The sequence below is a fragment of the Xyrauchen texanus genome, chromosome 17 (genome assembly GCF_025860055.1).
Source record: "Xyrauchen texanus isolate HMW12.3.18 chromosome 17, RBS_HiC_50CHRs, whole genome shotgun sequence".
In the NCBI taxonomy this organism is placed as follows: Eukaryota; Metazoa; Chordata; class Actinopteri; order Cypriniformes; family Catostomidae; genus Xyrauchen; species Xyrauchen texanus.
The window spans coordinates 1815378-1887466 of record NC_068292.1 but is presented as its reverse complement, the minus strand read 5'-3'; the positions used below and the strand labels follow the sequence as shown (position 1 = coordinate 1887466).

General features: G+C 38.7%; 4 protein-coding genes across 8 annotated transcripts; 2 read left to right on the top strand and 2 right to left on the bottom strand.

The window, feature by feature from the left end:
- Nucleotides 1-20534: 20534 nt before the first annotated feature.
- On the top strand, nt 20535-24590 carry LOC127658419 (39S ribosomal protein L51, mitochondrial-like). The gene is made up of 4 exons (XM_052147705.1): nt 20535-20689; nt 20850-20946; nt 22120-22227; nt 24198-24590. The coding sequence occupies exons 2-4, from the start codon at nt 20862-20864 to the stop codon at nt 24392-24394; spliced, it is 390 nt and encodes a 129-aa protein (XP_052003665.1). The 5' UTR covers nt 20535-20689; nt 20850-20861; the 3' UTR covers nt 24395-24590.
- On the bottom strand, nt 24562-30333 carry LOC127658418 (TCF3 fusion partner homolog). 4 transcript variants are annotated; one of them, XM_052147704.1, is made up of 6 exons: nt 30121-30333; nt 28752-29038; nt 27514-27584; nt 26371-26440; nt 25947-26081; nt 24562-24695 (listed from the first exon to the last, which is right to left on the bottom strand). In XM_052147704.1, exons 2-6 carry the CDS (start codon nt 28974-28976, stop codon nt 24627-24629), a joined length of 570 nt encoding a protein of 189 aa, XP_052003664.1. In that variant the 5' UTR covers nt 28977-29038; nt 30121-30333; the 3' UTR covers nt 24562-24626. The 4 variants fall into 4 exon arrangements, with proteins under 4 accessions (XP_052003664.1, XP_052003662.1, XP_052003661.1 ...); XM_052147702.1 differs by lacking the exon at nt 24562-24695 and having other exon boundaries at nt 24789-26081; nt 28752-29043; XM_052147701.1 differs by lacking the exon at nt 24562-24695 and having other exon boundaries at nt 24789-26081.
- A 46-nt stretch (nt 30334-30379) lies between these two features.
- ndufa3 (NADH:ubiquinone oxidoreductase subunit A3) lies at nt 30380-33747 on the top strand. The gene is made up of 4 exons (XM_052147706.1): nt 30380-30413; nt 31121-31192; nt 31304-31381; nt 33564-33747. The coding sequence occupies exons 1-4, from the start codon at nt 30404-30406 to the stop codon at nt 33653-33655; spliced, it is 252 nt and encodes an 83-aa protein (XP_052003666.1). The 5' UTR covers nt 30380-30403; the 3' UTR covers nt 33656-33747.
- Nucleotides 33748-33919: 172 nt separating this feature from the next.
- On the bottom strand, nt 33920-70635 carry LOC127658414 (brain-specific angiogenesis inhibitor 1-associated protein 2-like). 2 transcript variants are annotated; one of them, XM_052147695.1, is made up of 15 exons: nt 70275-70635; nt 61180-61306; nt 60880-60955; nt 54918-55004; nt 53878-53939; nt 51942-52013; nt 51321-51458; nt 50223-50375; nt 47053-47232; nt 45550-46012; nt 39572-39782; nt 38262-38327; nt 37899-38115; nt 36973-37013; nt 33920-36505 (listed from the first exon to the last, which is right to left on the bottom strand). In XM_052147695.1, the coding sequence occupies exons 2-15, from the start codon at nt 61225-61227 to the stop codon at nt 36433-36435; spliced, it is 1887 nt and encodes a 628-aa protein (XP_052003655.1). In that variant the 5' UTR covers nt 61228-61306; nt 70275-70635; the 3' UTR covers nt 33920-36432. The 2 variants fall into 2 exon arrangements, with proteins under 2 accessions (XP_052003655.1, XP_052003656.1); XM_052147696.1 differs by having other exon boundaries at nt 70453-70635.
- Nucleotides 70636-72089: the final 1454 nt, after the last annotated feature.

Here is a 72089-nt window from a genome sequence, read left to right as displayed (position 1 = left end):
CGCGATCCGATCCAGAATGTGAAAAAACAAATTATACCCAGACCTTAAGTTGTACGTTTTTGTACATGCCAACTCTTTCCATTTTGTACGATTTAGCCATCACGTACTATTATTACAACTTGTCATGAGGCTTTTTTTTTAAGATTTAAAAGCTTATAAAATGCAATGGGTTTTTTTTTTTGTTTTGTTTTTTCACCTTTTAGAATAATAGTCATCAAAACTGTGGAATAAGATAAATGGAAATATGGGAATTATGTTTTGACTTGACGTAAAATCCAAATAAATAAAAACTGATATATTTTAGCATCTTCAAAGTAGTCATCCTTTGCCTAGAATTTGCAGACATGAACTCTTGACATTTTCTCAAACAACTTCTTGATGTATCACCCTGAGATGCTTTTCTATATTATTTGGTCCGTCATACATTTCGTAAAAAAAAATTTTTTTTCTTTTGCGCATAATTACATTTTCGTGATAACGTTTTTATCAGAAGTACTTAACACGTGAAACGCTGGGGGCTCTTATTTTCACAATATTGCTGAAACTTTGTTTTTGGTTGCATTATTTTGTCATTTTAGGTGAAATTTCTTTATTTCTATACGTATTTAAAATGTATTTTTACTGATGAACTGTGAAAATTCCTAACTGCAACCCGAATTCAATTGTGAAAACATAAAAACGTTTTGTGTTTGCTGTGTTGTAGTTGTCACTGCTTAATAAAAGCAGAATGTGACTGACTATTGTTGCTTTTTTTCCAGCATCTTGTACCGAGGAAAACACTGAAGAGGAAAAAGAAACAAGAATAGGGCGCCTTTGAGGGAAGCTGTCGAACTTTGACCCTGTATTATGTGTTCCAAAGGTGTGCCTGGATATTATCCTTTGAGGTTTCCACTATATCATGCGTTTTTCTCTCACAATAGTTTTAAAAGGAATGTCTATTTAAGAACAGTTGAGTCCGAAATAACATTTGTTCACCCTGTAATACAGAATTTGCAGGCAGGGGTGTGTAAAACGACCCATTTAAAACTACTACTCGACCAGTCTGTACAGAGTCAGTGTTCCCATGTATAATTAGGCTGCCCATGTTACACAATATGATGTTTCATAACGACACATGGATTCTATGCACAGCCATTTAACCGCATAACTAACATATATTCAACTGTTAAGTGTGCTAAATAACTACAACCTCACGACAAGACTGCGTATGCGCATCCCAGACGCTGAATGACGCGCTTCAATGCGCCTTTGCGCATCTGGACGCAGATGATCACGCTTTGAGTAACCGGAGCACTTAGTCACATGGCGATCTGCTCCGCATTAAGAAGTGCACAGCTGTTAGGTTAAAAATACTGCGTTGGCGCGACATGTTGTTCACGGCATTCAACAGTTTATATAAGCATTTATACAGCTAAACTATTTATTAAAGCAGCGTCAGACAGAATCTGTAGAATGGCTCCTGACAAATGCTCTCTACAGCGCACCTCAAATAAATCTTTGGATTATGCATAGTAACAGGAACATTAACAAAAGCAGCAGATCTTACGTCCAACAGTTAACAAGCAGCGTTTTGATGGTCGCAACAGCGGTGTATTAAATGACTGAACATAAAGAATTAAAGAGAAGAACTTTTCAGAGAGAAAACCTGTTCATGTTAAACTCTGTACAAACATATCTAACTATATATATCTATCAATCATTGTATTATCATTAAACAAAAGGTGTATTTTTTTTATTAATAAAACAAAAATAGATTTTTCATCAGGTAGACGATTTTAAAACCATATGTCTGAAGAATCGTGATTGGTAACAGAGTCGATTTTCCCCTACCCCTACTTTCCACTACTAATCTAGTAGGTAGGAGAGACATTCCTCTGCTCCGTCTCTCAGACTCTTCTGATAAACATGGACCTCCCTCTTCCTGTGTCCCGACTGGATATTGATGTGGATTTGGGGTTTGCGCTCTTCTCCTTGGTCCTCCTCTGTTTATTTCTGTTGGCCACAATGGTGCGCTGTGCACAGATGGTTTTGGACCCTTACAGTGCGGTCTCTGCGTCCACCTATCAGGAAGAGCAAGTGGAGCAAGGTTAAAGCAATCAACCTTTCATTAAACCAGTGACAGTAGAATGGCCTCACATCTTCTCTGGACACGTACATCTTGTGCTATTGATGGATGGAGACTGGACTGTAGTAAAATACTCAAGTTTGAAACATCTTTATGGGGATATTCAATTAACAGAACAGGAAGAATACAATGTGGAAATGTACAGTATATTCTCAGTTACAAGTTGCCATACTTTCACGGGAATGTTTATAGTAGTAATTCTACAGGATTACAATCACAACTGTATTGTGATTTAACAGTGAACAGAGCAAGAACTGTACTGTACTGTAATGTAGTGTTGTTTGCATTACAGTAATCTCTTGTATATGGACAGATTTACTGTCATGGCCTAGCATGCATTGATTGTGCCGTACAATTCTGAGTAGCCTACAGAATTGTCAGAAGTGACATTATACAGTCGGAAACGGTATTTTACTGTTTACAGTTTGTTTAGACAACTAAGCCCAATTGAACTTGTTCTAACCCTGCGTGTGGACACTCTTGGATTTCTCTTGGAACTCAGCCGGGGAAAAGGATACGAGCAGCCTACATCCTACATCTGCATTCCAGTGAGATCTGATGACCACCATGACGCATACAGGACAAATAAACAAATGCAATCAAACAAATGAAAGAAATCTGATGCGTTTGGGTGACCGATTGTGGGGACATCACAAATGTCCTAGCGAGAAAAGGCAATGAAAGAAATGTAGTGGCTCATTCAATATTCAGGCTTGTATTTTCAGTTGAGTGATTCTTTATTAACTCTAGTGCCCTGAAACTAAAAACCTTGTGGGTGGATCTTATTACACTTTTACAAGAGATCACCCCGGAATGTTAATGAGTGCTTTCCACATTGTATTTAATAATAGTCTACAGATCATTCTTAATTGAAATGCTTTGAGTATAGTTTGAATACAGTATTTTAATTTGCAGTCTTCATTAATTTATGTTTAACATAATACAGTATATTGTGTTATTTATGTTTAGACATGCTTAGAGCCACTTAATAAATAGCACCTTTATTCTGGATAAATATAAAGGATGTATTTCAGATTCTTAAGGGGAGATACAACAGGTGAAATAGCTTTGCCATATTAAAAAATAAAAATGAATTTAATATTGTTTGTGACTTTATCCATTTAAACTTTTAAAATATGCAAACTAAGCATCTTATACATTCAGTAGTTTGGAGCCAATGTAAAAAGTTTATACATTAACAAATGTGTTTTTGTGAAGAGTGATCTGAATGTTGTACACTCAGATGAAGACTGTACTCATAATAGTACTCTATAAAAAGTGTTTTATTCTATGGGGTGCAGGTCAACCTTTCAATGTGTTTCCCCATGTTGAAATCACATAACCTGTGGTGGTTCACTAAACGATGAAGCACTCGTTGGCTTCTGCCTCTGTAGGTAAACTTGGCTATGCTTAGAACATTGATGTTTGGTGACGTGAAGAGTGAAAAGAATCAGAATAAGCTTTATTGTCAAGTATTCTTACACTCACAAGGAATTTGTCATGGTGACAGAACATAATGGAACATAATAATTTATCGTGCTTTAGCAGCGGAGACAACGGGAGATCCAGTAGCTGTACTGCCGAAGAAGCAAAAAAAAATTATTCTGAAGCAACTTGCTTCAAGCAAGAAGAGAGAAAGACCGATGTTGTGTCAAACTCTGTTTCCTCCCAGGAGATCTGTATGAGTGGAACAGTATCTGACGGTAATATTCTCTGCTGTCAGAACGCTTTCCCACATGCACAAAGCTAAGCCTAACCCTAACCCTACCCTATCATAACATATACTACCCTACCTACCATAACCTACACTTTACTACCCTACCCTACACTACCATTTACATTTACGCATTTGGCAGACGCTTTTATCCAAAGCGACTTACAGTGCAGTTATTACAGGGACAACCCCCCCGGAGCAACCTGGAGTTAAGTGCCTTGCTCAAGGGCCCAACAGTGGCATCTTGGTGGTGCTGGGGCTTGAACCCCCGACCTTCTGGTCAGTAACCCTCAACCACTGAGCCACCACTGACCTACACTACCCTACCTACAATAACCTACACTACCCTACCTACCATAACCTACACTACACTACCTACCATAACCTACACTACCCTACCTACAATAACCTACACTACCCTACCTACAATAACCTACACTACACTACCTACCATAACCTACACTACACTACCTACCATAACCTACACTACCCTACCTACAATAACCTACACTACCCTACCTACAATAACCTACACTACACTACCTACCATAACCTACACTACACTACCTACCATAACCTACACTACCCTACCTACAATAACCTACACTACCCTACCTACAATAACCTACACTACCCTACCTACCATAACCTACACTACACTACCTACCATAACCTACACTACACTACCTACAATAACCTACACTACCCTACCTACAATAACATACACTACACTACCTACCATAACCTACACTACACTACCTACAATAACCTACACTACACTACCTACAATAACCTACACTACCCTACCTACAATAACCTACACTACACTACCTACAATAACCTACACTACACTACCTACAATAACCTACACTACCCTACCTACAATAACCTACACTACACTACCTACAATAACCTACACTACCCTACCTACCATAACCTACACTACACTACCTAGCATAACCTACACTACACTACCTACCATAACCTACACTACCCTACCTACCATAACCTATACTACCCTACCTACAATAACCTACACTACACTACCTACAATAACCTACACTACCCTACCTACAATAACCTACACTACCCTACCTACCATAACCTACACTACACTACCTACCATAACCTACACTACACTACTTACAATAACCTACACTACCCTACCTACCATAACCTACACTACCCTACCTACAATAACCTACACTACACTACCTACAATAACCTACACTACCCTACCTACAATAACCTACACTACCCTACCTACCATAACCTACACTACACTACCTACCATAACCTACACTACACTACCTACCATAACCTACACTACACTACTTACAATAACCTACACTACCCTACCTACAATAACCTACACTACACTACTTACAATAACCTACACTACCCTACCTACCATTACCTACACTACCCTACCTACAATAACCTACACTACCCTACCTACCATAACCTACACTACATTACCTACCATAACCTACACTACACTACCTACCATAACCTACACTACCCTACCTACCATAACCTACACTACCCTACCTACCATAACCTACACTATACTACCTACCATAACCTACACTACACTACCTACCATAACCTACACTACACTACCTACCATAACCTACACTACCCTACCTACCATAACCTACACTACCCTACCTACCATAACCTATACTATACTGCCTACCATAACCTACACTACACTGCCTACCATAACCTACACTACCCTACCTACCATAACCTACACTACCCTACCTACAATAACCTACACTACACTACCTACCATAACCTATATTATACTACCATACCTACCATAACCTACACTACCCTACCTACCATAACCTACACTACCCTACCTACAATAACCTACACTACACTACCTACCATAACCTACACTACCCTACCTACAATAACCTACACTACACTACCTACCATAACCTATATTATACTGCCATACCTACCATAACCTACACTACCCTACCTACCATAACCTACACTACCCTACCTACAATAACCTACACTACACTACCTACAATAACCTACACTACCCTACCTACAATAACCTACCCTACCCTACCTACAATAACCTACACTACCCTACCTACCATAACCTACACTACACTACCTACCATAACCTACACTACACTACCTACAATAACCTACACTACCCTACCTACAATAACATACACTACACTACCTACAATAACCTACACTACACTACCTACAATAACCTACACTACCCTACCTACAATAACCTACACTACACTACCTACAATAACCTACACTACACTACCTACAATAACCTACACTACCCTACCTACAATAACCTACACTACCCTACCTACCATAACCTACACTACACTACCTACCATAACCTACACTACACTACCTACCATAACCTACACTACCCTACCTACCATAACCTATACTACCCTACCTACAATAACCTACACTACACTACCTACAATAACCTACACTACCCTACCTACAATAACCTACACTACCCTACCTACCATAACCTACACTACACTACCTACCATAACCTACACTACACTACTTACAATAACCTACACTACCCTACCTACCATAACCTACACTACCCTACCTACAATAACCTACACTACACTACCTACAATAACCTACACTACCCTACCTACAATAACCTACACTACCCTACCTACCATAACCTACACTACACTACCTACCATAACCTACACTACACTACCTACCATAACCTACACTACACTACTTACAATAACCTACACTACCCTACCTACAATAACCTACACTACACTACTTACAATAACCTACACTACCCTACCTACCATTACCTACACTACCCTACCTACAATAACCTACACTACCCTACCTACCATAACCTACACTACATTACCTACCATAACCTACACTACACTACCTACCATAACCTACACTACCCTACCTACCATAACCTACACTACCCTACCTACCATAACCTACACTATACTACCTACCATAACCTACACTATACTACCTACCATAACCTACACTACACTACCTACCATAACCTACACTACCCTACCTACCATAACCTACACTACCCTACCTACCATAACCTATACTATACTGCCTACCATAACCTACACTACACTGCCTACCATAACCTACACTACCCTACCTACCATAACCTACACTACCCTACCTACAATAACCTACACTACACTACCTACCATAACCTATATTATACTACCATACCTACCATAACCTACACTACCCTACCTACCATAACCTACACTACCCTACCTACAATAACCTACACTACACTACCTACCATAACCTACACTACCCTACCTACAATAACCTACACTACACTACCTACCATAACCTATATTATACTGCCATACCTACCATAACCTACACTACCCTACCTACCATAACCTACACTACCCTACCTACAATAACCTACACTACACTACCTACAATAACCTACACTACCCTACCTACAATAACCTACCCTACCCTACGTACCATAACCTACACTACCCTACCTACCATAACCTACACTACCCTACCTACCATAACCTACACTACCCTACCTACAATAACCTACACTACACTACCTACAATAACCTACACTACCCTACCTACAATAACCTACCCTACCCTACGTACCATAACCTATACTACACTACCTACCATAACCTACACTACACTACCTACAATAACCTACACTACCCTACCTACAATAACCTACCCTACCTACAATAACCTACCCTACCCTACGTACCATAACCTATACTACACTACCTACAATAACCTATACTACACTACCTACCATAACCTACACTACTCTACCTACAATAACCTACACTACCTACAATAACATACACTACCCTACCTACCATAACCTACACTACCCTACCTACAATAACCTACACTACACTACCTACAATAACCTACACTACCCTACCTACAATAACCTACACTACACTACCTACCATAACCTATACTATACTACCCTACCTACCATAACCTACACTACACTACCTACAATAACCTACACTACACTACCTACAATAACCTACACTACACTACCTACCATAACCTACACTACCCTACCTACAATAACCTACACTACCCTACCTACAATAACCTACACTACACTACCTACCATAACCTACACTACACTACCTACCATAACCTACACTACACTACCTACCATAACCTACATTACCCTACCTACCATAACCTATACTATACTACCCTACCTACCATAACCTACACTACCCTACCTACAATAACCTACACTACACTACCTACCATAACCTACACTACCCTACCTACAATAACCTACACTACACTACCTACCATAACCTACACTACACTACCTACCATAACCTACACTACCCTACCTACCATAACCTACACTACCCTACCTACAATAACCTACACTACACTACCTACAATAACCTACACTACCCTACCTACAATAACCTACACTACCCTACCTACCATAACCTACACTACACTACCTACCATAACCTACACTACACTACCTACCATAACCTACACTACACTACCTACAATAACCTACACTACCCTACCTACCATAACCTACACTACCCTACCTACAATAACCTACACTACACTACCTACCATAACCTACACTACCCTACCTACCATAACCTACACTACCCTACCTACAATAACCTACACTACACTACCTACAATAACCTACACTACCCTACCTACAATAACCTACACTACCCTACCTACCATAACCTACACTACACTACCTACCATAACCTACACTACACTACCTACCATAACCTACACTACACTACCTACAATAACCTACACTACCCTACCTACCATAACCTACACTACCCTACCTACAATAACCTACACTACACTACCTACCATAACCTATATTATACTACCATACCTACCATAACCTACACTACCCTACCTACCATAACCTACACTACCCTACCTACAATAACCTACACTACACTACCTACCATAACCTACACTACCCTACCTACAATAACCTACACTACACTACCTACCATAACCTATATTATACTGCCATACCTACCATAACCTACACTACCCTACCTACCATAACCTACACTACCCTACCTACAATAACCTACACTACACTACCTACAATAACCTACACTACTCTACCTACAATAACCTACACTACCTACAATAACATACACTACCCTACCTACCATAACCTACACTACCCTACCTACAATAACCTACACTATACTACCTACCATAACCTACACTACCCTACCTACAATAACCTACACTACACTACCTACCATAACCTACACTACACTACCTACCATAACCTACACTACCCTACCTACCATAACCTACACTACCCTACCTACCATAACCTACACTACACTACCTACCATAACCTACACTACCCTACCTACAATAACCTATACTATACTACCCTACCTACCATAACCTACACTACCCTACCTACCATAACATACACTACCCTACCTACCATAACCTACACTACCCTACCTACAATAACATACACTACCCTACCTACCATAACCTACACTACCCTACCTACCATAACCTACACTACCCTACCTACCATAACCTATACTACACTACCTACAATAACCTACACTACCCTACCTACAATAACCTACACTACCCTACCTACCATAACCTATACTACACTACCTACAATAACCTACACTACCCTACCTACCATAACCTACACTACCCTACCTACCATAACCTATACTACACTACCTACAATAACCTACACTACCCTACCTACAATAACCTACACTACCCTACCTACCATAACCTATACTACACTACCTACAATAACCTACACTACCCTACCTACCATAACTTACACTACCCTACCTACCATAACCTATACTACACTACCTACCATAACCTATACTATACTACCCTACCTACCATAACCTACACTACCCTACCTACCATAACATACACTACCCTACCTACCATAACCTACACTACCCTACCTACAATAACCTACACTACACTACCTACAATAACCTACACTACACTACCTACAATAACCTACACTACCCTACCTACAATAACCTACACTACCCTACGTACCATAACCTACACTACCCTACCTACCATAACCTACACTACACTACCTACAATAACCTACACTACCCTACGTACCATAACCTACACTACCCTACCTACAATAACCTACACTACCCTACCTACAATAACCTACACTACCCTACGTACCATAACCTACACTACCCTACCTACCATAACCTACACTACACTACCTACAATAACCTACACTACACTACCTACAATAACCTACACTACCCTACCTACAATAACCTACACTACCTACAATAACCTACACTACACTACCTACAATAACCTACACTACACTACCTACAATAACCTACACTACCCTACCTACAATAACCTACACTACCCTACGTACCATAACCTACACTACACTACCTACAATAACCTACACTACACTACCTACAATAACCTACACTACACTACCTACAATAACCTACACTACCCTACCTACAATAACCTACACTACCCTACGTACCATAACCTATACTAAACTACCTACAATAACCTACACTACCCTACCTACAATAACCTACACTACACTACCTACAATAACCTACACTACACTACCTACAATAACCTACACTACCCTACCTACAATAACCTATACTACACTACCTACAATAACCTACACTACCCTACCTACAATAACCTACACTACACTACCTACAATAACCTACACTACCCTACCTACAATAACCTACACTACACTACCTACCATAACCTATACTATACTACCCTACCTACCATAACCTACACTACACTACCTACAATAACCTACACTACACTACCTACAATAACCTACACTACACTACCTACCATAACCTACACTACCCTACCTACAATAACCTACACTACCCTACCTACAATAACCTACACTACACTACCTACCATAACCTACACTACACTACCTACCATAACCTACACTACCCTACCTACAATAACCTACACTACACTACCTACCATAACCTACACTACGCTACCTACCATAACCTACACTACCCTACCTACAATAACCTACACTACCCTACGTACCATAACCTATACTACACTACCTACAATAACCTACACTACACTACCTACAATAACCTACACTACACTACCTACAATAACCTACAATAACCTACACTACCCTACCTACAATAACCTACACTACCCTACGTACCATAACCTACACTACACTACCTACAATAACCTACACTACCCTACCTACAGTAACCTACACTACACTACCTACAATAATCTACACTACACTACCTACAATAACCTACACTACACTACCTACAATAACCTATACTACACTACCTACAATAACCTACACTACCCTACCTACAATAACCTATACTACACTACCTACAATAACCTACACTACACTAACTACCATAACCTACACTACCCTACCTACAATAACATACACTACACTACCTACCATAACCTACACTACACTACCTACCATAACCTACACTACCCTACCTACCATAACCTACACTACCCTACCTACCATAACCTACACTACCCTACCTACCATAACCTACACTACACTACCTACCATAACCTACACTACCCTACCTACAATAACCTATACTATACTACCCTACCTACCATAACCTACACTACTCTACCTACAATAACCTACACTACCTACAATAACATACACTACCCTACCTACCATAACCTACACTACCCTACCTACAATAACCTACACTACACTACCTACAATAACCTACACTACCCTACCTACAATAACCTACACTACACTACCTACCATAACCTATACTATACTACCCTACCTACCATAACCTACACTACACTACCTACAATAACCTACACTACACTACCTACAATAACCTACACTACACTACCTACCATAACCTACACTACCCTACCTACAATAACCTACACTACCCTACCTACAATAACCTACACTACACTACCTACCATAACCTACACTACACTACCTACCATAACCTACACTACACTACCTACCATAACCTACATTACCCTACCTACCATAACCTATACTATACTACCCTACCTACCATAACCTACACTACCCTACCTACAATAACCTACACTACACTACCTACCATAACCTACACTACACTACCTACCATAACCTACACTACCCTACCTACCATAACCTACACTACCCTACCTACCATAACCTACACTACACTACCTACCATAACCTACACTACCCTACCTACAATAACCTATACTATACTACCCTACCTACCATAACCTACACTACCCTACCTACCATAACATACACTACCCTACCTACCATAACCTACACTACCCTACCTACAATAACATACACTACCCTACCTACCATAACCTACACTACCCTACCTACCATAACCTACACTACCCTACCTACCATAACCTATACTACACTACCTACAATAACCTACACTACCCTACCTACAATAACCTACACTACCCTACCTACCATAACCTATACTACACTACCTACAATAACCTACACTACCCTACCTACCATAACCTACACTACCCTACCTACCATAACCTATACTACACTACCTACAATAACCTACACTACCCTACCTACAATAACCTACACTACCCTACCTACCATAACCTATACTACACTACCTACAATAACCTACACTACCCTACCTACCATAACTTACACTACCCTACCTACCATAACCTATACTACACTACCTACCATAACCTATACTATACTACCCTACCTACCATAACCTACACTACCCTACCTACCATAACATACACTACCCTACCTACCATAACCTACACTACCCTACCTACAATAACCTACACTACACTACCTACAATAACCTACACTACACTACCTACAATAACCTACACTACCCTACCTACAATAACCTACACTACCCTACGTACCATAACCTACACTACCCTACCTACCATAACCTACACTACACTACCTACAATAACCTACACTACCCTACGTACCATAACCTACACTACCCTACCTACAATAACCTACACTACCCTACGTACCATAACCTACACTACCCTACCTACAATAACCTACACTACCCTACCTACAATAACCTACACTACCCTACGTACCATAACCTACACTACCCTACCTACCATAACCTACACTACACTACCTACAATAACCTACACTACACTACCTACAATAACCTACACTACCCTACCTACAATAACCTACACTACCTACAATAACCTACACTACCTACAATAACCTACACTACACTACCTACAATAACCTACACTACCCTACCTACAATAACCTACACTACCCTACGTACCATAACCTACACTACACTACCTACAATAACCTACACTACACTACCTACAATAACCTACACTACACTACCTACAATAACCTACACTACCCTACCTACAATAACCTACACTACCCTACGTACCATAACCTATACTAAACTACCTACAATAACCTACACTACCCTACCTACAATAACCTACACTACACTACCTACAATAACCTACACTACACTACCTACAATAACCTACACTACCCTACCTACAATAACCTATACTACACTACCTACAATAACCTACACTACCCTACCTACAATAACCTACACTACACTACCTACAATAACCTACACTACCCTACCTACAATAACCTACACTACACTACCTACCATAACCTATACTATACTACCCTACCTACCATAACCTACACTACACTACCTACAATAACCTACACTACACTACCTACAATAACCTACACTACACTACCTACCATAACCTACACTACCCTACCTACAATAACCTACACTACCCTACCTACAATAACCTACACTACACTACTTACCATAACCTACACTACACTACCTACCATAACCTACACTACCCTACCTACAATAACCTACACTACACTACCTACCATAACCTACACTACGCTACCTACCATAACCTACACTACCCTACCTACAATAACCTACACTACCCTACGTACCATAACCTATACTACACTACCTACAATAACCTACACTACACTACCTACAATAACCTACACTACACTACCTACAATAACCTACAATAACCTACACTACCCTACCTACAATAACCTACACTACCCTACCTACAATAACCTACACTACACTACCTACAGTAACCTACACTACACTACCTACAATAATCTACACTACACTACCTACAATAACCTACACTACACTACCTACAATAACCTATACTACACTACCTACAATAACCTACACTACCCTACCTACAATAACCTATACTACACTACCTACCATAACCTACACTACCCTACCTACAAGAACCTACACTACACTACCTACCATAACCTACACTACACTACCTACAATAACCTACACTACACTACCTACAATAACCTATACTACACTACCTACAATAACCTACACTACCCTACCTACAATAACCTATACTACACTACCTACCATAACCTACACTACCCTACCTACAATAACATACACTACACTACCTACCATAACCTACACTACACTACCTACCATAACCTACACTACCCTACCTACCATAACCTACACTACCCTACCTACCATAACCTACACTACACTACCTACCATAACCTACACTACCCTACCTACAATAACCTATACTATACTACCCTACCTACCATAACCTACACTACCCTACCTACCATAACCTACACTACCCTACCTACAATAACCTACACTACCCTACCCACCATAACCTACACTACCCTACCCACCATAACCTATACTACACTACCTACAATAACCTACACTACCCTACCTACCATAACCTACACTACCCTACCTACCATAACCTATACTACACTACCTACAATAACCTACACTACCCTACCTACCATAACCTACACTACCCTACCTACCATAACCTATACTACACTACCTACCATAACCTATACTATACTACCCTACCTACCATAACCTACACTACCCTACCTACCATAACATACACTACCCTACCTACCATAACCTACACTACCCTACCTACAATAACCTACACTACACTACCTACAATAACCTACACTACACTACCTACAATAACCTACACTACCCTACCTACAATAACCTACACTACCCTACGTACCATAACCTACACTACCCTACCTACAATAACCTACACTACCCTACGTACCATAACCTACACTACCCTACCAACAATAACCTACACTACACTACCTACCATAACCTACACTACCCTACCTACAATAACCTACACTACCCTACCTACCATAACCTACACTACCCTACCTACCATAACCTACACTACACTACCTACAATAACCTACACTACACTACCTACAATAACCTACACTACCCTTCCTACCATAACCTACACTACACTACCTACAATAACCTACACTACACTACCTACAATAACCTACACTACCCTACGTACCATAACCTATACTACACTACCTACAATAACCTACACTACACTACCTACCATAACCTACACTACACTACCTACAATAACCTACACTACACTACCTACAATAACCTACACTACCCTACGTACCATAACCTATACTACACTACCTACCATAACCTACACTACCCTACCCACCATAACCTATACTACACTACCTACAATAACCTACACTACCCTACCTACCATAACCTACACTACCCTACCTACCATAACCTATACTACACTACCTACAATAACCTACACTACCCTACCTACCATAACCTACACTACCCTACCTACCATAACCTATACTACACTACCTACCATAACCTATACTATACTACCCTACCTACCATAACCTACACTACCCTACCTACCATAACATACACTACCCTACCTACCATAACCTACACTACCCTACCTACAATAACCTACACTACACTACCTACAATAACCTACACTACACTACCTACAATAACCTACACTACCCTACCTACAATAACCTACACTACCCCTACGCACCATAACCTACACTACCCTACCTACAATAACCTACACTACCCTACGCACCATAACCTACACTACCCTACCAACAATAACCTACACTACACTACCTACCATAACCTACACTACCCTACCTACAATAACCTACACTACCCTACCTACCATAACCTACACTACCCTACCTACCATAACCTACACTACACTACCTACAATAACCTACACTACACTACCTACAATAACCTACACTACCCTTCCTACCATAACCTACACTACACTACCTACAATAACCTACACTACACTACCTACAATAACCTACACTACCCTACCTACAATAACCTACACTACCCTACGTACCATAACCTATACTACACTACCTACAATAACCTACACTACACTACCTACCATAACCTACACTACACTACCTACAATAACCTACACTACACTACCTACAATAACCTACACTACACTACCTATAATAACCTACACTACCCTACCTACAATAACCTACACTACCCTACGTACCATAACCTACACTACACTACCTACAATAACCTACACTACACTACCTACAATAACCTACACTACACTACCTACAATAACCTACACTACCCTACCTACAATAACCTACACTACCCTACGTACCATAACCTATACTACACTACCTACAATAACCTACACTACACTACCTACAATAACCTACACTACACTACCTACAATAACCTACAATAACCTACACTACCCTACCTACAATAACCTACACTACCCTACGTACCATAACCTATACTACACTACCTACAATAACCTACACTACCCTACCTACAGTAACCTACACTACACTACCTACAATAATCTACACTACACTACCTACAATAACCTACACTACACTACCTACAATAACCTATACTACACTACCTACAATAACCTACACTACCCTACCTACAATAACCTATACTACACTACCTACAATAACCTACACTACCGTACCTACCATAACCTATACTACACTACCTACAATAACCTACACTACCCTACCTACCATAACCTACACTACACTACCTACCATAACCTATACTACACTACCTACAATAACCTACACTACCCTACCTACCATAACCTACACTACACTACCTACCATAACCTATACTACACTACCTACAATAACCTACACTACCCTACCTACCATAACCTATACTACACTACCTACAATAACCTACACTACCCTACCTACCATAACCTATACTACACTACCTACAATAACCTACACTACCCTACCTACCATAACCTACACTACACTACCTACCATAACCTATACTACACTACCTACAATAACCTACACTACCCTACCTACAATAACCTATACTACACTACCTACAATAACCTACACTACCGTACCTACCATAACCTATACTACACTACCTACAATAACCTACACTACCCTACCTACCATAACCTATACTACACTACCTACAATAACCTACACTACCCTACCTACCATAACCTACACTACACTACCTACCATAACCTATACTATACTACCCTACCTACCATAACCTACACTACACTACCTACAATAACCTACACTACCCTACCTACCATAACCTATACTACACTACCTACCATAACCTACACTACACTACCTACCATAACCTATACTATACTACCCTACCTACCATAACCTACACTACACTACCTACAATAACCTACACTACCCTACCTACCATAACCTATACTACACTACCTACCATAACCTACACTACACTACCCTACCTACCATAACATACACTATACTACCCTACCTGCGCTTTCTGTCACATTCACGAGTGCAGCAAACAGATTGAATCGCATTATATATATATGTAAGGGATAATCCACGGCTAGCCATGCATTAAAGGATTTTAATGCATGACGTAGAGGCGAAGAACCACCCGACGCGAAGCGGAGGTGGTTGCCTCTACATCCTGCATTTAAATCCTTTAATGCATGACTAGCCGTGGATTATCCCGCTTATACCACGGTTATTTGCCAAGTTAAAAATAAGTTAAATCTGTAACTGATGTTAATTTTGTAATAATAATGTAATTTTTTAACAGACGTGTAAAAATGACGGTTATTTCGTATAAGTTACGGCTCGTTAACTTATAACGGCTCGTTAGTTCTAGCACTCCGTCCACTTTAAATAAAGCAGAGCCATCGGATTGCTTTTATTTGAATGAATTATCACATTTATTTAAATTCATTATTAAAAGAGAGAGACAAAGAACTGAAAGAGTCCCCTCGTTGCTTAAGCATATAGCTAACTTAATGATTATTTAATGGATTTATTAAAATTATTTATGAATGACAGGCAACACTGACAGTGACGAGGCAATCTTTATTTGAATTAATCATGTCATTTATTTAAATGAATTATGTAGAGTGTGAAATAAAACCGGTGTCTCTAACCATGATTAGATATAAAGACACATTACATTTATTGAAATGCATTAAATTAAATGAAAACAAAAAAATCAAACAGTTGGAAATTTCGATAGGGGATTGTTTTACTCATCACTATACTAATTGATGTTAAACTCCACATTTCCATTTATCATGAAGTTAGACATGGAAAAGGGTAGGGTTATTTCAGTTTTAGGCTTGGAGGTGAAATTATGTTTCGCTTTGCTTGTTGAGGTTCTAGATGTCAGTATGTCACTCCATTCCCTCCTCTCTGACAAAGATGGGGCCCAATATGACCGCAAACTCGCCTCGCATCGGTGGCCTGTCACTGACATGATCTGGCGACTTTCTAGTCCTGCATCAGAGAGTCGTCCAACGGCAGTGCTACGCAAACTATGGTTTGTGTACATTTGTGAGATACCTTCCACCTGAACAACAACAATTTAAAGTATACAATTTAGATTTGGAAAATAATATAAACACAGTTTAAATTTATGGGCAAAAACGAAATATCTATTACCAACCTCTTCACAAATGCTTTTTAGCATATTGCCAAGGTAGTTGAGCCCCATCGGCTCCCTGGTGAACCACATTTTGGTGCTCTCGAGTTTGCACAGAGGGATGCGCCTCGGATGCAAATAGAACGCTCCGGTATTTTCTGGACACTTTGACAGATATTTTTTAAAGCTGTCCACGGGACAAAGTGGGTTGCCGGGCTCGCAAACATAAATACTCGTGAATTTTCTCTATCCGATGCAGTGGGATCCTTGTGGTTTTTTGTCTCTGGGTTATGCGCCAGGGTCAGGTACTCTTTCCCATTCTCGTCTTGCCGGAGAACGAAAGACTCTTTTGATAGGTTACGGTTTCCTTCTCTTCCCCTCCGTGCAAAACACAGCTGTATGTCAAACCAAACTTTTCTTACAAGTCCTGTGGGTGTGAAAGGGGAGAGTGCAGGTGCATTTCTAATTTTCTCCAAGTCAGACTCAGTAATACGCGGATGATGAACGCTGGTGTCTTTTCCATTTTTCCTGTAGTGCTTTAAAACTGATTTAAAGATGGCATTGCTTGACTTGAAGTCTTTATCACTTATGATGTTGTATTTTGTAATGTGACGGTTTATACCTGCTCTGAGACACATCAAACTTGCAACACTGTATTCGCGTCCAGCGGTAGACTGAACAGAGGCATAAAACTCCCGCAATGTCTCATTTAAAAGAGAAGCAGAGCAGGTCTCGAAATCACAATTTTTCTGTTTTTGGCGCAAAAAGTCACTGAAAGTGTTAACTGCCCATTTAGTTGTCTTTTTCGTATTGATCTCATCTTTGTCATCTTCGATCTTATCTAGCTCTGTCGGTGTTAATTCTTTTTGCCGCTTTTTGTCATTCAACGTCTTCTCCAAGTCTTCTATTTCGTCTTGTGCCTGGGCCCATTTCTCAAAATTGCCATATTCACCATACAAATTAAACGATATGCAAAAATCATCCATTTAGCCTACCTAAATAAACGTTTTCTATGTTTCTCTCACTCTGTTTGCAAGTGTAACTGTGTTACTATTGTTACTGATGATTATAGTAGCGGATTAATTTCGAACTGTAATCAAACTGACTGGAACTACCTGTGCATTAAACGGTTTTACTGCACACCTTCCAGCCAATCAGAATCGAGTATATAAACAGCCCGTGGTATAAATATATATATATATATATACACATGCAACGTTCTGATGGGCCTGTTTGTTCTTGCGTCTATTGTATTTTGTGTACTTAGTAACACCTAGTGGTGTGGATGCCGCATCATTCAAACGCAAATGTTTTTAGTTACAGATGCCATTGTAGAAATTCACTATTCACAATCAGACATGATTCACTTAATCTGAGAGTGAAAGTGTCCAATAACAAGATGGTTACTGAGATTAAACGAGTAGTATTCAGCTGGTCATGTGATTCTAAAATGGCAGCCCCCATGAGGACGCCCCTGCCCCATTTAGAATGAAACAGCTTTTATAAGGTTTCTGATATGACTACAGTCCTCATCTAATGTGAGTGCTCATGATTTAATACATATGTTTCAAAACAAGACAATTATTTAATTAGGAGTAAAAACTTTTTTAATGTGGAAAAAATGACTGAGTGCACCTTTGACTTGTATCGAACCCGGAATATTCCTTTAAAAGTAAATGTGACTTTTATTTTGAAAAATGTAAACTGTATCATTGTAGTGACGGGCGGAAATCATGTAGCCTGCCTTGTACGCATGGATGTAGCCAGAAATACCTTGATATAACTCTGACAGTGGTAGATTTAACTGGAGGACTTCACAAGTTATAAAAACTGTGATTGCAGGTCTGTTTATTGTCAACACGGATCCATTGAAAGGTAAAACATATTTTAAAGACATTGAGTTGAGCACGCGGCTAGTTGTGATGACACTGAGCTCGCGGTGAGAAGGTCATGATCAAAATTATTTATCAGCAGATTTGTTGTAAATGTGGTTCGCTAGATTGCTTCCAAATGAGCTTTATATGTGGTTTTGTAGGAAACTTTGAGCATGTCGCTGTTTGGCGGACTGTTGAGGAGCGGTTTGACCTTCTGTCAATCATCATTGCTGCTGTGCACGAGACACTTCAGTACAGGTGAGTGTGTGTGTGTGTGTGTGTATATATATATATATATATATATATATATATATATATATATATATATATATATATATATATATATATGTGTGTGTGTGGGCAGGTTTAAGTGGTTTACGAGGACATTTGTTTTAGGTTACAAACTGGTAATTACAAGGGTATTATGCTATAAATGTGGTTTATGAGGAAATTTCTAGTGTCCCCATAATTTAAATCGCTTAATAAATATACTAAACTTAGTGTAAATGTAAACATGCAGAATGTTTTTTGTGAGGGTTAGGTTTAGGGGATACAATCTATCATTTGTATAGTATAATAATCATTATGTCTGTGGAGAGTCCTCATAATGACAGCTGCACCAATGTGTGTGTGTGTTAGTGATTGTTTGTTTTAGTGTGTGTGTGTTCGTGTGTGTGTTGTCTGTCTAAATAAGTTGCATTGAAAGACTTAATGGAATATTTTTACTTATAAAAATGTATTTATCACACTGTAGAACGTTTAAAATGAACTAGTGAAGGCAACAAGGTAATTAAAAACAGTGAAAAATTTTATGTGAACTTTCTCTGATAAATTCATATCAGTTCCAACCTTAAAGGAATATTCCTGGTTCAATACATGCTCAATCGACAGCATTTATGGAATAATAATGATTACCACAAAAATTCAATTTTGATTCATCCCTCCACTTTCAATGGAAGTGAATGGAGGCCAATCTGAATATGGTGAAATATTCCATGTTTCAAGTTTTGCCACAGACATAAACTATGCATGTAAACATGATTTTAGTGTGATAAAATCGCTTGCTAACCTATCCTGTGTAAAGTTATATCCAATTAAAAAAAATAAACATAAAAACAACTATTTAAACAACATTACAGCTCAAATAATACACAAGCTTTTTAATTATAAGCTAAACATTTCTGCCTTTAAACCCTCCAAAAATTTGCCCCATTCACTTCCAATGCAAGTGCCTCTCTGTAACTTTGATTTTTGCTTTTAAAATAGATTTTTTTGGGCAATCAATGTTGTCACAAATGCTGTCAATTGAGCTTAACTTGTATTGAACCCAGACTATTCCTTTTAGTCTTGATGTTGATTTATAAAAGCTCATGAAATATATCAACTACCCATAAGTAACATTTTATTTGTTAATTTTCCCATCTTGTACAGGCAATTGTGCTAGAGTACGAATGCATGCTATTCCCAAACTGAAGGAGGTGGACCGATGGACGGAGAAGAGGAGCATGTTTGGAGTCTATGACAACATTGGAATCTTGGGTTAGCAAGTTATTGTTGATTATTGGTTATTTATTATACGTTTCGTCATCAAATGTGACTTGCATTGCGCTTTTGCTCTCTTTGTGATGGCTGTCCCTGTAAAATGATTAGTAAAAATCCTTATCCAGTCTTCATGAACGACTGGAAAAGTCATGAATGTTTATTGTGATAAAAAATTGTAAAAAAAAAAAAAAATGGCTTGATATGTTTAGGCTCTTACGGATATTCTATATATATCTGTATTTATACCAAGGTCTATTTGAATACTCCATTCTGATTGGCTGGAATTTGTGCGTTAAAACCGTTTAATGCACAGGTAGTTCCAGTCAGTTTTAATTACCGTTGACATTCATCAGAGGTGTCTCGCTGTCTGGTATGACGATTTATATTGTAATATTGCAGCCCTGCTCAACACGTGCGTCTATAGCTGCTAGAGGGTACCCTTGACACTTATGACTGAAGCGCTGAATGTTAGCAAACGCAGCCTTTTTCAATTTAGTAATCACGCAAGGCGACATTGCGAATTCTTTTTAATTCAATCAATTGTGCAGTCTTAATGGATGCCATGTGGATGTCTCAGAGGTCAAAGTCTGAAGGTTTCAAAATGTTTCGGATGGTTTTCCCTCATCATTTACAGGGAGTGCCACTTTTACACCTGTCACGTCAGCAACGCCGTTTTTTTTCCTCAATGTGAAAATGACAAAGAATAGAAGTTAAATATAACATGTTCTCATCAGTTCCAACCCTATATTCTGTGGCTATTATTATGTTTGGACTGAGTATTCAAATTCAGTTTTTAAAGGGATAGTTCACCTAAAAAAAACTCATCCTCATGCCATCACAGATGTGTATGACTTTTTCTTCTGCAGAACACAAATTAAGTTTTTTAGAAGAATATTTCAGCTCTGTAGGTCCATATAATGCAAGTGAATGGTGACCAGAAAGTTGACGATCCTAAAAGCACATAAAGGCACCATAAAAGTAATCCATAATCCTTTAATCTAGTGATTAAATCAATGTCTTCTGAAGTGATATGATCAATATTGATGTAATTTGTTTTATCATAAAATTCTCCCTGCCCTGTAGAGGGCGATATGCATGAACAATGTGAATCACCAAAAACAGAAGGAAAAAGTGAAGCAAAAAGGATTCACACCGATCATATCGCTTCAGAAGACATGGATTAAACCACTGGATTACTTTTATGCTGCCTTTATGTGCTTTTTGGTGATTCAAAAGTAAAAGTAAGTCATACACATCTGGGATGGCATGAGGGTGAGAGAATTTTCTATCCCTTTACTAGCTCATGTCCATTTTTCCAATTATTCGTACAGCTTTTTATTAAATTAATTCAAATAAATGTTATCTCACTACTTTGTGTCTGATTTAGAACGGGCAGAACTCTAGAGCTAATGACCCGTAGATAAAGTTTACCATTATTGTTAATCTTTCAGTCAAAATTTGTGCTGTAAATATCAATGACAGCTGTCAATGGTGGCAAATGACCATGGTATAAATTGGATAATCTATTTAGCATCAGGTGGTTCTTCGCCTTCATGTTGTGTATTCAATCGTTTATTTCGTGGCTCTCTTTAATACTTGATTCTGATTGGTATATGGTGCCATCTGATATTTCTGAAGAACAACCGCACATCCACATATCAGTCCGCTCATTCGGGTTCTGCGAGACATCGTTCCAGCATCTCGGATCACTCTGTGATCTCTACAAGTAAACAATTTATACATTTTTCATGTGCTTTATTTGTTTAGACTTGTAATAAGCTGGATGATGAATCAGATGGTAATTTCCTCAAAACAAACGATTTTCTTTTCACATAATTACATAATTTCAGCACAAATCAATATTTTATGTCCATGTATATGTATAGCCATATAGTTGGCGTGTAATAATTGTATATTACCCACTTTTAATCCAAGTCAGGCATTTTTTGTTATGTCTTTCACTGCAGGTGACTTTAAAGCCCACCCAAAGGACTTGATCAAAGCCCCTGTATGGCTCAAGGGTTTCAAAGGAAATGAATTTCAGCGTCTCATCAGAAAGAGGCAGATGGTAGGAGACCGTATGATGACAGAGGACAGACACATCCTGGAGAAGAGGATCAGTTTCCTGTACCGCCGCTTCAACAGATACGGCAAACACAGATAGACTCGCAACGACCACAATCTTTTGTATGCTTCCCTGATCTGTGCTGATGTGAAATGATTTGTTTTGAGAGCTGCAATACTGTTCATTACTCAGTAAAAACATGTTTATTTGAATAAATCTCATTCCCCCCCTCAAATTAAATGACAGAAATGTCATCCATGTGCAGTGTTGACAGCAAATGGGCATGCTGACAGCAAATCAGTGTATTGACAGTCCTTTAGCTGGTCTGGGGTCAGTGAGAGAGGGGACTGGGGAAGCCTGTGAACTGACCCTCAGTCTTGATTGGGTGATCCGATTCTGTCTGTGGGAAGAAAAGAGGTTTACAATTTAATACCTCAAATCATGTAGTATGTGGTAATGCGCAAAATGGCAAACATCCACAACAGTTTAGCAGAGCTTTACATGGAAAAGCACCACTAATTTTTCTCTACTAATTTTGTTATCGACAAAGTGAAAATGCGGAAAATAAAATTGGGACATTTGCTGCCTTTTGCTCGTTTCCATTCAATTGGCCTTTTATCGATAAAAATTGTGTGCGTGATGACGTCGTGCATAAAAGTTTTGGTTTATCTCAAAAGAAATGCCCTGAAGCGTTTCCATTCAGAAATGTGTGTTTATCGCCAATTCGCTTCCCAGATGTTCCCAATTTTTTTCCTCCATTTTTGGTAAAATTGGGAGATTATTGGGACAATTAATTGAAATTAGCCACCTTACTGTCATTTTAATTTCACAATTAAATACTCAAAAGGGAGCAGTTGCTGTTCTGATATGACTGTAATATTGGTCCTGATGTTGCACCTATCGCAGGTTGGCACCGGTTCCAACCCGAAAGCAGATCGTCATGGCCCTGTTCAAGCTGGCAATCTGCATCAAGTACTGCTTCAAAACTTTCAGTCTCAGTATAAGGACCTTCCATCGATGTGTATATGCTGTGTGCACAGCTATTAAAAAAAATTGATCCGGTGTAATATCAGGGTTTACATAAGAAACATTCCTGATATTCAATATTTTGAACAATCATCTAATCAAAAGCATCACCATCACAACTGCATTATGTCCTGCATATTTCTCCAGCAACTTTTAACGCCCAACTGAACTTGATTATCATCTCAAATTTATTTTAGCTTCAAAATGCAAATTTATATTTTCTGAAGCAGCAGTAATTGCGATCCGAGGTGAAGAGGGTTAGATTTAAAATATTTTAACTTTTTTAAATGTTCAAAAGCTCGTTGTCTGAAAGTGAACTCATTGGACAAATAGTTTTATTTGGACTGATAGTTTATAGACTCGCAGAACATTCTGAGGATGTCATTCAGCCGACTTTTTTTAGTTTGTGTAAAGAAAAGGCATATATAGGTCTTTTTGTGTTTGGTAATTTATTTATTTTAATATAGGGGATTGTGCAGGCATTTTTTCAAAAGCAGACTAAACAATAAATTAATAGAATTGGCCTGTAAAAAAAAAAACCTTGGATGGAAATGTAGTTAGTGTCAATTGGTGTATATTGAAATCTAGACACTTTAACGAGTTGTCCGTGTGTCGGTCTGTATACCTGTGCATCTCTGTAGTTGTCCTTTGGAAGCCGATGTCTCTTCTTAGGTCCACCTGCTGACTGATGATGAAATGTAGGGGAGAAACTGTCCTCATAACCACCAACAACACAATCTAAACCAGCTTTCCCTTCATCCTGACAAACACAAGAAGCCTGATTAACATCTACTGATGGAAAAAGAGAATTATATCATTTTAACTTCATATATTTTAATGTGGGAGGGACAATGTAACATTTAGAAGAACTTTAGCGTCTTTAGCTTTGAACGCATACTTATATTTATTCCACAACAATAGTTGGCGGACCCCCTGATGTTTTTAAAAAGAAAACATTACATTAGAACAAGTTTGTGATGCTTATACAATTTGTGCAGATTAAAATCACCCATTTGAAATAAACCATCAGTATCCTTCATTGGTCTCACCTCTAATGGGATAGTGAGATGTGCTGTCCTGTAGTCATCTCCATATGAATCCAGATTCTTCAGAAGGAACCTGACACACACATTTACAGTTGTTCTTATGTTTCTGTTATGTTATTATTAATAACAAACAGAAATAACATTGAAATGTACAAGTATGCATACATAAAATTAAGAATGCACCAATATGAAACTGGCCAATATCTATACCGATAAAAAAAGAAAACAGGCTGATACGATACCAATTTTTATCATCAGATCACTGTTTGAGTTAGGAATTCTGCTTTAAAAATGTACAAAGAGGAACAATAAATAATTTCCACTGTACTTGAATTGGATCTGCAACTTGAACATATGAAATTCCAAAATTTAAAACAGCCACTACAAAAGATAAACAGATGCAAACAATTACTAAATATGACATGATCTCATGAACCCATATTTTAAACTTATGTTCTGTATATGACAGAATATAACAAATTCATATGATAAACATGTTGGGCAATTCCACAGAAATGTCAACCACATCATAAACAAATTTAACAAAAGAAACAAAACCCCCTTTAAAATAACACTGTCCTGACCGCTAGAGAGCGCCGCTTGCTCACACAGCACTGACTGGAGCAACTGCCTTTTTATGCTTTAGTAATCTCGCAAGCCCATATTGCGATTTTCACTGTTAATTCTATCAGTCATTCAGCGTTAATGGATATCATGCAGATGTCTCAGAGCTCAAAGTCTGTTGGTTTCAAAGCATTTTGGATGGTTTCCCTCAATCATGTAAACTTCAGGTAAATGCCGGTTTCCCATCTGTCACATCCGTTTATGGCAGTTTTTCCACATTAATGTGAGAACGAGAAATAATAAACATTAAACATTGCATGTTCTTAGGAGAGCCAACCCTTCTACATATTGTGGATATTATTATTTCTGGATTGTGCATTTGAATGCACAAAATGCATTACGAATGAATTAGAAATAAAACATCGTTTTTTTCATAACTGCGTTTTCATGATTATAACCGATATGCTGATGGTTTTAATTTGGTCATTAATTGGCACATATACTGTATATCGGCAGCCAATATGTTGGTGCATCACATACAATACGTGAAATCAATAAATAAACCAAACAATGTGCATGTACCTCCTTTCTTTCCTCAGTCGACGTGTCAGTCTTTGGATATGGTAAAGACGACCCAAAGTCTTCTCATTCACCTGAAAATGAGTTCAGTTAAAAAATTGCCTGTTGTTCTGTGCCAATTTAAACCTTGTTTTCAAGGGATAGTTTCACAGAACAAATTCTGTCATCACTGAACTCAACCTCATGTCGTTCCAAACCTGTGTGACCTTCTGTCTTCCTTGGAACACAAAAGGTAAACTTTTGAAGAATATCCTGGCTGCTCTTTTTCATGTAAAGAAAGTGAATGGGGACTGGGGATGTCAAGGTCCAAAACGACAAATAAGCACCATAAAAGTATCATTAAATGACATGCCATATTACACATTTTGCTGCAGTTTCCCAGTGAAATGTCCCACGTGGGGCGCCAAAAGCGAGCACACTGGTGTCATAATCAGACATTGTTTTTAAGGGGAATATTAGATGGAGGTTCTTTGTACCTATAATTAACCATACTTAACCTATACTTTGTCCTAAAAGCAAATGAGAGGTGAAGAAAACAGACATCCTTACCCTAAACCAACACCTAAACATAACCGATAGTGTCCAAAGTCCAACCCTCTATTAGGTGAGCTTCCACACAAGCTAATCACGTTGGAATAAGTGTGTAAATGAGTCTGTAATAAAAGGGTTAAAATATTGTTTTTAAATGATGCGTTTGAGTAAAAGTGTTTTGATATCATAACAGCAGTGTGTGAGGAATAGTGTGAAAAAGAAGTGTTTATAAAGTCATAATCAGCCATTGTTCTCGTGATTTGTGTGAAAGTGACTAAAACACACAGTTGTTGAAGCGCCTTGTGTTAATTTCACCAGGAAACTGTGAAAAAAACATTACATTTGGCACGTAACATTCAGTTTACAAAAATTTAGCTATAGTAAAATGTATTCTATGAGACTGGGTTGGATAAAAGTGGTCCTAAGTCTTCTGAAGTCACATGATACAAAGGCCTTTCGCTGTAGCTGTCAAATCAAATCAAATCTGGAGCCATTAAACACAAAGCATCAGGTCAGAAATTCATACAGGTTTGGGACAACATGAATGATGACAGAATTTACATTTTCAGATGAACTATCCTTTAAGCATAATTTTCCTGGAAGAACTAGAAAATGCACAACGTTTACACAAGCGATGACCAAAGAAATCTTCAAATCTGTGTACAGGATGTGTATGAGGATATTTTATCTTCTGTGCATAAACAGGTTACCTGTTCTATCTCTTTGCACTTCTTGCTGAGAGCTTGATATTTTCTTTTGTCCAGTTCTCTCCTCTCTTCCTCCCCATCTTGTCCGGGGGCTGACGGAGCCCCGTCATTATCCAGGAGCTCACTCTCGCTGGGGCCCAGCTCTACCCCACCTGTCTCCAACTCAGCTTCCAGAATGTGACCCCCAAATAGAGGGGGTAAAGCCAGGCCTGAGAAATCTTCCATCATCTGAATGCCACACAATGGGAGCTTTGTTTCCAATTGCACAATGATGCTTTGTCTGTCATACTCTGTTCTTCAGACAGAAAATCACTAATTACTGTTTCCTAATAAGTTACATTCTGCATGTTAATGAGTAGTGGGAGGTGGGTAAGCTGTGACACTTTTTACTGAAGTTGGCGGAAAAATTTGAGGTAAGGGAAAATTAGATAGAAAACTATTATGACCAATTCTATTTCAGGATGCCATAAAAATATGACTTGAAAGAAATTGTTGTCCAGGGGCATGCTGCGCCATATCAAGGGGTAAGTGAGACCATTTAACCCTCCTATAATGTCTAAATATATATCCAAATGCATAACTTGTGATAAAATATAAAATTACATTTATTTAAATTAAGCAATCAGACTACACTATAGACTACTGGCTATTATTGTCACAACATAACTTTCAAGTCATGTTATTTATATTTTGTTCACCAGATGGCAGCAATCTGCCTCCAATATATGCCATATTTTAATATTTTCTTCATTTTTCAACTTCTAGAATTGTAGGTTTCACTGAACTAAAGTTTAAAAATTTTCTTATTAGCAAATGCAAATTAAAGGTAATATTGTATTTAAGTATTTTTATTACTCCACGTAAGAAGAAATGGTATCATTATAAAAAATAAAATAAAAAATGACACCTATGCTCTTACCAGGAGGACCATGTATAAAGACCATAGGAGATTTTCATATAAATAGCTATGAACAGACCTGAATTTAATTTTTTTAACATTTAATTTTCACATCGAATTTTGCCTTCCATGTTAAAAATGTACTAAATGTAAATTAACAAAAAAAATCTTATAATTTAACAACAATTTTGCACATCTAACACCACTTTCCCACTACAGTCGGACATTTTCCCATTCAATTTTAAGATTCGCATCCTCTCAGCACAGTAAGAAAATGAATATAATACATCGTCCCAGGATTGGATCATATCTGAATACTTCACAATATTACCTGGTCGAGTATTTTAATGAAATGTACAGAACAGACAGTATCCATACAGACGTTCCAAGGTCTCTAAATATACATCTCAAAACCTGATCACGATTGCACTCTAAGAGCTATAATTAAACTGCTTATTAATTTGATTTACTCACCTTTAGGGATCAGACATGATGTAGGTTTAATGTGGAAATCAACTGGAGTAATGTGCTTTACTATTCATCAGTTAAGCCGATACAGTACTATACCAGTGCATCAAATATAAACATGCACGTATGAGTCTAAATAATGCAAATAACAAATGTTAAAACTTTATAAATTTCCACATTTTACGCTCTCAAAACAACAGCGAGGCGCTTGTAAAACACGTCATGTCATTGACGCTTTTGAACTACAATTCCCATGATCCTTGAACAGAGACAAACTACAGAAGCAAACATGGCGGCCTGTAAGTAACGCTTAGCATGTCAGCTGCGTGAAAAATGTGATTTTCTTTACATGAGTTCGGATTGATCCTATTCTTCAATAGCAGATTCTTTGAAAAGTCCACGAGAGATATTGTCATATATTCTTGTACTGAAATATTGTTTATTTAAAATGTGTGAATATACAATAATGACCTTGGAGTCTCAAACTAGCTGACGTTTGCTTTGCTTTTGTTGAATATAATTCTACATTTTATAGACATGTAAAATTATTAAATACACTGACTAAATGTACTAAAAAATACCATGGCAGCGCTTTGTTTAAAAAAAAACAAACAAACGGAGCCAATAATACCATTATGTTAAAGTACCATGGTGTTACCATCTGATTATCACTGTACCACCACAGTAGGGTGAATTGGGAACATTTCTCATCATAAGCAGAGCTTTGCTAGCATGACCATATTCTAGCGGGTTGGCAAATGACGAAATCTCTTATTTTTTTTTTTTTTTTTTTTTTTGTCTGAAGTTTTGGGGTGACAAATGACAAAAATCGAAAGTGTAAAATGTTCCAGATTATGCTGATTCACTCTTTATGTATGCACTGATAAACGGTATAAAGAATGGCAAGCAAGCCTCTAGGAAAATATCTATTGGTACAGTACAGAAGAACTGCACAGTTTTGGAGTATGTTGGTGAGATGCTTTGACCACAATCTTTCTGTATTTAGTTGGAAGGTTTTTGAAGAACGCGTGGAATAAGGAGCCTGTAGTCACAGCTGCCTGTGGACTCGGACTTCTGGGTGAGTCCGTGAAATATATGTACATTTGTTCATCAGTGTTTATGTTTACATGGTTACATCTCTCTGCTTTGTGAAATTGTCAATGTGAAATGTATTTTGTGTTTCTCTCAGCTTGTATTGTGCCGGTTTTGAGCCCCTTTACAAAGTACACAGGAATGCTGAACGCTGCAATTCCATACAATTATCCAGGTATATTATCCCAATGGAATCTATATATGTTGCACATTTAATATATTTGGATGATTTTTTTAATCAGGGCAGTTCTTTTGTCCCCTGGGATGATCTTTAAGTAAAACATCTTTATTTATTTTACAAGCATTCTGTTAAGGATCATTGTTATACAGTAGAAGTAAGAAGTTTACATACACTTATGTTGAAGTCATTAAAACTCATTTTTTAACCACTTCCTAGTTTTCATACCAGTTGTTTAGGACATCTACATTGTGCATAACACAACAATTATTTAACTTTTAGTTGACTCCATCACAATTCCTGTGGGTCAGAAGTTTACATACGCTAAGTTAACTGTGCCTTAAAGCAGCTTGGAAAATTCCAAGCTGCTTACTGTCAAGCCTTTAGGCAGTTAGCCTATTAGATTCCGATAGACTAATTGGCTAATTGGTGTCAACATGAGGTGTACCTGTGGATGTTTTAAGGCCTACCATCAAACTCAGTGACTCTTTGCTTGACATCATGGGAAAATCAAAAGATATCAGCCAAAACCTCAGAAAAAAATTGTGGACCTCCATAAGTCTGTTTCATCTTTGGGAGCAATTTCCAAATGCCTTAAGTAACACATTCATCTGTACAAACAACAATATGCAAGTATAAACACCATGTGACCACGCAGTCATCATACCGCTCAGGAAGGAGACACATTCAGTGTCCTAGAGGTGAATGTAGTTTGATTCGAAAAGTGCAAATCAATCCCAGAACAACAGCAAAGGACCTGGTGAAGATGCTGGAGGAAACAGGTTGACAAGTATCTATATCCACAGTAAAACTAGTCATATATCCACATAACCTGAAAGGCTGATCAGAAAGGATGAAGCTACAGCTCCAAAACCATCATAAAATAGTCAGACTACAGTTTACAAGTGCACATGGGGACAAAGGTCGTACTTTTTGGAGAAATGTCCTCTGGTCTGATGATATAAATATTGAGCTGTTTGGCAATAATGACCATCATTATGTTTGGAGGAAAAAGGGTGAGGCTTGAAAGCCGAAGAACACCATGCCAACAATGAAGCATGGGGGTGCAGCATCATGTTGTGGGGGTGCTTTGCTGCTGGAGGGACTGGTGCACTTCACAAAATAGATGACATCATGAGAAAGGAAAATGATGTGGATACATTGAAGCAACGTCTCAAGACATCAGCCAGAAAGTTAAAGCTCAGTCACAAATGGGTCTTCCAAATGAACAATGACCCCAAGGATATCACCAAAGTTGTGGCAAAACGGCTTAAGGACAACAAAGTCAAGGTATTGGAGTGGCCATCACAAAGCCCTGACCTCAACCCAATAGAAAACTTGTGCGCAGAACTGAAAAGTGTGCGTGATCAAGTAGGCCTACAAACCTGACTCAGTTACATCAGTTCTGTCTGGAGGAACGGGCCAAAATTCCAGCAACTTATTGTGAGAAGCTTGTGGAAGACTACCCAACACTTTTGATCCAAGTTAAACAATTTAAAGGCAATGCTGCCAAATACTAACAAGTGTATGTAAACTTCTTACTCACTGGGAATGTGATGAAAGAAATAAAAGCTGAAATAAATCATTCTCTCTACTATTATCCTGACATTTCACATTCTTAAAATAAAGTAGTGATCCTAACTGACCTTCAGTTTAAATGTATTTGGCTAAGGTGTATGTGAACTTCAACTGTAATGCTTTATTATCAGAGAGTAATATAATGTATACATTGGTCTCAGTTCAAACATGTAATGAATGCTCTTTCTTGCTTATAAATATTATTTTTGATTGTTTATCTTTACAATGCGTCATCATGTATCAATCCTAAAGTAGACATATTTATTTGCTAATTTGATGAAAATTCACTTGTAAATAAAATAAGTACATTTTACTTCACTTTTCAAAGCCGGTGTCCCCAGCATGCACCGGGCTTGAATAATTATAAAGCTTGCATGGTTTCACTGTTTGCAAGTTGATTTACAATGTTTTTATTAATGAGTTTGTTGTTACGTTTGAAAATGTGGTCATTTTACAGCAATGTCTGCAAGGAAACTTAGTTTTTTTTTTTAATAAACCCCACTCCAAGTTTTTGTTGCTATTAGCTAATTAACAACTTATTATATTAATATGTTATACTCCGCCTGTAAGTTTGATCTTATTTATCATATTAAACCTTCAGTCCCAGTGCGAGATGATGGAAACATGCCGGACATTCCAGCGCACCCAACTGACCCACAAGGGGAAAACCTGGAATGGCTGAAAAACCTGTGAAAAAAGTCCTTCACAATCCTGTACAGTCCACACCCACCTTTTCTTCTGTCCTGTTACCAGCTTGCTCTCAATAAAAGCTGTTAATTTAATTACACTATTGTCATAAGATTTTCTTTCACAAACCTGATAAATGGATGTTGTAGTAATAGATAATCATTGCTGTACAAAGGCAAGTCATATTTATCCAGCTACAGTGTTGTTGTTCTTTTGCAAACTTACTGTTTACATTATTATTATTATTTGTATAGAAATTAACACACCGCAGAGATTAACTTTGTTTATTGAAGTTCATTTTCAAAAGACATTGCAGGGAGATACAGTTAGCATAAAGTTAGAACAGTCCAAAAAATATATGACTGATCCAAAGAGACTCCAAACACATCTGATCCAAAAAACATCTAGTGATGGGAGTTAATATGCCTGACCCAAGAGCCTCCTGCAAACGCCTTCATAGCATAAGGATTTAATCATCACAAAAATAGTACAGTGAAGGAACAAGTCTAACTAACAGTAAATATGGCTGTTAATTAAGCCAGTGTTTCATAGGAAGGGTCCTTTGGATAATATTTCACATAGATTACACCAGTTTGGAAATTCAACTTTAGAACTAATAAAAACATGCTATATTCTCAGTAGATAGTTATCTATACATTTATGTATACAGTATATATATATATATATATATATATAAGGTTGTAGGTTAACTTGATTTTGCTTTACTCAACTTAAGATCTAATTATAATTGCTTTATTATTATTATTATTATTATTATTATTAATATTATATTTGAAGGTATCAGAACAAAACTGACCCTGAAGTGGAAGAATATTGTTTTGAATGAACAAGATTATCATTATTAATAATTAGAATAATGTTGTCAGAATCAGTGCAAAATCGTACTATTACAAGCAACTTTTAAGATAACTATGATAAAGATAAACAAGCCCAAAGGTCAAATTACTACATTTACTAAATCATCACATTTTTTGTTAATTTCAGATTGCTGGGTATAAATCCACTCTTCCTAAAATTTCTGAAAAAAATAATTATATGGGTAAAGAAGGGTTTTTTGTTGTTGTCTATTTTACAAAACTTCAGCTACAGCACTTAACCACCGTCACTTCCTCCAAACCGTTCTTGCACATTTTCAGATGTCCTCTCTCTGCATACGCCAGCTTCACTCTTAGCCATATCATATCTCTTGCCTAGAATCAGCTGCAACTTAAGACTACAAACTTTAGTTTTTGAGATTTAGGGTTTGGCAAAATATACAAGACTGATTGTAAAGGGGGGACAAGAGACGAGCTGAGAGCCTCTTCACTTCCGACTTTCAAAAACAATGTACTTCTTCCTCTAACCAAGTCTTTCAGCAAATATTCTTCACTTTTCCATTTAATCATTCAGCTGTTTCCTACTTCTACATGACAGCACCAGGCAGTCAACCTACTTCTCTCAGAATGTTCAAGGATACCTTGTCTATATTCAATAAAACAAAAACTTTTTTAGTAGCTCTGGTTTTCTATGGAAAGTATATGATCTATGATCATGTGGCATATGCAAATTCTGTCATTATTCTCATGTTATTCCAAACCCATATGACATGCCATGGAACATTCATAGTGAACACTTCTGTCAAGCTCCAAATCGGCTCCACTGTAAAAGCTTCACAAAGTAGTCCATGTGACATGTGCACTACATTCCAAGTCTCCTGAAGTCAATAACATTGTGCGAGGAACAGATTGAAATTTACTTCATTATTTACTGAAAAGCTTCCCATCCGCAGTAGTTCTCAAATCTCGTTCTACGTTCCAAAACGTGGCACATCGCATGGGGTTAAAACTAGGATGGCACAATGTTTTTGAATCAGAAAGATCATTATGAATTTCTCTTTTTGTTGCTCCACAGAAACAATAAGAGCGTAAGGGTTTGGAACGACATTATAGTGAGGAAATAATGACATTTTTACTGTTGACTGAACAATTCCTTTAAGTGTCTAAAAGCAATAAAAATGTAGCTATTAAGGTTTGCATTTGTGTATATTTTTCCCCCATAAAATATAAATGTTGACTAAAGAACTGCAAAACATGGACAACTCTGCAAAAATGCCTCATGCTACAACAGTGCAGCACATAATTATGTTTTTGAAAGTGCTTCCTGTAGTCGTTAAAATACATCTGGAACGATAAATGCACATATAAGTCTTTGTTGTTTCAGGTGCAGGAATGGGTCCTGCTTTAGCTTAATCTGATGCATTTAAAGAACATGACGTTTAAACAGTAAATGTAGTGTTTAAAAACATATTGTTTCATCAAAGGTTTTAAATAGGGCATCTCTACAAAGCACAAAAATCATTTGTAATCATTTTCATCTTGTAATTTCCTGATTTGTGTTGTAAAAATCATGCTGAAAGATACATCACACTATATATTATAAAAGACTGAAGAATCTGCTGTGCATATTATGAAATCAAATGTTATAAAGTCATTTCGACACTTTTCGACACGTGCGCTTCTGGATACATCAACCCCTGCCGCTTCTGATAACATGTGTTGTGTATACATTTGATTTGCCATAGCTGATTTCAATTAACGTGGGTTTAATTCTGACATTGGTATTTGTCCGAATTGAAATGGACAAAATAAGAATGAAAAGTCTAGTATTAAAAACTTGCATCTCAAAGCTTGAATTCCTCATTCAATGATACAGAGGTACTCGTAGCAAAGCGTTAGTGGCCCTGTTATAGACAGCATCTCTCTGGTTGTCAGTAATTGAAGGTACTACTGTATAACTGGGGCGGAGCGATCATTAGTCACCGTCTTCTTGAGCCGAATATGGGCAAAGGGATTGATCCTGTGTAGAGGCAAAGCATAAATCATCACAACTGACCTGCCATGAAGACATCAATTGATATAAAATGCTCTTTTAAAGGAATATTTCACCAAAAAAGCAGCAACATGCAACAACAGTTAAAGTGACCACAGCTTTTGAGCCCCAAATAGTTCAAGAAAATGCCTAAAAAGCACAATAAAACTCTCACAGAAGTAGTCCATACAACTCATGCTCTATATTCCAAGTCTCCTGAAGTCATACAATAGCTGTGTGTAAGGAATAGACCAAAATTTAAGTCTTAACCTACACTGAAGCTCGTGTCTAGCCCATGTTCACCATTGCCATCAATGTGCAATATTTTTGAAGCTGGATGTAGACCCCAAAATGATGGATGAATATGTTAGGAACATCCCTTTTTTGTGGTAAATATTGACAAAATTGTCATGTTTGGGTGAACTATTGCTTTAAGCAGAGCTGGCAAGCTTTACCTGGTCGGGGACGGAGGTGGGGAGGTGAAATCTGTGGACATCTGTGAAGAGAGTTATCAGATTAAAAGCCATTCAATTCCATTGAGTAGAAAACAATGGATGACATGGATAAGAGAAAGAAATAAGGTAACACTTTAATATAAGGTTGTATTTTTGTTAACACTAGTAAATGCATTAGGTCTCGTGACGAGAGCGAGAACCACACAATCGAGACCACAAGGGGGTTACCCCAATGTGACTGTTCACCCTAGCAACCGGGCCAATTGGTTGCTTAGGAAGCCTGACTGGAGTCACTCAGCATGCCCTGGATTTGAACTTGCGACTTCAGGTGTGGTAGTGAGCGTCTTTACTTGCTCCAGGTCCTCCGTTTCTCCGAAATTGTTAAAAAATTAAACAATTTGAATATATCATCCCCCCAGCTCCCGTTCTCGTGGGATAATGGGATGGTAAAGTGTCCAGTGAAAGTGCACTTTAGAATCTCGCTAGATGCAGTATTTCATTGTCTACTGTTTTATAAATACAGAGGATTCAGGCATCCTTCTCTTTTGGCATCATACTATATAGTAAGGATGTATGTATATTCGGACAAGGGGAGCATCTCTGAATAATAAAGCAAGTTTCATAAGAATCGCATGAACAGACAAAGGGGACTTGCATTTTCAGTTTTCAGGTTTTCCAGAGAATTTAATATGGTGGGAAAATGGTAAAACCATTACTCTCAAAGATTCAGAGGAGAAGAATTTGGATTACAGCACATAATGTTCTTGAGATATAAGCAAATATGTATTTATAATAGTGCCATCCTGTGGTCATTTCTCACAAAATTTGGTATGCAGCCTCTTGTAGACACCCTTCAGATCAACTGTTGTTATTAGTGTGAACACAGTGAAGAATGATGTTGCCTTAGAAAACAGAATATGTCTGACCCTGTCCCTCAGGCGCTGTCCTATAAGCCGTGGGCTCATCTTGCTGGTTTCAGGGTTCAGCATGCTGTAGGGGCGTGGTCTGAATGTGCTGACACGCTGGGATACGACGCGCCTCTCGTCCTCTGAGTCAGGACTGGCCTGCTGCATCTGACCAGCAGGAGGCAGCCTGTCCAACTGCCCTGTGCTTGTGCTGTTCACCTTAGACAGGGGAGGAGCCCTGTGTATGCGAAAAGGGTGGGATGAGAGACATGGGAAAAGGATGGAATTATGGGAATGCAGACCTTTTTAGCAAAACATTTTGTCAACTGGCTAATTATTTTGGCATTCATGTATTTTTGAGTGAGTGAAAATCTCTCTACAGACCTGACATTTTGTTGTCCAGATGTGTTTGGGTAAGACTGTGTGTAGGAGAAGGGAAACCAGCCTTTCCTATGAAGGAGAGATTAGAACATCCATATAAAATATAAAGGGTTACTGAATATCTAAAGTCCAATTAAAATAACAGAGTGTCTATTTGCACCCCATTGTAAATAGCATCTACCACACAGTGTAGCTATTTGCACCCCAACTGTCAGGTGGAACAACATAAATATTCGACAAACAATTTGTGTCGATGCAGTGACATGGGGTGTAAAAATGGTGTGTGAATGTGTACATTTTTTATTTTCCTATAGATCACTGATTGGTCAGGGAAAACCGTCAGTACCAGTGTCACTGGATTTCTGACACGCAACATCAACCTGCTAGTTTTAAAGTTAGCAACAGCGATAGCAGTATCATTTGTTCATGTGACTTTCGAATTGTGAAAAAAGAAATGGCTGTGTGCAAAACCAAGCCGTGGTTAATAAATGAGGTGCAGACGGTCCACTTGTTAGGATTGAGTGAAACGATAAAGTCTCTCAGGAAGTGTCTCAGCTGTTGGCCGCACACGGCTACCACCGGACATACCCACAGTGTAGGGAAAAGTAAAAAAACATAAAAGTGACTACAGAACCATCAAGGAAAAGTGGAAGAGGTTCGACCAAATGGACGCTATCTAAACCGGCGAGCAATGGGAGGGAGAGTGCCCATGACTCAGCAACGATTGAGGATGGTGTTGTGTTATGTTAACTCTATATTCTGCTTGAAAGCTTCACTTTATTTAGTTGACCAGCTACTGGAAGCTTGCTTCTAAAACAACCAGGCCAATTTAACTGTTACACTTGTGTGTAAAATCACACAACAATGCAACAACTGCTTTATGCAGCACAATGAGCTAGTAGCTAACAGCTAGCGGTTGTGTTATTGTTTTGGTCAGCTTGTGTCATGTTTAAGATGATGTCACGGCAGTAGAGGCGGTACAACTGTGACGATCATCCTATAATCCCACCCACGTTGAGGGGTACTAAACTGCAGTGGAAATGCAAGCTCAGAAAAGTAAAGCAAGTAGAGTTGAGGCGAATCGAGTCAAACTGTAACGTGCAGTGGAAAAGTACCATATTTCTCGGTTCTAGAGTTTTTTGTTCACTGGAGATTTTTAGCATTTTCAATATTGCATTGTATAAATAATCTATACCAAAGTTCACAATAATATAACTCTCTAAACTGACTTTACCATCCCTCACAGCCCCACATTGTGTCATAGCTAATGTTTATTTCCCTTCACTCCTGAATGATTGACATCAGCCTCCTACCGTCCGGTGCGCTCATTTTGGCCATAATGCCAGCCGTCTCTGGGTTCACTGATCAGCAGGGTCAGAGTGTCTCCTGGCAGGAAGGAAAGCAGACACGAGCCTCCTCCTCTTTCTCCTCCTTTCTCTCCCTCTGAGGAGTCAGGAGAGTGAAGGAACAGGGCCTCCACACGAGAGGGAGGACTGAGAGGGAGCACACGAGGAAGAGTGGAGCCTGGACGAAGACAAGGATGAAAATGAGATCATGTGGATACAGTTGTTTGACGGTAAATTACATTTTCGCTGATCACAACTGCATTGTTTTGAGAATTTTCTCACAACTCACGAGGTGAGTTTTGCATTCACGCACAACTTTGAACCAGGTGTGGTAGTGAGCGTCTTTACTTGAATATATCATCCCCCCAGCTCCCATTCTCGTGGGATAATGGGATGGTAAAGTGTCCAGTGAAAGTACACTTTAGAATCTCGCTGGATGCAGTATTTCATTGTCTACTGTTTTATAAATACAGAGGATTCAGACACCCTTCTCCATTGGCATACTGCTTTTGGAATCATACTATATAGTAGGGATGTATGCATATTTGGACAAGGGGAGCATCTCTGAATAATACATGCCAGTTTCATAATAATCACATGAACAGCCAGGACTTCAATTTTCAGGTTTTCCAGAGAATTTAAGATGATGGGATGTGTAATACAACTGATGGATGAAAAGAAAGACAAAAAAGGACAGACATGCAATGCCAAATTAAATTAAAGGAACAGTTCACCAATAAAAGGTAAAAGCTGTTGTTATCTACTCACACTCATTTTGTTCAAAACTAATTTTGTTCTATTTTTCTGTGGAACACAAAAGGAGAATTTGAAGAATCTTCACACAGCTCTTTTCCATACAACAACCGTTTATAGTGACCAAAGCTGATGATGACATTTTGTCACAAAACATGAGAGAACGAATGACTTTTGATGTCACTAGCTGGGTTTCCATCCACGTATTTTTATGTGCATTTTGGGAAAACTGCTGGATGGAAACTCTAAAATGTAAATACAAATTCCAAAATGCACATAAACAATTGTGATAAATATCATGCTGGGTTATGAAGGAGGAAGCGGCAGCACTTTTCAGTACTAGCACCTAAGGTTCGCTTTTCAACATAATATAAATGCAGACACTGGACTCTGCTGTGTGCGTCTATCTCTACCCTCAGGCAGTCTGGACACCTTTTTATCCCCCTCCAACTCTCACTGAAACACAACTTAGAGATAATTTATCACAGGTGTCAATCCTTACCATTCTCCTTCTCCTGGCTTCGTTCTCCATAGATGTCACTTGGCCATACCCAAATCACCACATACCCCCATTGCCCCACTCAGGCCGGGGGAGCCCCCCCCCCCCACCATTTCTAGAGAGGAAATCCGCATGTGGACCACCTCTAACTTAAAAATCTGGAGAGCCAGATACCAATGACCGATCAGCACATTGGCATCCTTCATGTGATGGAGCCATTGGAGCAGGGCATGGTCTGAACAGAGGGTGAAGGCCCTCCCAACCACATAGTACTGGAGGGTGAGGACTGCCCATTTGATGGCCAGGCCCTCCTTCTCAATCGTGCTGTACTTCATCTCCCGCACTGAGAGCTTCCGACTAATGTACAGCATGGGGCATTCTTCCCCCTCCACTTTCTGGGATAATACAGCCCCCAATCCCCTGTCTGAAGCGTCCGTCTGCAACAAAAAAGGGAGAGAGCAGTCAAGAGCAGCCCACCGCAAAGTGCAGCTTTCACCTGCGTGAACGCCTGCTGACATGACTCCGTCCACTGGACCGGATCTGTAGCGGGCTGGTGACAGTCGAATAGTTAGGCACAAATCTACTAGCCAGCCTGCCCCAGAAACTGTCTCATCTCCTTTTAGGTCTTAGGTCTTGGGAAGGCTGCAATCGGTCTTATCAATTTGGGGCCGCACATGCCCATGACCCAAGTGGAAGCCTAGATACCATAATTCGACCAGCCCAAATGCACATTTCTTTGGGTTTGCCATGACTCCTGCCCATCTCAACTACCTCAAGACAGCCTTCAGATGCTGCAGGTGCTGCTGCCAATTATTACTGAAAATGATGATGTCATCTAGATAGGCAGTGGTGTAAGTAGTGTGCGGTCTGAGGATTTGGTCCATGAGCCACTGAAACATAGCCGAATTGTCGAATTACACGAATTGGTGTAATCTGAATGGTGTGGAAAATGCTATTTTTTCACGGGACATAGGAGTTAAGGGGATCTACCAATATCCAGTCCATTCACCTCCAGTCCGAGCTCCTCCCTCTCTGGAAACACCATCGCCAGCGTCACTGGGACTGTAAATCTGATGTGCTCTGCCTCTATCCATTCGTTTAACCTCACAATGGATGACGTCAAAGGGCCCTTGCCATTTGGGGAGTAATTTAGAGCTCGATGTGGGGAGTAATATAAGGACTTTATCTACCGGTGCAAATTGCTGTAGCCTCTGTTGTTCTCCGGTGTTAATTGCCACAGTGTGTGGAGTTTTGCTCTCAGGTCAAGAACATATTGAATTTAGTTTTTTGCGGAAGGTCCCTCCTCCCAATTTTCCCATAGGACGTCGAGCACACCACACTGTCAACGCCCGTACAATCATTCAAATGCAGAGAACCCGTGGAGGCTTGCGGGACCTCTCATACTGCAAATAATAGGTGCTTGAGCCACTTTCGAGCATCTTTGTGTACGAACTTACAATTCATATTCTTTAGTGTCTGATTAAATCGTTCAACCAAGGAATCCGTTTGGGGGTGGTAAATTCAAATCGATTTAATCACCAATAATTCATACAGTTCGCATAGTGTACATGGCATTAAAGTTGTTCCCTGATCAGTGAGGATTTCTTTCAGAATCCCCACTTGGGAGATCATTCTGTCAAGTGCCTCCGCAACACTTTGTGTTGAAATGTTGTGCAGAGGCACTGCTTCCTGATATGACATTGTGTAGTCCACCAGAACCAACACAAAGCAATGCCTGCGTGCCATCCATTCTAATGGCCTGACGAGGTCCATTCCAATTCTTTTGAAAGGGATCATTAATTACTTTCACTTGGTCAAAGGCATGCCTAAGGTCTCATCTCACATCTGCTCCAGAGTGAAATCCCCTGCAGGGAATCCTCTAAGTGTGGGGGAAGCCATGGCTCCTCCTTTGAGTCATCCTAACGTGGAGCTGACGTACACGGTACCAGCACCGCCTTCCCAGCCAGGAAATTGCCCACACACACACACGATACACTTTGATATAGGTTCCATCCACACAAATTCCCCTCAATAAAGTTGTAAATTCCAGCCATTTCGTATCCAAAATTAGTGGATGGGTGAAGCGGGGAGTAATCGCCACCTCTATCTGTGCTTTTGCACTTTGAATTGAATTGGGATGGGCACTAAGAGGTAATTGTGAATATCCCCATGCACACACCTTACCTTCAGCCACTGGGTTGTATTCAAAGCCTCAGAGTGAACTAAGCTTTGGTGAGAGGAGGTTTGATTACAACCTGAATCCACCAAGGCTTGATCTGTACCCCCCTTAAATCTCACAGGTTTCTGGTATGCTCCTGCTCAATCGGGGGCAGCCAGAGGTGCGTCATGGACCCGGACCAATGTCTCCACCTCCATTGTGGGACATCGATCCTTGAAATACCCAGGTTCCCCACAGCTCAAGCAGACCGGCTCAGAATTCACAGCAATACCCACGGCAGCAGATTCACCAGCCTGTGGGGGAGAGTGGAGAGGACTAGGGGAGTCCGGCGGGATGAAAGGCCCATGGGACCGGGGAACTGGTTTGGGTTAGGGACTGCCTGTTTCCGGTGAACAGGAATAGGATGAGGGGAAGGGTTGAGAGAGAAGAGGGCTTTCTGTCCCCTGAATACAAAGCCATATGCTCCTCAGCCAGCTGGACAGCCCCATCCAGCGACACACTCCACTGTTCCTTTCTGGTAGCGGAGCGATGAACTGTTTCAGTACCAACAGAATGAGCACCTCCTCTGCGTCACACTCTTCAGCCAACAACCACCTTCGGGAGGTGTCCTGGAGCTATTGAGCTAATGCGAATGGGCGGCCATGCTCGCAAGCATTCATGAGTGGACGTCTGTGAGTGGAAGTGTTGCTGATGTTGTTCTGGGCTGCGGCCAACCCATTGCAGAGATAATTTCCCACAGGTGTTAGTCCTTACCTCCCTCCTCCTGGCCTCGCTCTCTACAGACGTCACTCGGCCACGCCCACATCACCACAAAAATGTATACTCTCGCTTGAGGTGGACACATTTTTTATTTGATAAGAAGAAATGTGTATAAACTATGATGGAGTAAACTCCTACTGAATTTATTAGGAATACAATATGCACATAAAAAAGTAATGTAATGTAACTAGACTAACCAGTGGGCCAATTACTGCATCTGAAATGTTGCTCTGGTTATCCTGTCTAGTAAATCCAAGCCTGAAAAAAGTTTGTAGAGCAAATAAATGAATACTTAAACTGTGTTGAAGAGCAGTTTTATTGACACTTTTGAAAAATAGCTTATAGATCTGCACGGTAAAGACATGGAGTTTCATTAACAAAGATCAGGAGGAGCAAGTTCCTTTAATCCGACCAATCACACTGACAGTGTAAGCATATATAAACAGCTGCTTCCCTCTACTTGGCATCGAGCCTTTCAGCATCCCTCCACCTCCCCATCCCCACATAACTATTTCATCAATAATTCGATCTTGGGTCAAGTTTTGTGCCTCGAGCCCTTCGCCCAGGACAGCGAGCCAAACATGTTTATACTATCCTTAATGCAGGATTACATTAACTCGCAAACTACTGAAGTAAGGATTGAAGAATGCACACACATAGTGCTCCCAGAACTGTGTGGGACGCTGCCTCTCCCAGACATGAGAAAAGTTATTTACAGTGTTTTGTCTTCGTGTTAGAAAATGCAAGTATTTTATTAATAAAAGAGTTACAATGGCTACAATTTATCCAGAAGTGATAATTTTGTTCTTTTGAACACACGGGATGGAACGGCTTTATTCGCACATTGTTTATGCATATGATATTCTGGTTTCTCTCAGAAATTAAATTTGCAACATGGATTGAAACATAGCTACTGACCTCCAATCTGCACCAAAATGTCATATCTCTGCAGCAGAGAGGAATATTTTCAATGAACAATGAATATTTCCCTCTAACATTACATTTTTACTCCACTGATGGTTAGGTTTAGGTTTGGGGTTTGGGTTGGGGGTTCAGTTTATAAAACATACATTCCTCTTCACTGTATTACAGCCTGTACGGCTGAAAACATCTTGCTTCACAACTCACTTTTAGTGCCCCTCTTTGGACATTTCACCTGGAAAATGGAGTTATCAGGTGCCCATACACCCAACGACACTTACTGCTTTCACCACTGGGGGTAGTGTTTCAAATTTCAGTAAACACAGACTTTTTTTCACCATCGATTTTACCTAAAGAAAAGTCATCCTACTGTTTCCAATTTCACTGAGATCAGTTTGAATATAGTGCATAAGTTTTAAAAACTTTTATTATACTTTCATGGTATGTTTTGTCCATTTTGGCACTTGAGAGCTGTGGTCACTATGAACTGTTGTTGAATGGAAAAGAACTGCTTAAAGACTCTTCAAAATTGTCCTTTTTCATTCCACAGGAAATAATAACAGCATACAGGTTCAAAACGACAAATATAATCATTAAAATTAAGTCATTAAATGTATTATTTTAAGAACTGAACATATTTTGTGGGAAAATGTCATCGTTATCATGAAAAATTAACAATGCAAAAAATCTTAATGGGCCTAAAAATAGTCTTCTTTATGGTTGCTCTGGTTACTTTTTCCTTTTGATTTTGTGGTGAAATATTACTGGCCATTTATTTGTGAGATTCACTCAATAACTGACTTTATATTTGACCAAAACCAAACAATCACTTACCCAAGAACCCTGTCCTGATCTCGCTGGGCTGTCTCCTTGGCAACGGTAGCGTGGAGGTAGCGTACAACTCTGCTCCTTTCAGCACATTAAAGGTGGTGGGTAAGTTGGCCACTTCATGTAAGGGTGTGGAGGGCACAGGTGTGAGGGCGCGGGACATAGGGGCACTGTGGGGCAATGGGGGGCTATGAGGGGCAGTTACAGGAGGGGTGAGACCCTGCAGAGAACTGAGGGAAGATGGGGAGGTGTGGCTGACAGAGGGTGGAGACTGTAGACCAGGCACGCTCACTGCTGACTGGAGGGAAGAGTGCTGGGAGTGGGTGTGGTCATTACGGGTGGAGTTCGTGCTGGGTGAAAGGCCCGGGAGAGACTGGAATAGGTTTTCAGACTGGGCTGACCGCTGCTGCTGCAACCGGCTGCTACTGTCACCGTTTAACAAAGGCGGGACTTCCTGTACAGACAGCCTCTGAAAGAGGCAAAGAAAACTTTCGTTTTATTCCTTTATTAATTTCAGGGAAAATAGATGACAAATAATGGACTGCAATAAAATATATATATATATATATGTAAATTTTCAGAAAAAAGTGTTTTTATAAAAACCTGTTCCCTTAAATGGTTCGTTAGCTGAGACCTTTGTCTACAAATATATCTATTTCAAATTAAATAAGTATTAAAAAATACTTTTATTTGATTTTATCTCAAGAATCAGCGATACATGTTTTTGTGGGTAGGGTTGTTGAGACATTTTTATTTTACCATCAAACATGGAAATTGTGAATACTTCTGTGATACAGCCTTTTTACACTGAGACCCAAAAGTCCTACTTAATTTTCAATGTATGTAAAACTCTTTAGACTTTAATAAAATATATAAAAAAACATGAATTTTTTTAAATGATAAATACAATTATCATTACAATTCATGCTCCTTGAAAAAATAAGTTAAAGAATAAATATCTAGATTTCACCTAGATATTCTAGAGTTAAAGTTGCACTTAGTAATCTTTTGAATGTGTCATCTTGGAGTTACACTGACACCTTGCGGTGTGGATGCAGCATCATTCAAACGCAATAGTTTTCTGTGACTGATGCCACTGTAGACTATCCACAGATTAATTTAATTGATGAGTGAAAGTGTCCAATATCAGGGTGGTTACTGAGAGAGTAGTGTTCGGCTGGTCATGTGATTCTAACATGACAGCCCCCATTTAGAATAAAACATTTTTTATAAGGTTACTGATATGACTAGAGTCTTAATCTCATGATGTGAGTGCTCATGATTTTATACATATGCTTCAAAATTACAACTCATTTCTTTAAAAGTAAAACTTTATAAATGAGGAAAAAAAATTATTGAGTGCACTTTTCAAATAAAACACAAATTTGTAGTATTTGTCTGAGCACTAAATGGTGCCTCTTCATTACAATTATGTTTAGAGTTACCTTACACCTAGTCTCTGCCTGAAAAACCAGTTCTTAGAATACAGTGTAAATCGGAGCCCCTCACTTGTTCTCCAGTTTGCGAGATTCCCAGTTTAGCATTGCGCAGCACGTCTGCAAGTCCTGCTCCTCCAGAGCTCTGAGGGGCAGTGTGACGTAACAGGTTCAGGGCTCGTTCTGGTAGTTTGGTCGGCTGGGAGCATGACTGTTGCCATGACAACAGCTTCTGCGACAAGACCTCTCTCACCTAAGACAAAATATTTTTGTTTAGACAGTTCAAGTGATTTATATCTTCCAGAGACCCGAGTGTGACTGCTGTGTGCATTTTACATGTCTCTTTTTGATTTTTAACAAGTAAATAAACATGCATCATTTTAAATAATACCAAGCATTTATTTGTAATTTTTTTCATCAAATAGTTTATTATTTTCCCAGGAGTGTTGGCTATTAATTTGTTTGAAATGTTACAGACATTACAGTTGATTTTCTATAAAGCTTCTTTGGAACAATGTGTATTGGGAAAAGCACAAATAAAAAATAAACAAATACAATTATTTGACTTGATTTTACTTTTATGTTACAATGTTTTGTTCTACTATGACAATAAAATCTCACTGAGAAAAGTTCTCTCTTTGCACTGTCAAACAAACAAGCGATTGCCAGTGCTGAAACATATTATCAATCAAACATAAGCAAAATGAATTATTATACTCATCCAAGTATCGTCCAATCACTGCCAACCATAAAATAAAATGATACTTTATAGTTTCTGAATCTAAGTATTGATTACCATTGCCACATGTCTGCCAAACATGTTGAGAGGTCCAAATATCATCTGCAACCTGAAACTGAACTTTTGGTCGGATGTTAGGAGTGAACGCACTAAACTGCACAAGAAAGCTATAGGATGCTCCCTTGCTCCCTATTTAGTGAATGACTTAACCTCCAGTGTGCTGTCTGTCTGCACTGTTCTCAGAACAGTTCAAAATGCACCTTGTTTTCATCCTAACTCCATATAAAACCTCTGAAATCACAAAAATGTTCTGAATGGAATATCGGATGAAACTAGACTCTAGTCTTTTGACTCAAATAAGTTTCAGTGTAAAAGCTAATTTAGGCTACTTACCAGATGTAGTTTTGCTAGCATTTCTCCCAAAGACAAATTCCGCTGTGATCAGCACCATGTTGTTTTGTCACATGACGTGCATTGAAATTTTAACCCTTTACTGACAGCCCAGAGTGTTCTAAACTGAGATCAATTGGATTAAATTATGTGCTGCATTTAGTAAAGCTATGCGTTCATGGGGTCGCACAATGCTTTACTATATGTATAACTCATTTTCATAACTACATGCTGAAAGGTTCAGTTGTATGGACTACTGATCAGATTTGGAACAGCACGAGATTAAATAAACAATGTCGTAAACAATGCCAGAAAATAATTGTCATTTGTGGGTCACCTTTAAAGCTGAAGTGTGTAACTTAGCGTCACAGAACAGAACAGAAAATATTTTCAAATAGCTTTCCACACCATCTATGTCTTTAACTGATTGATCAAACATACTGTCCTGCCTTAAACTCACACTATTGTTTGAGACAATGTTGCTGTGTCAGGCAGAACGGGCCACTCAAAACGAACAATGTAGTTTTTATAGAAACAATGTTCTGGTTTTCAAGAGAATTCACCAATGAATGGCTTACTTATGGTTACTTATTGTCTCTGCATATTAAGCTGAGATAGGAGTAAGTATTGTAAGTATTTTAACATCGAAAAAGTTAAACACTTCAGCATTAAATACTGCACAGTTGTTGGCATGGATAAGTAATGTTTGGTAGTTTGTGTGTGTTTTTAACAGAGTGAGTTAGCTGGTTTATTCTTTAATGCACTGCATGAAGCCTACAAATGTACGGTAAAATCTAAGGCTATAACGAGCATCCAGTATTGTACTCAGACATAGTGAAAGTTACAGAAAACTACTCTTCTTTCTAAAATAAAACAATTATATTAATATATAAATTTATAATCATAAAATCTCTCCAATGATCTCAAACAAGTTTTAATACATACAGTATGATATGAGGCTTGCAGAACGGCCGAGCACTGCTGTCGTCCAGTGATTTACATGTGAGGAATACAACAACACAAGCAATTCATGTCAAGTACAAACAACCACTAAAATATTAAGTTAGGGACAGTCCGTTGCTCAGCTGAGGATTTAGCGCCAACTGCAGGGTGACGAGACATCACTGAGAACACTAAAATATTTTGTGTAAATTATTATCATTTTCCCCTAGTCAAAGCATGTGAATACAGTAAAGCACCATATTCTTCTGTCAAAGTCAGCTACTAGTGACAATACATGGATAGTGCACCCGAATATGGAATGACTTCTGAAAAGAAATGCTCCAGATCCATCTGGACCAACCACTATCAACTTTTAGCAGCCCAGAGCGGTTATCTGAAAATGTGGTTTAGGAATAAATCAGATCCAGTGCACTGGTGGCAAATACACTCCAGCATGAACTCTCCGATGTATTGGACAGAGCAGTAGACATAGTTAACTTCAAGGCGCACCCATTAAAGACTCGTCTTTTTAAGATTTTATGTGATGAAATGGGAGCAGAACATCAGACCGTATTATTATACTTGACCGTTCGATGGGTATAATGCGACAAGGTTTTGGCATGACTTTACGAACTGAGGGAAGAGTTCAAAACGTTCCGTATTGGAGAAATTTCAGGATATGCCGAGTTCATTTCAGACGCAACATGGTGTTCAAAACTCACCTACTTGCCCAATGTTTTTAAGCATCTCACACAAGCTCAGGTTTGCCACTGAAAGGAAGTCCTTTTAACATGACTGATAAAAGTTTGGGAACACTGATCTAGCCAGATGAATCAAAATAATTACATGTATAATACAATCAGAATAGGAGGCCTTGCTAAGTCAGTGCTGTTGGTCTATGGCTTGTGAATTTTCACCCTTATTGTGGTCAATATACGCTAACGTAAAATACACGTTGTTAAACCCTTTCTCCTGTTAAAGGATGAAGCAACAGCTCCACGTCTATATGTGTGATTGATATTGTCTAATGTCATCTAGAGTAACTCCTGTAAATAACATGTAAAAGAAATCCTCCCTCTCCCGCCTCTTACCACCACCAACCTCCCCAGCGTGGCACCGTACGGAAGTGTCTATACATAGAGTATATTGTTGGCTCATAGTTGTCCAGTTACCTTGCAGTGGTAGTTGACGAGGATCTTGGTGACTGAACACTGGCGGTCCACCAGGAAGCAATACCTCCTCCTCTCTTCTGTCAGAGCAGAGCGGTAACCAACGGCAACCAGAGTATCCAGCTCCCCCTGCCGACGACTCATCAACTCCACATACTGTTACAGAGAGATTTTCAATAAAATTACTTACAGTTCAGTCTGTGCCTCATGCAAAGCCACTCTTTGTCTTCAGAAGTCTTGGAATATAGAGCATGAGTCATGTTTAAAAACAGGTTTGAAACAAATAGAGGGTGAGTGAATTATGACAGAATTGACATTTTTGGATTAACCATCCCTTTAAGTGATATTTTCTTGTAGTATCTCAGCTCTTTCACCTTTGTTTTCTTTCCTAAACCTCTTTCCAACTAACATAGTCTTGTTTTTCTTTATCGCTCACTCTCCTTCAATGTTACTTTTTTCTTCCCTCAAGTCAGCTGGACCGGATATCTGTTTAATCTCATTTTACCTGACCTGTTCCCTCTCTTTCTGACACACGTGACAGCACAGCTTAAGTGTACACAAGCAATATACTGACTCCAGAAACAACGCGTGCTGGAGAATACATGCAACACAACACTCATTCACACATGGATAAAAAAACTCTTCAACTCACAAATCAGCTTTAATATGTAGTAAACAGCCTTCTCAGCTCAATTGACCATTATGAGTCACACAGACTACAAATGACCGGGAGTATATGACAGTGTCCACTAAGTCTTCAGTAATGAACACAGCAGTCACAGAGCTGGCAAGCAATACAATTACTCAGTCATATAGCAAACACATTTAATCCAAAGTGACTTACTGTTCATAAATTGTATCAAAAATGACCCTGGAGTGACCTTGGTTTAAGTGCTTTGCTTAAAGGTGCGATCAAACTAAGTCACGTTTCATTGGATCGGTCTTGCACCTTATACCGGCCCAGACCCGCAGCTGATGACCTACAACCATTACTCCAGTTTCAGTTAATTACTGTATATTCATCTTGGGCTATTTAGATCCTGATCTTCAAAATATCAAGATTTGCAGCAGTGGAACCATGGCGTATTGTAAGGAGAATACCTGCATCTCTCTGTCTCCGTATTTGTTTGGGTGGCGACTAGCTTGACTCTTCCTTCGCAGCTTCTTGAGTTGCGATTGGCAGCGCTCAATCGACTCCACCTTTGACTTCCTCTCACTCTGGTACTTCTTCAGCGTGGCCTGGAAACAGATTTCATATACACTACCAGTCAAAAGTTCATCTTAATCTTGTAGACAAAAAAAATACAAAAAATATTGTGCTTACAAATGTAAACTCTTGAGAAATTAAGAGTGAGTTACAGATCACATGTTTATAATTGTATCCAAGTGATGTGTGAACCAATTTGAAAAATGTGTTTTTGCATAAAATACTTTTTGAATTAGCAGTCTGATCATCTAACAAACTACTAAATATACTTTTAAGGGTTTAACATGACAAACACTTTGAATTAATTTGTTCATTTGAGTTAAGTCAGTTGCACACATAATACAAAACACATAATAAAACTTGTATGTCGATGAAATCCAATGGGGTTTCCATCTCCTTTTTTAGTAAAGGCAAGTTTACTATTACAACAATTGAAGACTTTTTAGTGTAGTGTGATGTTGGTGGCTGACTCCTTATGGACAAAAGCATTTCATCGTGGAATAGTTTACACTCACTGTGAGAAATTTGATGTCCAACTCCAGTTTCTGTTCCAGTTGAGACAGCAGTTCTGAATGGAACAGCTTCAGCTGCAGACAGACAAACAGATCAATGTGTGATCTGTGTAATATGTGCTTGTTGCACATTTTAATACATTTGGATAGACACTAAAATGCACAATATCAACATATTGATAGCATCTAAAACAAACACTTCTCCATAATTTTATTAGCTTCATAATAAATAATTAGGTCTGTCAATTTAACGTTAATTCAGAGTGATTAATTATGTAAAAAATACTGTGTTAAGAACATTAATGCAAATAATTATGCCCCCAAATTTTTATAAGAAATATATCTACGCGAAGCAATTCAAGCTTGAGTTGCCACCTTTTCAGCAGGGGGCAGTAACAGTAAATCCAGCTGAACATGCAAACCATACTTACTCACAGCAGACAGCACAAGATGAGGACGTGTTCTTGCATTCAAAAACAAAGCTGCAAAGAGCACAACTCTGAATTCATGGATTTCGAGACATGATTTTATACATTTCAAACTACGTTTAACTTCACATAGCGACCTAAAAACGTTTTTTTTGATGCAGCACAACAAAAGTGAGACGCTTCAAAAATGTCCGTCTTATGCTATTGTCTTATCAATGCTTTACTTCTCTGCCACAATAATGTAATATATTTTAATTATCTGAATTATTACATTTATTGAATACATTATAATTATTATTATTAGAATATAATTATTTATAATAACATATTGAATAATTTTTATTTGGGGGCCTTTCTCAACAAATAATGAATACATGCGATTACATGCGATTAACTGCAATTAATTTGATGAATTAATCAGCATATCATGTAATTCATTTTATTAAAATTAAAATTAACTACTTAAATATGTTTAATGCTTAGTCATTTACTCATAAATGAGAGTCTTGCTATGGGATTGTGTCTGAGAATAGAACTCGGTCATTTGTGGTTGTGTCCTCACAAAAGTTCCTGCAATTTCAGTTTCGTCTTCAGAGGATTCGTAAAGACTTGTACTCTCACACTGTCTCAAAACTTGTATATTCTCAGGGGTGTAAAAAGTACTCTGAAATTACTTATGTGAAAGTACTGTTCCAAATAAAGTGACTGTAACGTATTCAATGGAACGGAGGAGGCGAGAACCGGCTTGACAATATAAATAATAGTTTAATGAGAAACTTAAAAGAAGACACAAACACACACATGACGGACATGCCCGCTAACGATCTCTCTCTCCCACACGATACTCTGCAGTCGACCTTTAAACCTCAGAGGCTTGATTAGCCTAATACGGGACCGGGTGCGTAGGATCACGACCCGGCCCCGCCCTCCGCCCTGCCACAGTGACATTTTTACTCAATTAAATGTCCAAGTGAAAGTACAAAAGTGTTGACATTAAATTGTACTTATGTATTAAAAACTCAAAAGTAACTTTATTCCTAGCTAGAATGAAATCAAGAGAGAGTGGAGATTGTGATTGAGAGGATTTTGTGGCCTATTACATTAAAAGTTAAATTGATTTAATTGGTGGAATAAATAACATTTAATTAAATTGAGCAAGAGTGCAGTTCAATTAGTTTGTCTCTCTAGTAAGATGACAGAAAATTAACTGCAAAAATGTAGCAAGTACTTTTCAAGTCTAAATAAAATTGTAAGGAGTAATAAGGTACACTTTTGTCTTCGAAAATGTAATTAAGTAAAAGTTCAAGTATTCTGTTGAAATTGCAAGTACTTTACACATCTGTTCACACTGTAAGGACGTTTACATTTGAGAAGTTGTCAATGCTGTGCATTTATATTGTGTTTCAGTGTCTATCCAAACATGTACATTTTACATACAAATACCTACTAATACGAATGTAATCCCCCTGGATAAATAGACAGATACTCAAATACTTTTTTCTTATACTCACCACATCCTCGAGTTGGACCTGGATCTGCCGATGAACCTCTGCCATCTGGAATAATGTGTCACCTGAAACATTGATGATGACTTTTAATAGTTGGTTTTCAAACTTTTTGATGCCAAAGACCCTAAAATATGATGACAAACTTGTGAGGGACAAACTTTGATGTTGGCTTGAAAAACCCTTTTTAAATCAGTTTTAATAAAGTTTGAAGTTATACAGACGTAACAGTAAGACAATCGGATGGATGGATGGATGGATGGATTCTGTCAATGTAGTCAATGTTTTATTCTGCTGTGTGAAAACTGCAATTTCGATCAGAAAAGTCTGAAGGTCTGTGCCAGGTTTGGTGGATGTAGCTTGATAATTTACAAATGATAATTCATCATTTTGGTCTTGGTTTTGGGGTTTCCCAATATCCCTACACTAAGTCTGTAGAATAACAGTACTAACAACATAATGTAAAGTTGAGTAAAAAAACCTGATCTAGTGTTTCTCAATGTAAATATTTCAATGGTACTATTGATGTTGGCACACATGTTTCTCATACCAAAAGATAGGTAGGTGTGTTGTACTTTGTGAATTAAGGAAAATGTGAAAAAAATCCCTGTCTTGGTTGTCAGAGCAGAGTTAAAGACAACAATGTATTCATTTAGCGAATGTGATAACCATGCCATTGTCTGCTCATTCTTGAGTTTCACTGATGATGAAAGTTTTGTTTGTGGTTCCACTGTGCTGAGCAGTGGATGTTGGCTCTCTTTATCCCCCAATGGGCAACTGTGTGTGTGGAGCTTGGCATCTCTCCCTCTCCTTCTCTGCCCTCCACCCTCCCTCTCTCTCCTCCACCCCCGCTGTTTTCAGCCGTACAATGAGATCATGTGGTGTTGTTAATCTTTCAACAAAGACCTCTCTCTCTTTTCCCCTCTCTAGCGTTCCCTCGGTTTCTTCATCTACATTTTATTGTTCAGGCTGGCCTCTTCATTTTAATCTGCTGTAGTCACTTGTTTTTACACTTTCACTTCGGCACAGACACATCACTCTCTTACCCAGCTCCTTTGAGCCCTGGCTGTCACTGGCCAACTCTCCTAGTTTGACCAGTGCATTAAAGTATCCCTTCGCTGCTACTGTTACCCCTATAGAGCAGATAAGAGAGAGAGAGAGAGAGAGAGAGAGAGAGAGAGAGAGAGAGAGAGAGAGCGAGAGAGCATGTTAGGGCAGTTTGTGCATTACAAAATACATCATTGTTCTTTGGCAGGCATGTTGATGAACATACATGAAAGTCCAGAGAGTTCTTGTGGAATTTTATTTTAGAACCTGTAGGGTCAAAGTGATATGGAACGGTTATGCAGTCAAGACCTGGAACTACTTGATAGCGTAGGTTTACTGGAAAATAATTGCACACCACACACACTGGTGGCCACCACACACACTGGTGGCCAAAAGTTTGAATAATGTACAGATTTTGATGTTTCGGAAGGAAATTGGTACTTTATTGCACCAAAGTGGCATTCAACTGATCAAAAGTATAGTTAGGACATTACTGATGTAAAAACATCACTATTTACAAAAAGTAATATTTGATCAAATCTAGACAGCAGTCATCACTCCAACACCTTATCCTTGAGTAATCATGCTAAATTGCTAATTTGGTGCTAGAAAATCACTTGCCATTATATCAAACCCAGTTGAAAGCTATTTGGTTCGTTAAATGAAGCTTAACATTGTCTTTGTGTTTGTTTTTGAGTTGCCACAGTATGCAATAGATTGGTGTGTCTTAAGGTCAATATTAGGTACAAAATGAAACAGCTTTCTCTAGAAACTCATCAGTCAGTCATTGTTTTGAGGGATTAAGGCTATACAATGCTTGAAATTGATAAAAGACTGAAGATTTCATACAAAGATGTACACTACAGCTTTCAAAGGACAACTGGCTCTAACAAGGACAGAAAGAGATGTGGAAGTTCAGATGTACAACTAAACAAGAGGATAAGTACATCAGAGTCTCTAGTTTGGGAAATAGACACCTCACAATGTCCTCAGCTGACAGCTTCATTGAATTCTACCCGCTCAACACCAGTTTCATGTTCAACAGTAAAGAGAAGACTCAGGAGTGCAGACCTTATGGGAAGAATTGGAAAGAAAAAGCCACTTTTGAAACAGAAATACAAAAAAGAAACGTTTAGAGTGGACAAAGAAACACAGACATTGGACAACAGATAATTGAAAAAGAGTGTAATGGATCTTAACCCCATTGAGCTTTTGTGGGATCAGCTAGACTGTAAGGTGTGTGAGAAGAGCCCGATAAGACAGCCACATATATGGCAAGTGCTACAGGAAGTGTGAGGTGAAATGTCACCTGAGTATCTGGCAGCTAGAATGTCAAGGATCTGCAAAGCTGCCATAGCTTCATGTGGAGGATTGTTTGATGAGATTCTGAATTGTTTTTCAAATTGTAATAGTAATTTACATGTTATTAATGTCTTGACTATACTGGCATTCAATGTCCTGGCATTCAACTGATTGTGATCAGTTGAATGCCACTTTGGTGAATGAAAGTACTAATTTCTTTCCATAAGTGCAAAATCTGTACATTATTCCAAACTTTTGGCTGCCAGTGTATAAATATATTATTTGTCATAATTTAGTTTTTTAGTTTATTTCATGACCATTTTCCACCCTCTCTCAGACCCTTATTTAACTGGTTGTTTTGCACTGCATTGCCTTTTAGAAATGCTACAAGATTGCTGTTGGGTCAAATATGGTTTTGACTGCCCTTTCAATAAAAGGCTCTTTGCAAAGCAAAGATTCACAAAACAGTCCATGCTAAAATGTGCCACTCCAACTGTTAAGATCAGACTGAAATAATCAGAGATCTTTCCAAAAATAAAATTAAGCTGCTTGTTTCTAACATTGGGATCCTTCAGAAGGAAATGCAGAGTTGCAGGTGCTGGCAACACAGCCAGGAAAAGTAAAAGATTGGGTGAACTTTCCCACATTTAAACCTTTTGGTTATTTCTATTAGTATTTAAAGGAATATTTCATCCAAAACAATTTATTACATAATAATTGACTCACTAATATCATTCAGTTTAAAACAATGCAAGTTCTCGCATGAACACGCAAGCCACAGTGAATGAAACAGCCTGATCTCATGAACATTGAGTGACCGTGGCAACATTTTTGCAAAACAAAATAATGTGCATTTTATGCTTTGTTGCAGTTTCCCAGTGAAATGTCCAAAGGGGGGGAAAAGCATGTGAAATTTAGTTGTAAGCAGACAAGGTTTTAAAGGTAAAAATTTGATGGAGTTTATAATGAGTGAAACGTACCTCCCTAACCTAAAACTTTAACCTAAATCTAACTGATCGTGATCTAAAATCAAATGAGAGGTAGACACAAAACAGATATTCTTACCTTTAACCTAAACCTAATCGATAGTGATCTAAAAGCAAATAGGAGGTGACTAAAACATCCTTACCCTAATCCAACACCAAAACCTAAACAATAGTGTTGTAAAAGCAAATGAGTTGTAAACAAAACAGACATCTGAAAACGAGGTTCAGTCCAAGTTCTCTCTGTACTTTATTAACTTTGCACTATTAAGTCTTTCACACACAAATGTCTGCTTGTCAGCGGAGCACTTCTCCACACACACACACACACAGATCTGCAGCTCGGCTCTCTCCCTCCTCCCTTTAAATCACTCTCTGCTCTCACTGTAAACACAGCGAGTGCCAATCCTTATTGCACTCACTATCTCGGCCTCGCTCTCCACAGACGCTGCTCTGCCACGCCACCATCACCACATACCCCCATCACCCGGCTCAGGCCAGGGAGCCATCCGGTCTTTTACTTACCCCCCCTTTCAGGAGAGGAAATCTGCAACAGCTATTTGTGCCCCAGCCTGTGGACCACCTCGAATTTTAAAGGCTAGTGAGCTAGATACCCATGGATGATCCACACATTGACATCCTTTATGCTATGGAGCCACTGGAGCGAGATGTGAGGGTAAAGCACGCCCCAACAGATAGTACCAGAGGGTGAGGACCACTCACTTGATGGCCAAACACTCTTCTCAATGATGCTGGACTCTCTCCATGGTTTTAATTGAGGTGGTAAATCTGACGTGTTCCGCCTCTATCCGTTCATTTAATCTCATAATCGATTTCGCCGACTCGCCGTGTGACCTCTAAGGATCCTTGCCACTTGGGGAGTAATTTAGAGCTCGATGTGAGGAGTAATACAAGGACTTTATCACCCGGTGCAAATTCATGTAGCCGAGAACCCCTATTATACTGCCGGCTTTGACGTTCTTGAGCCTGGAGCATATTCTCCTGTGTTAATTGCCCCAGTGTGTGGGGTTTTGCTCTCAGGTCAAGAACATATTGAATTTCATATTAGCTGTTTGAAGGTCCTACCTACCAATTTTTCTGTAGGATGTCGAGCAGACTGCGTGGTCGACACCCGTACAATAATTCAATAAATTGGAGATTATTCTGAAGAACCCTCTGCAACACTACGTTCTGAGATGTTGCACAGAGGCACTGCTTTCAGATATGGCATTGCGTAGTCCGCCAGAACCAACACAAAGCATTACTCACATGCCGTCATCTCTAATGGTCTGACGAAGTCCATGCCAATTTGTTTGAAGGGGACCTTGATCAATGGAATTGGGCACAATGGCGCTGTTGGATTCACCAGCTGACATTCGTGGCATGCGGCACACCATCTGCGAACATCCCTGTGAATGCCCGGCCAATATAAAAGGGCCATTAGACGGTTCCGTTTATTTTCCTGCCCCAAGTGGCCTGCCATCAGTTTACAATGAGACGTCTGGAACAACATTTCCCGACGGCTCTTCGGTACTAACAATTGGGTTGTATCTTCCTTTGTCTGAGCATCCTGTGTCACACGCTGATCCTTGATCATTGACTGGAGGCCAGACTTAACCCTCAATAACTTTCACCGAATCAAAGGCATGCCTAAGGGTCTAGTCTCACATCTGCTCCACAGGGAAATCCTCTGCAGGGAATCCTTTAAAGGGCCCCCTCCCTTACGTCATCCTGATGCGGTGCTGAAGTAGACGGCCCCGGCTCTGCCTCCCCAGCCAGTGAATCGCAAACCACCCACCGAGACACTTTGTTACATTTACATTTTACATTTATGCATTTGGCAGACGCTTTTATCCAAAGCGACTTACAGTGCACTTGTTACAGGGACAATCCCCCTGGAGCAACCTGGAGTTAAGTGCCTTACTCAAGGACACAATGGTGGTGGCTGTGGGGCTCGAACCAGCATCCTTCTGATTACCAGATTACCAGTTGTGTGCTTAGACCACTACTCCACCACCACTCCTGTTACAGGACCCATCCACACAAAATTCCCTCAATAAAGTGGTAAATGCCGGCCTATTTATACCCAAGATTAGTGCATGGATGAGGCGGGGACTAACTGCAGCCTCGACACTATGCTTTTGCCCCCAAAATTGAATGATGATTATCACTAATGGGTAAATTCTCCATGCACACACTTTACCTTCACATACTGGCTTGTATCCAAAGCCTCGGATTTAATCAAGCTTCGGTGAATGGAGGTTTGATTACAACCTGAATCCACCAAGGCTTGATATGTACCTGCCTTTGTACTCACAGGTATTTGGTACACTACTGCTCAATCGGGGACGGCCTGTGGTGCGTGGGGGATCCGGACCAATGTCTCCACCTCCATCATGTGGCATTGGTCCTGGAAATGTTCCCACAGCTCCAGCATCTCTGATGCTCAGCTCTCTGCCTCCTCCGGTGTTCTGGATCGCCCATTAAATCACTCTTCACTCTCACGGCAAACACAAAACAGCTGTTATAGGTGATTAGCTAACCCTAAGCCTAACCCTATCTAACCCTAACCCCACAGGTGCCAACCCTTGCCGCACTCACTCTCTCGGTCTCACTCTCCACAGATATCAGTTGGCCACACCCCCATCACCACAACATCCTTACCCTAAACCAACAACAAAACCTAACCATTAGTGTTGTAAAAGCAAAAGAGAGATAAACAAATCAGACATCCTTACCCTAAAGCAACACCTAAACATAATCGATTGTGTGAAAAAAGCGAATGCAACATGAAAAGCACATTTTCTGAAGCAACAACTTCATTTTGTGTCGCTTCTATGAAACTCTCATGTCACGTGTCAGCTTGCGTGCTTAGCTGGGCTTGACCCATGGTTTTCTGTCCAAAGTCCAACACTCCAGGTGAGCTACCATCGAAGCTAATCACATCGGAATAAGCGTGTAAATGTTGGTGAGTCTGTAATACAAGTGTAAAAATGTATTGTTTTTCATTAAAATGTACTGTGTATAAGTGTTAAAATGAAATGATATCATAACATAATATCGAATAATATCGAGTAACAGAGCATAAAATAATATAAGTCACAATCAGCCATTGTAATCATGATATGTGTGATTAAAACGCACAGTTGTTGTAGCATCTCTAGTGTTCATTACAACAGGAAACTTCTTCGAAACGTAAAAGTCTGTTTGCAAAAATGTTGTTATGTAACGTTCATTATAGGGGACAAGGTTGGAGTGAAAACAGTGGCTTGCATGTTCATGCGTGAAGGTGTATTGTTCATGAAACTGAATCACTATACACTGCCATTGTATAGTAAAGATGGATGTTTACAAAAAAAAAAACGAATTCCGCATAAGAAAAGAAAAAGCATAGAGTTTTGGAACAACATGAGGGTGAGTAAATTATGACATCATTTCCATGTTTGGGTGAACATTTCTTGAAAAATAATTTTTAATTTAATTCTTCACCGAATAAGCATCATTGTTCAGCAATGTTTCAGGTCTCTGACTTTAGAAATAGATTCAATAAATGCTCTTTTTGGACTAAGGAGTCTAGTTCTGAAGCTTTCAGTATATTTTAATAGTAAAATAAGCTTTTACCAAGGAAAATTGTATCCCTCATAATATGACTAAACTTTAAATAATGATGACTGACCTGTCAAGGCTTTTTCATAGTGTTTCCCCATAGTGACAAAGTTCTTCAAACTGGGGTTAAACTGGTCCAGAATACCCTGAACACAGAATCAACAGTAAATCATGACATAACGATTAACATATAAATAGTATAAATGTAATTATATTCACAAAATAGATAAAAAAATTAAATGGATAAATCCTCGCATGCACATTTTTGCTTCCATAACAGGATGGGGTGATAAATGAGGAGAACTTGTGGAAAAATAGTTTGTGCATCTATTAGATGAGATGTCACTCTACAGCGGATAAGTACACATACCTTATAGACATTTTCTGTCATCTTGTTGACCTCATCTGAACGTGACATTGTGCTTTTGTCTTGTGTTCCAGCTTCAGTTCCAGAGTAAACCTAACTTTTACACTTTAGGAAGTCACAGCACACACCACTACAGAATATGAGGATAAGAACGAGAAAGACAGAGTGAGAATGAAAGGAAGGCATAGAGATCTGTATACAGAACAGAACACTGACAATAATTATTGCAACCTGATCTCATAAAAACACGTTACTATACCTATATTTTTGGCAATAATTTGTTTGCACATGAGCCCTTTGAAATGTCCCACCACACTTTCCTGTTTCAATAGGATATACTGTATAGTAAGTAACAGAAGAAAGAAAACTGCACTTGTAAAACCTGTATTATTGTAATATAAGTATCGTTATTATTACTATTATTATTAATCTATAAAATATTAATATGCTTCTGTAATAATTTCATAACTTGCTCTGACGCAGCATTGCTATGCAGTTTCGAGCATTCATTTTGGCGGGAAAAACTAAAGGAAGACCTTTGGGTTTCTGTATTAAGTTGGCAACAGCTTTGTGATCCTCATTCCAAACATGACGAAATATTCTCATCTCCTCCTCACTCCACAAAATCCTGGTGCCATGGAGTTACTTTATATTTGTTTAGTGACCTGTGTTGGCCCGAATATTTGTAATTGTGCAAATGTGCTATTAAAGTAAATCTGGAGTGCTTTAAATGCATCGTGTCTAGTGAGTGTTAGCAAACCGCACAAACCGAAACAATCGCTGAGCACATTTGTTCCAAGAACTTCTTGGAGACCGCTGAAAACACCATAGCATGAGTCTCATGTGTGTTCCAAGTATGTTTAATATGCTACAGACAGAACATAGCGCGCGCATATGATACGATACGCAGCTGTATATTTCAGAGCGTGCTTGGAAGTGAAACAGTGATTGGTCAGTTACAAACTTCTAAAGAGAGCATAATAGGTCAGTTGAGGCTAAAATGTACTTCTAAAGAGTTTGTGATTTGGTCTATCATCCTAGATGGAGCCCATAATGAGAATAAACAACAATTAGCCAAATTTGGTTTTAAAAACTGGCTTCTAATTTGCTTACTAGCTCACTAATCCTGCAGAAGATTATGCTTAATTAACCGTGTGAGGCAGAAACTGTGGTCACGGTTTAAATACGGTAAATTATGCAGCCCTACTTCTGAGGAATGCTTAACACTAGATGTTAGAAAATCGCTGAAGGGATTTGTTTCTATTCAGCCATAAAAGCATTTTGGAGGTCAGGCATTGTGTGATTGTGTGATTAGGCCAAGCTCGCAGTCATTGGCCCAATTTATCCCAAAGATGTTTGGGTTGAGGTCAGGGTTCTGTGCAGGCCAGTCAAGATCTTTCACACCAGTCACGACAAAGGGGGATTGCCATACTAACTCAAGAAAGAGGCATCTTGAAACCAATGCCATAATACTGAAAGCATACCAGTTGGTTTGGCTGGTTAGCTACACTAGTTAGCCCCTGCTGGTAGATGTCATAACTGCACCATTCTGCGGGTCCACAATGTGCAAGAGGTGAACAACAATAAAACTCTTAAGAACCAGCAGTCGGTGGCTAAACCATGGCTGAACTCAATCATTCACGTTAACAGTTAAGATACTACAGCTTAGTCAAGAAGATGACTTTTACATTTAAAATAATTGTCTGAACTCCAATCACATTTAAACACATATTAATAAAAATGCTTTTATTTTCCACAGTAGGAAATAAACAAGAGCATTTCAATTACATACAATTCAAACTTCAGTGTAATATTTAGACCCATTTCTTCAGTGTGCAAGAGGTAGTGGCTTGTCTTTCTAAACAAGAATAACTGAGGAGCTGAAACAGGTTATTTTACAATCAAAATTGTCCCTTTAATACAATTCGCAGTAGTTACGATGGCTGACAAGTGCAGGCACATCTGCCCTGCCCCTTTCCTCGAATTTGTCCAATGGGATAGAAGCACTCAATGTGCGCTGTACAAAAAAGAAACAAAGTTTTGCAGAGACCAAGTGACCACCAAGATGACGTCACTTGTGTGCGCAAACCCTAGCGGACAAGGGGACGCGTCCAGTAAACCAGGCTTTACTTGAAGGCAATAGAGCCAGAGATCTTCAATACTGAGATAACAACCTCCATGTTTTCACCATAGGAGAAAGCGTAATGTAAACTAGCGTGTTACGACAGTCAGTCACTGTTTGTGGATGCCATACAAATGAATGTGGAGAGCAGTAAACTGATACTAACCTGTCGGAAACTATTCCATGTCTTCTCGTATAAAACAGCAATTTTATCATAATAAAATTTTGTTTATTCCAAAAGTATTGTTTAGTGTAAAGATTTAGTGTAAAAGATTAGCAAACAGGTGGTCAGTTCATTAAGTAATGGGCTGTTTCCCCACAAAAGCAGTTTATTCAGCGTATTGAAGCATCTCCTCCATAGACATCCATTCGAAAAAAACTGCTTTGTCTCCTCGCAAGTGCACCGCCCATAGAATGTCTACGGGACTGTCGTGTTATAGACTGCTTTGCTAACTGGTTTCCATAGACTAATTGTTTTTTTACTGATACCTTTAAAGGCAGACCTACTGTGAGCTCCGAGGTTGTTCATCGATGGTATATGCTTCTGTTGAAGCCATCAGTCCACGTTATTTCAAAGTCATTGTTTAAAAATAATTTTTGATTGCGGAATTCCTGGATAACAACTCCATTACCCATGATCAGGAAAGATTGACCAATCGGAGAACCGCAGACAACAAAGCCCGCAAAATTGTGCCAAGGAGCAATGTTTGTAATGTTGTGATTCACCTTGAAGCTAGTTGATTTGGTTCATGGCTTAAAACTCTTTTATTAAGGATTTTATGAAAAGAAAAAATTATTATGGGAAAAATACTTCTGGAACCCAGGTGGCTGAAAATGTCAGTGAGCATTCTTTCACTCTATTGACATGAGTCTTGACCTGGGACCCATTCTTTGCATGTTGCTCAATACATGATATAGCATATACTAGATCTTCTGATAGTGACTATTTTTTCTAGTATATCTGTTTCTTTAATTGTTTGGATTTCATTCGAATTTCTGAAAAGGACATAGTGTATATATACTAATATATATATACAGTATATATTTAGTTTAAGCTTATACATTAAATACATTTATAATAATAGATATTTCTGTATAATTATAATTTGTTTTTTGTGAGCGATGTCAACATTAACGTGAACACCACCAAAACCGAAAGTAATCTTAAAAAAGGAAACTCTGCCATGCTTTGAATAGATCAAATGTGCTACATTTTCAATTGCATCCTGACTTTTGATTTTTAACCATTGTTTTTATATTATTTAAATAATGCATGTAAAATTATTTCAGTTGCATTACGTCTTGAGTCTTCGCTTTTTATTTGGAAGAGTTTTTTTTTTATTATTTCAATCTCAAAGCTGTTAATACTGCTTACATGAGTTTATGCACGAGGGCATAAAAGCTCTGCGTTCTTATGTGGCCAGAAAACAATACAAATGAATGATTTCTTATTAAGTAAGAGTGCTAAGTACACATTCCAAGTTATTAGCATCTCTTGAGCTATAAAGGGCACTTAGAACCTATAGGTCAATACAGACAGCCTTGTAGTAAATGTATGGATTGTAGTGAATGACTCATTAAAATGTATAAAGTAAATGAGTCCCTCACGACTAAAGGGGGTACCTCTAGCCATGGCCAAAAGTATTGGCAGTGACATACATTTTGAGTTTTCTGCTTCAGTTGTTGTGGTGTTGATTCAAATTGTTTTTATATTATTGTGCAGAGTGATCAGATGCATTTTAAATCATTGTAAAAAGCTTCATTGGCCAAAAATATTAACTTTATCACAAAAACCCAAATTTCACTGTTTTTTGGTCCTGGCACAAAATTACCAGCTAACATCATTTCACTAATCATATCAGCAGCACCTGGGAAAGTGTGAACGAGTACTAGTCATCATTCTGATTGGATTATAAGAGTAGACTGATTGCTATAAAAGGAGGGAAGAAGTGCTTCCAATCGTTGTGTTCTTGTTTGCAATGGTCACCTCTAAAGAAAGACAAGCAGCCATCATCGTTTTGCATCAAAATGGTCTCACATGCAAGGAAATTGCTGCAAAGAATAATTGCACCTGAAAGAACCATTTACCGGATCATCAAGAACTTTAAGGAGAGAGGTTCAACTGCAGTGAAGAAGGCTTCAGGAGTGCAAGGACCATCTTCTCCTGAAGAGTCAGCTATGGAATCGTGTCACCACCAGTGCAGCACTTGCTCAATATCAGCAGCAGGTTGGTGTGAGTGCATCTGCACAGCACAGTGAGCCAAAGACTTTTGGACAATCGCTGGTGTCAAGAAGGGCATCAAAGAAGCCACTTCTCTCCAAGAAAAACATCAAGGACAGACTGGAATTCTGCAGGAAGTGCAAGGATTGGACAGCAGAAGAGTGGTGCGCAGTTATTTTCTCTGATGAAGCCCCCTTCCGACTGTTTGGGACATCTGGAAAATCGATAGTCCGGAGAAGAAAAGGTGAACTCTACCATGAGTCCTGTGTCGTGCCAACAGTGAAGCATCTTGAGACCATCCATGTGTGGGGTTGCTTTTCATCCAAGGGAGTGGGCTCTCTCACAATTCTGCCCAAAAACACTGCCATGATTAAAGAATGGTATCAAAACATCCTGCAAGAGCATCTACTCCCAACGATCCAAGAGCAATTTGGTGATGATCCGTGCATTTTTCAGCATGATGGAGCACCATGTCAGGCAACTCCCCATATCTTAATCCCATAGAGAACCTGTGGTCAATCCTCTAAAGGCGAGTGGACAAACAGAAGCCCACAAATTGTGATCAACTCCGAGCACTAATAAGGCAAGAATGGATCGCCATCAGTCACGATTTGGCCCAGAAGCTGATATTCAGCATGCCAGAGTGAATTGCAGAGGTTATGAAGAACAAGGGTCAATGCTGTAAATATCGACTCTTTGCATATATTGAATGTTTTTGCCAATAAAAGCCTTTAAAACTCATGAAATGCTTATCATTGTTTTCCAGTATACCATAGAAATAATAATCTACAAATACTGAAGCAGTAAACTTTGCCAAACACAAAATGTATGTCACTGCCAATACTTTTGGCCACGGCAGTAAGTAAAATGGGTTGTTATCTACACTATTATTTTTATTATTTTATATTATTGAGCTTGTACTGTACTGCTGAATATTTAATGAGTAAATATCATAATGTTGGTAATGTGGCACAACATATCAAAGTAAGGACTCCAAGGCCACCATTGTTTGTGTGAGCCTGTATAATAATTTAATAGTCTGAGTTTGGGCTAAGCCATAATAAGACATTGTTATTGCATGTCTTCAGTTCATGAAATTGAGTCTGACATGTCAAAGTGCCCTGAAGGAGAACAGTGTTTCCCAAGCACAAGAGTCAACCCGCTGAATAAACACAAATCTAGCGCTACTTCCCTGTGGAAAGATCCAGAATAAAAAATCCCGTCAGGTTTACCCACCACATAAAGCTTCATCTCTAATGGGCAGTGTTTACACAAGGCCAAGTGTGTGTTACTGGAGAAGGAATGAATCAGGAGGAAGAATTTGACCAAAATGACACGGTGATACCCTCAAAAACATTCTTATTTTATCCATCTCGCCTCGCCTCTTCTCTTTCCTTTCTTTTTTTGTGATATACAGCACACTGAAAACATACAGATTGCTCATTGAAAGATACACATACATTGATTTATCCACAATTCACAACAGTTATTTATTTATTTTAGATAATGAGAAAAGACCCCATGAAATAGCTTAACGAGAGCAGTTTTCTTTTTTGTGTTGGTGTAATATTCTCTTGAAATAGCACATATTGAAGGATTTGCACCTTTAAAAAGCTAAAAGCCTTTGTTTACATCACAGCCCAGAACCATGATTTGCTACATGCTATTGCTTGTCAGAGGCAGGTGACTAGCACCAGAGACAGTTTAGCAAAGATGGAACATAGCTATAAAAATGAATTAGAGAAATTGGAACATCCAACAGCCAATGGATGTAGCATGTGCATTAGCTGAACCTGCCTGGAAAAACTGAAAAAAACAATGTTTTGTAGTGTAATCTGAGCTAAAGAAGCACAGTTTATGATTCTATTGTTGTAAGATTTTACTGCTGATAGAAAATATGTTCTTTGATCACAATCTTGACTAACTGTTTTGGAGATTTCTGTATTTCTCCACTCAAGTATATAGGAGCTGCACTTTTATGCCTCTTGTTTACATTGAAAATAGCTGCCCGGCCTGCCCGGGAGTGTTCTAAAGATGGCCGCCAAGTGAACTGACCTACCTGAAAGGGACTTTGCTCGCGCCCCTGAGTGCAAGATTTTTCCAGAAGAGAAATGTTAATTTCAAAGAGACTGTAAATTTAAAATCTGTATATCTGTAAAAAGTTTATCAGATACAATTTAGTATTTTAGGAGTACACTTACACATGTAGAAGTGTCGAAGCCATTGGTGCGATCAAGTCATGTCGGAATGATCGTATTTATGAGTTGAGTGCATTAAAATTTTTAATGTGGTCTTTAAAGAGTAAAGTTAACAGATATGTCTGTGACAATGATTGCATGTACATTTTGTTTTTTGTTTGAATTTCAAGGGAAAAGTGGTTTATTTGGGGATTTTTGGGGAAACCAATCTAAAATTATTCACTAAGGTTTGAAATCAACGTTGAGAGAATGTCATGTCGATTTGACATCGATGTGTTCGATTTTTCACTAGCTCTGCGTCAGCATTTTCACTTAATTTGATTCCCTTTTTTTACATGCACGTGCAGCTGCCAAGGAATAGGTTGCCCAAAATTAATATTCTGTCATTTTTTACACACCCTCATGCTGACATTTTTTTTTTTCTTGTCTGGAACACAAAAGAAAATGTTAGTCAGAATTACAGCCTCAGTCACCATTCACTTTCATAGCATCTTTTTATCTATACAATAAAATGAAATGGTGACTGAAGATGTCATTTTGCCCTTTGAGTTTTATGGAAAAGGGAAAGTCATATGGGTTTGGAACAACATTAGGCTGAGTAAATGATGTGAATGCTGAGTAAATAAATTAATGTTTAGTTTTGGGTAAACTATCATTTCAAGGACACATTTTTAGCTGAAGGGGAACTGACATGTGGCCATCCTGTATATGAACATACATCAGTTCATATATTTTAGCATATACACATTCAAATTCCACTAGTATTTGGGAAAAAGTTTTCAGAAATGCAAAGATGATTTTTGTAATATTTTAAAATATATGTTGCAAACTACATGTACTTGCAGAAAATGTTTTTTATCAGTGAAAAAAATTATATTTCAAATGTGCATTTTACATGTATTGGCATGTATGGAGCATTCTACCTAATTAGTTCAAACTCACAGTATATACAGTATATGTATATATGGACAAACTAGTTTCCAAACAGGCCTATATACAGTGCATCCGGAAAGTATTCACGGTGCTTCAGTTTTTCCACATTTTGTCATGTTACAGCCTTATTCCAAAATTGATTAAATGAATAATTGTTCTCAAAATTCTACAAATAATGCCCCATAATGACAACGTGAAAGACGTTTGTTAAAGTTGTTAAAAATAAAAAACAAACAAAAAAATCACACGTACATAAGTATTCACAGCCTTTGCCATGACACTCAAAATTGAGCTCAGGTGCATCCTGTTTCCACTGATCATCCTTGAGATGTTTCTACAACTTGATTGGAGTCCACCTGTGGTAAAGATGGACATGATTTGGAAAGGCACACACCTGTCTATATAAGGTCCTGGGGCGAAGGTTCATCTTCCCACAGAACAACAACCCTAAGCACACAGCCAAGATAACAAAGGAGTGGCTACGGGACAACTCTGTGAATGTCCTTGAGTGGCCCAGCCAAAGCCCAGACTTGAACCTGATTGAACATCTCTGGAGAGATCTGAAAATGGCTGTGCACCGACACTCCCCATCCAACCTGATGGAGCTTGAGAGGTCCTGCAGAGAAGAATGGGAGAAACTGCCCAAAAATAGGTGTGCCAAGCTTGTAGCATCATACACAAAAAGACTTGAGGCTGTAATTGGTGCCAAAGGTGTTTCAACAAAGTACTGAGCAAAGATTGTGAATACTTATGTACATGTGATTTTTTTTCTTATTTGTAATTTTTTTATAAATTTGCAAAGATTTCAAACAAACTTCTTTCACGTTGTCATTATGGGGTATTGCTTGTCGAATTTTGAGGAAAATAATTAATTTAATCCAGTTTGGAATAAAGCTGTAACATAACAAAATGTGGAAAACGTGAAGCGCTGTGAATACTTTCCAGATGCACTGTATATATATATCTCACTATATATATATATATATATATATATATATATTGTAGTCTATATCTCAGGTAAACATATCAAGTAAAAGAACAAGACAGATTTAATTTTATATGTTTTAAATGGTTTTTCCTCTCTCAAAATGTGTCACTACTTAACTTAGAAATACACCATAATAAAATGGATTATATTTATCTACTATATTAAAAATTAAAGATTATTTTTATGATTTTGTCTAGAATATTTCCACAGCTAATCAATTAAAATGACAATTTTAACAAATTAAAATGTAACAATTTAAAAAAGATTCGTCCAACTCTAATGCAACTTCTCTCTGAAAAAAAAATCACAAATGTGATTATACTGATTAGAGAGTTCATAATTGTAGTATATGATCATCTGCCAGTTTATTATATCTGTATAGTCTATGCCTGCAGGACATTGTAACACGTTTAGCAGAGAGACTTTACTGTCACTCGTCATCATTCATCAGTTGGGGTACTCCTTTTAAAACTTGAAGGTTCAAGGAATTATTTTAAACCAACTGTATAATAATCACGTCCATCAAGTTCTTAACAAGAGCTGGGCGTACTTTATCATATTAATTATTAGTTTAGATTAGTAAACGAATTATTTCCAATCGTTTTAGCGGCGCGTCATATGTGGAAAATGTCCTACCTTTTCTATGTTCATCGTTTCCTCACCGCGTTGTCTGATCGGTTTGTTTCTCATTCGCTGCACTTTTCCCTTTACTACTTTTCCCTTCAGTGGTGGGGGTAGTTTGTTTGACCCAGCAATGCAGTAAATCCCTCATCAACCCTCACCCCCCTCACCCTATCTTTCCCAAACTCCTCACCCGAATCCAGGTCAGATCATACTCGGTACCGTTCAGTGCCGCTCCTCATTGTTCTCCCGATTACACTCATTCCTCCAAATTTTAAATCTTCATTCCGCTGAAAATGTCGATTCACACGCTATACATATACTACCCGTGCGCCTCAATCGCTCTCTCTGTCCTGGACAATGTCTTGTTGCTTTCTCTATCTCTGTCTCTCACTGGGACTGCATGTCAATGAGATAACGGGACTGGCCTCTGAATAGCGGCTCTGCTGAATAATGAGCTGAAGTTTCATTACTGGACTACAGCACATTCACCTCATTCACCACTCAGATACTCAATGACAACCATTCAATCTGAATCAAACAAGTTTTGCCTTATTGTCATTGCAACATGAAAATGAATGGCAAAATATCAAAGCAATTTGGTCAAACCTTAAAATCAATTTCCTTCTTTCCTTTTTCAAACAATACATTTATTATGACGTTGGTTAGTTTTAGTGGAAGTCAGTTCCCTCAAGTTTGCAGGTTTCAAAGTAACCACAGGTGTAGTTCATCAGAGTTTGCTCCTCTAATGTTAAATACACCACACCAGAAAGTGTTAAATTACTTTTTGTGTAAAAAAAGAACATTCACTTGACTGTTTGAGAAATCTGCATGCCTCTTTTTTTCTTTTCTTTATTTCTTAATTTTTTTTGCTGGTTCTGCCTTTATTTTGTGGAGTGTCACACCTTCAGGACAGTTTTATGGACGAATCTACACACTCTTTCAGTTTGTTTTATAGATGATCTTTTGCTGTGTAAATCTATATCACAAAATTTTTATAGAAACACCAGTCTTGAGCAATCCAATGGCAAAGTTGTCGCTGGGGCTCTCGTAGGTGTACATGGACAGTTTGAGTTTGGAGGGATGGACGGCAATTGGCGCTGTTGTGCCGTGGGGGTTAATGCACACGTTTGTCTTTTTTTCTGTTTGTTTTGTTCCGGGTGATGTTCGAGTTTTGTGGGTTGCACTAATGTTGGAAAGTGGTCTTTATAATCTTGTTTTTGACACACAATCTATTTTTCTGTCAAAATGTCAAATGTTAATATAAGTGGATTGTCTCTCTCCATGTGGAATGTAAATGGGTTGGGGCACCCCATAAAATGAAGGAAGGTCATTTCTCTTCTTAAGCATAAGAAATAAAAGAGTATTTCTTTAATAAACACACCTTTCTCCACAGGAAGCTGAACATTTTGGGAAGATATGGGGTGGGCATTTTTTTTTTGTAGTACAAGTAAGAGCAGGGGAGTTATTACACTAAGTAAACATCTACAATGCAAATATCGCAAACAGTTTAAAGATACATGTAAAGATAAAGATGGAATTCAGGGACAAAGTCTTATTTTGCCTAATATTTACGCACCTAACTTAGATGATCAGGGCTTTTTTATAAATCTTGAAGGGATGTTGCAAGCCGCTGGCACCCCTCATGATATGATATTGGGAGGAGACTTTAATCTTTTGATGGATTTGTCAGGATGTGTCAAAATCTTGGTCTTGCAGATATTTGGAGACTTTTGAACCCATCTGGTTGGAACTATACATTTTTCATCAGTCCATAATATTTACACTAGAATAGATTTTTTTTTTTTTTTTATATCTAAGTCCCTCATT

Excerpts from the sequence above, each read along its gene's own strand:
- ndufa3 (XM_052147706.1), top strand. Across the intron at positions 31,193-31,303 it reads CTGTGGACTCGGACTTCTGG|CTTGTATTGTGCCGGTTTTG; the intron begins GTGAGTCCGTGA and ends TGTTTCTCTCAG. Across the intron at positions 31,382-33,563 it reads AATTCCATACAATTATCCAG|TCCCAGTGCGAGATGATGGA; the intron begins GTATATTATCCC and ends TTAAACCTTCAG.
- LOC127658419 (XM_052147705.1), top strand. The coding sequence starts at position 20,862 with ATGTCGCTGTTTGGCGGACTGTTGAGGAGCGGTTTGACCTTCTGTCAA. Across the intron at positions 20,947-22,119 it reads CACGAGACACTTCAGTACAG|GCAATTGTGCTAGAGTACGA; the intron begins GTGAGTGTGTGT and ends CATCTTGTACAG. Across the intron at positions 22,228-24,197 it reads TGACAACATTGGAATCTTGG|GTGACTTTAAAGCCCACCCA; the intron begins GTTAGCAAGTTA and ends CTTTCACTGCAG.
- LOC127658414 (XM_052147695.1), bottom strand. The coding sequence starts at position 61,227 with ATGTCACGTTCAGATGAGGTCAACAAGATGACAGAAAATGTCTATAAG. Across the intron at positions 55,005-60,879 it reads CTATGAAAAAGCCTTGACAG|GGGTAACAGTAGCAGCGAAG; the intron begins GTCAGTCATCAT and ends TCTGCTCTATAG. Across the intron at positions 38,116-38,261 it reads TCTGGACAACAAAATGTCAG|GGCTCCTCCCCTGTCTAAGG; the intron begins GTCTGTAGAGAG and ends TCGCATACACAG.
- LOC127658418 (XM_052147702.1), bottom strand. The coding sequence starts at position 28,976 with ATGATGGAAGATTTCTCAGGCCTGGCTTTACCCCCTCTATTTGGGGGT. Across the intron at positions 27,585-28,751 it reads AGTGCAAAGAGATAGAACAG|GTGAATGAGAAGACTTTGGG; the intron begins GTAACCTGTTTA and ends ACTCATTTTCAG. Across the intron at positions 26,441-27,513 it reads CGACTGAGGAAAGAAAGGAG|GTTCCTTCTGAAGAATCTGG; the intron begins GTACATGCACAT and ends TGTGTGTGTCAG.